This window comes from Ziziphus jujuba, chromosome 2 (assembly GCF_031755915.1).
Source record: "Ziziphus jujuba cultivar Dongzao chromosome 2, ASM3175591v1".
In the NCBI taxonomy this organism is placed as follows: domain Eukaryota; kingdom Viridiplantae; phylum Streptophyta; class Magnoliopsida; order Rosales; family Rhamnaceae; genus Ziziphus; species Ziziphus jujuba.
The window spans coordinates 7,250,862-7,322,950 of record NC_083380.1 but is presented as its reverse complement, the minus strand read 5'-3'; the positions used below and the strand labels follow the sequence as shown (position 1 = coordinate 7,322,950).

The 72,089-nt window shown below is 34.5% G+C and overlaps 6 protein-coding genes across 7 annotated transcripts in view; 3 read left to right on the top strand and 3 right to left on the bottom strand.

Annotated features, from left to right (window-relative positions):
* Positions 1 to 1,760: 1,760 nt before the first annotated feature.
* On the bottom strand, positions 1,761 to 3,493 carry LOC132800699 (F-box/FBD/LRR-repeat protein At5g53840-like). Its single transcript, XM_060814926.1, has 3 exons — positions 2,528 to 3,493; positions 2,274 to 2,435; positions 1,761 to 2,036 (listed from the first exon to the last, which is right to left on the bottom strand). The coding sequence occupies exons 1-3, from the start codon at positions 3,491 to 3,493 to the stop codon at positions 1,761 to 1,763; spliced, it is 1,404 nt and encodes a 467-aa protein (XP_060670909.1).
* Positions 3,494 to 13,242: 9,749 nt separating this feature from the next.
* On the bottom strand, positions 13,243 to 14,367 carry LOC132800632 (uncharacterized). Its single transcript, XM_060814791.1, has 2 exons — positions 13,820 to 14,367; positions 13,243 to 13,664 (listed from the first exon to the last, which is right to left on the bottom strand). Exons 1-2 carry the CDS (start codon positions 13,868 to 13,870, stop codon positions 13,407 to 13,409), a joined length of 309 nt encoding a protein of 102 aa, XP_060670774.1. The 5' UTR covers positions 13,871 to 14,367; the 3' UTR covers positions 13,243 to 13,406.
* A 16,018-nt stretch (positions 14,368 to 30,385) lies between these two features.
* On the bottom strand, positions 30,386 to 32,173 carry LOC107417926 (putative F-box/FBD/LRR-repeat protein At4g03220). Its single transcript, XM_060814925.1, has 3 exons — positions 31,178 to 32,173; positions 30,901 to 31,074; positions 30,386 to 30,655 (listed from the first exon to the last, which is right to left on the bottom strand). Exons 1-3 carry the CDS (start codon positions 32,171 to 32,173, stop codon positions 30,386 to 30,388), a joined length of 1,440 nt encoding a protein of 479 aa, XP_060670908.1.
* Positions 32,174 to 32,876: 703 nt separating this feature from the next.
* Positions 32,877 to 48,031, top strand: LOC132800698 (O-fucosyltransferase 1-like). Its single transcript, XM_060814924.1, has 8 exons — positions 32,877 to 33,191; positions 44,521 to 44,599; positions 44,687 to 44,757; positions 44,857 to 44,945; positions 45,655 to 45,778; positions 45,862 to 46,145; positions 46,963 to 47,092; positions 47,307 to 48,031. The coding sequence occupies exons 1-8, from the start codon at positions 32,877 to 32,879 to the stop codon at positions 47,883 to 47,885; spliced, it is 1,671 nt and encodes a 556-aa protein (XP_060670907.1). The 3' UTR covers positions 47,886 to 48,031.
* A 12,916-nt stretch (positions 48,032 to 60,947) lies between these two features.
* LOC107417929 (aspartyl protease family protein At5g10770) lies at positions 60,948 to 61,981 on the top strand. Its single transcript, XM_060814923.1, has 2 exons — positions 60,948 to 61,037; positions 61,418 to 61,981. Exons 1-2 carry the CDS (start codon positions 60,948 to 60,950, stop codon positions 61,979 to 61,981), a joined length of 654 nt encoding a protein of 217 aa, XP_060670906.1.
* A 3,588-nt stretch (positions 61,982 to 65,569) lies between these two features.
* The window catches only part of LOC107417930 (uncharacterized), a 9,075-nt gene continuing 2,555 nt past the window's right edge, over positions 65,570 to 72,089 (top strand). The window contains exons 1-2 of one of the 2 annotated variants that reach the window (XM_016026588.4): positions 65,570 to 65,731; positions 66,467 to 66,583. The gene's annotated coding sequence lies outside the window, so the exon portion shown is untranslated. Of the gene's footprint in view, positions 65,732 to 65,773; positions 65,784 to 66,466; positions 66,584 to 72,089 lie in introns of those variants that run through there. The other variant, XM_060814689.1, reaches the window with a different exon arrangement.

Here is a 72,089-nt window from a genome sequence, read left to right as displayed (position 1 = left end):
GTTTGTTAATGTGTTCTGTTGTTGTTCAATCTAAAACAATATAATGGAATTACTAATTTAGATATTAAGGTACAATTACAAGCCAACACTTAAAAATCTATAAGAAGTTCAAAATAAAATGGAATTGCCAAAAGTTAACCAAAATCATCTAAATGAACCGGGGAAAGATACTTTATGTATCCAAAAGATTTTGAAAGAAAGCAAGAGAGACCAGGGTATAAACAGAACAAGAAAAGAGACACTTTGACTCTCTCCTTTCCTTAACAAACAAACCAGAAAGTTTTTTTTTTTTTTTTTTGCTTGCTTGCTGGTGCAAGTGAATAAGTTTTTAGTGGAAGATATTAAAACAGCAAAGCATAATCTGGATTTAGATTTCCTTCCATATGAAAAGATATTGGAATCGGGATTGACCAATGATATCTATTAAGTTATCATCAATTCCAATAGTTTAAGTTGATATACCAGGTTATGTTACTACCATATCAACTTTGTAAACTAAGTTCAACCATTTATCCAGTTAACACATGTATCAAAATGATTCAGCATGCATCAAATTATTTCTCACTTGATTACTCTTCAATTTCATTGATTAGGAAAAAGTTCATTCAAACTATCCTAATTTCAGTGCCTGCCTTTTGATTTTCTTCTCTTGTTTTTTTGATTTATTTCTCTGTTCATGGTGGATGAATGAAATGCCGCCCACTATTTTACATTATTATTTTTATTATTAATTTTTTGCAATATTTCCGTTATCATCTACTTAAGGTGTATACAGAAGGATGCAGCTTCTTAAGATGTATACAGACGCATACATATTGGCAGAAGGCTTTGACAATTTTGTCAATGATATGTATTATCATCAATTAGTTCCAAAAGTTTCAAGTTTTAAAACAATTTTGAACAATAAGTTTTGATATAAATTATCAAATCAACTTTTTATTTTATTTTATTTTATTTTTTTTGTAAGTAAACTCAATTGTATATTGAACCAACACATGTACCAAGCTGACACAGTATACAAATATCAATACCACAATTTTTGGTATTTTGACACTTACACATAAGTATATCGTAAGTATATGAAGGAGACCTTAGGACTTGCTACAGTAGGAGAGGCAGGGTATAAAATGCCAAGCTACTAACCTGCTAGAGATCTTCCTCTTGTTAAATGCTTTCTTAGTGGCACACTGATAAAGCCTATCTATTCAGCAATATTTCCATTGCCAGAGAATTTTATAGTTTGTATTTCAGTTTCCAAATGCAATTTATTGTTCTCACTTGATTCCTTTTCATTTTCTTTGATTAGTAAGAAGAAGTCCATTTAAATTACTCCAATTTAATTGAATACTTTTGAGTTCCTTTCTTGTTTTTATGATTATTTCTCTGTTCATGGTGGATGAATGAAATGCCGCCCACATTTTTCCATTAGTTTCTTTTTTGGCAGTTTTTCTCATTATATAGGAGACGATATCAGATATGTTACATTTAGAATCATCTTAGCCTGGCTTATTTCTTAAAGAAAATCCATAAAAAGTTCAAGCAAGAAAATCCATAACATATCTGCAACATGTGTAAATTACAAAAGCTACAAGCGAAGCTCAACAAGTTCTTATAGCCAACTTAGAAAACAATATTAACAATCAATTCCAACAATTAAAAATCGATCAGAAGTTTAAGCTGTAACGGAAATTTAACCACGTTCAAACATCAGAACTTCTGTTAACTTACTATCAGAAAATGTTATAGCTCAGACCGAGACATCACTCTGGTCTATGGAAGAAATATATAACAATAGAGGAAGAAGCTATTTGGAACTGTTGAATCTTTTCACTAATCTCACAGTATCTAAGATTTGATTTACTTGTATAATAACGAATCGTCATCTTTTCCAATGCTTCTGCATTTTTGAGCAAGTACTTGATCAGCTCCATCTCATTATGCTCTCCGCTAATCTGCATTTCTACTTCCTTCAATGAATGGACAAATTTCAGATTTTGGGACTCCCAATACTCTGCACTATAATATATCTTCTTCTCCTGTAATGATGTTAAGTAACACTAAAAAAGTTAGAGAGAAAACTAGAATACAGGTAATGAATAATCTGTGCATGTACACCAATCCGTTTGAAGGTAAATTTCAGACAAGTTCTTTTTAAGCAGCATAAAAATACCATATATGACCAATTTAAAAATCATTGTTTCTAGATGGCAAGGACACAAAAAAATAATAGCAAGTTACTAGTTTACAATTCTCAAAGACATAATATTGATTACCTCTTTGGAAAAGTGATAACCCTCTATTTTCAAAGTATTTAAATGTGGCATCAAATTGAGTAAGGAAACTGTGGATGGGATTTTGTCACTAGAATCAGAGCGTACTATAGTCAATGAATGCAAGTTGCTAAATTCCGGCAGCATCTCTTGCGAAGAAATGTCCTACAATGTTAAAGAATGTTAAGAGTTCCCCAATTATATGGAGATGAATAAGTTCACATGTAGAGTAGAAAAATTAATGATTAGTAGGACACCTTAATAGAATTATCATGTATACTGAATGATGAAACTCGGTACATTGATCGAAGAACATCACCAATGATTCCTTCATTCAAGTCACCATGTTCATCTTTGTTGAAATCTATAGATATATCAGAATAGCACAAGCAATCTAAATTTCCTTCACAAGAGTAACGACAAACGCGTCCACCCCACGAAAACTGTTTAAGATATGGAGCACGCAATGTAAGTGACTGTAAAGGTTCCCTTTCAAACAGCCAAACTATTTGCAGATTATGAAGTCTCTCTGCAGAAATATTGATGGTGAAATTACGTGTACTTGGAATTTGCATGTCCTCGAGCATTAAGTCTCCAAGTGATGAAGAAGTAATGTTGAGCTCATTTATACCAGCAACATTATGAAGGTGTAGAGTCTTCAATGACTTGCAGCCGGAAATCCATTCACAAAACATACTCGTAAGACGCATATCTCTCAATATCAAATTCTGAAGCCCCCCAAACGAGGTGGTGGGCAAATTTAGCAAGCCTCTTGGACTAAGCCACACCTCCAAATCTCTTAAACGTGCGGAGTTCAATACACCACTAGGAAAAGTGAAGGTTCTAAATTTAAACAGGTGCAAACAAATCTTTTCAGCATTACACTTGTTTGCCTCAAGTACCCAGTTACCGATGTGAATTTGCTCATCAATAACACCTCTTTGACTATATAATTCTACTTCAAATTGTTGTATACTAACCCCATTACGCAGGGACATAAACCTGTGTAGAAACGAGCTAAACCTGTAAAATCCTTGGGCATCAACACTCTCTAAATTAATGGTCAAGAATGGCAACGACAAACAAAGCTTTCTACATGTCCTAGACAATGTAGAAACTCGTGCAACATCCTTAATATCAAGCAAAGAAAGGATTTTATGAGATATGGACTTCGGAAGATCTCTAAAAAATTCCAACTTTGCTGATTTATTTGGCAGTTCCATATATTGATTTATATATGAAAAATCCCTTCACAAAAAGCCTTAAAAGAGCTTGTCCCTATCGCAGAGAGACCTTAGAAGCAGAGAGGCTTCCTTAGGGTTAGGAGGAAGAAACAGAGAAATAGGCAACATGAAAGACGTAGAGAATGTGTAGACTCCTATTAGCACTTAGTAAACATATTATATATATATATATATATATCTAAAATTTAAAGGTAAAATACACTTTTACCCCCCAAACTTCTACATGTTTTTTGTTTTACCCAATAATTTTGAAACTTACTAATATTGCCTCCTAAGTTATTATTCTAAAAACAAATAATTAGGCGTCCTTTAGCTAAAACTAATAGAATATTGAAGTAAAATAACGTGCACAAGTTAGGTACAATAATCAGAAGATAAAGGGTATATATGAAAGATTTTAAAATTAGAAAGGTGTTTAGTTGAATCTAATAATGATATTCTGAAGAACAGAACATTCTGCTACGTAATGTGCTTGTAGTTCCTTCTAACTTTCACCTCCATTGCTGTCACCACTCACGCCAGTTCCATGTATATACAGCTTGTATGGATAAATTGTTTTCTTAAGAGGGTAAAGCTAAATGTGTTATTATTTTTCTCTGGTTAGAATTTCTATCTGAATTCCTCACACGTTTCTCTAATGTCTCTTAAGTTGAAATTCTGATCAAACTGTTAAAAGCTTGTTACGCCTTCAGATTTCTTCGATAACATGTCTGCAGCATGTATGAACTACAAAAAGCAGTTTTTTGTTACATGTGCACTTTTTAAAAGCTACATGTGAAGCTCCAAAAGTTCTTAACAGGCAATTTAGAAAACAATGTTAAAGTTCGATCACATGCCAACACTTATAAAACTGCTAAGAAGTTCAAGCTAGACTGGAATAACCAAAAGTTTGGCAGTTGATTTTGACAATTTTGGCTATGTTTATCTATTATTATCAACCCCAAAAAATTTGAGTTTCAATACCATATTAAGTTGCCCTATCATTTATGAAGCTGAAACAGTACAGTTAACAAAATTGATACTGCTTTTGGTATTTTGTAGTTGGTGGTTACACAAAAGTATGTGAATAAAACCTCAAGATTTGACAGGGTATTAAAATGCAAAGCTATTTAACATGCTAGAGGCCTTTCTACTTGTTAATCACTTAGTGACTGCTAAAGCCTATCTATTCAGCAATATTTCGATTCCTAGAAATATGTCGGTTTTCCAATGCAAATGGTTATTATTTCTTTGTTCATTGTGAATGAATGAAAGGGTTCCCCCACTTTTCCATTATTATTATTATTGTTATTTTACATTTTTTACATTATCGGAGAAGATGTAGTGTGCTTAAAATTACCATCACAAGATAACTATATATATATATATATATGATATAATGTTGGGAACCAGAGAGCTATTAACAACAAACATCGCACTTAGAATCATCTTAGCCTAACCAATTTCTTATAGCACAAAGCAATAATTAAGCTCCAAGCTTCAGCTCCTTTATGGTTTTTATAACAATAGCCATAACAAGTTCAAGCTGGAAAATCCATAACATATCTGCAACATGTATGAATCACAAAATCAGCATGTGAAGCGATACAAGTTCTTATTGCCAATTTAGAAAACAATATTAATATACGGTTCCAATACTTGTCCAATCAATTAGAAGTTCAATCCAAAATGGAATTTCCAAAAACTAACCAGTTCCAACATCAGAATTTCTCTTCCTTCTTTTTTTTTTTTTTTTTTTTTTGTGTGTGTGTGTGTGTGTGTGTGTGTGTGTGTGTGTTAACGGACACCATGTTCTGCTGTGATATTTGCAGGATAATGAGAAGTCTATAGCAGGCACAGGTGAGTTAGAATGACTTACATTTCCTACATTTGAATGACAAGTCAATCTTAGTACTTGGTGTAATCGATGGTTTGCTATGCGTTATGAACCAAAACACAATTGAAGTTGTTTCTAGCTTTGCTTTCAAAGGCAAGAGATTAAGTCCTCAACACCTGTATGGTGCCATTGAAAGATGCCAAGGAAGAAGGCTTAAGAAGATGTTAGTATTGCAGGATTTCCAGAAGTGCTTGGCCACCCATCTTTCTTGACTGTAGGGATAAAAAGTTTCCACCACAAACAATTAGGTACATAGGATGTGGAAACTCAACAAGTAATTCAGATCACACTGATAAATACAAGGAAATTTGGTCTTCAATGTAGCCTGTAGAACTGTATGACTGTTATTGTTTTCATTCATAAAACCATAAGCAAATCTTTTGCTCTTCGATTTTAAAGATATTATTACTTAATGGAAAATTTGGTAGTTACACAGAAGCAAATGAAGGGGTACAAAATATTTGCTAGAGTAATGAGAGGCAGGGCATCAAAGCTCTAAGCCACCAGCTAGAGGTCTTTCACTTGTTTAACCATTCCATAATATAGTACACGGCTCCCAGATAATTCATGACCCAACCAAATTGTCAAATAACACTTTTATAAGAAATTCAAGCTATAATGGAATTCCCAAAAGTTTATCATTTACAAACATCAAAACTTCTATTTTTTGACAGTCAGAAAATGCTACAAGTCAACGACTATAATCAAAAGCACTAGAGCTCTTACAAATCATATTGGAAGCACATTTATAATTATAAAGGAAGAAGCTTTTTATAATTTTTCAATCATTTCAAACATTAGAGAATCTTTATGAAATCATTGGGATGAATAATGAATGGTCATCATCTCCAATGCTTTTGCATTCTTGAGCAAGTACTTTATCAGCTCCGTCTCGTCCTGCTTTCCCTTAATCTCCATTTCTACTTTCTTCACTGAGTGGACAAATTCCATATTTTGAGACTCCCAGTACTGTGCGTTATGTCTCCACCTGTGATGAGTTGAGGAAGACTAAAATTAGAGAGAAAACAACATTGCAAATAATGTAAACGTGTAGGTTAGAGTCTACAAATATGAGTATTTGAAGATAAATTCTAGTCAAGAATGACTCTTTTATCTAGTATCAGATACCATATGTCACCTAAGTATAAACCATTGTTTCTGAATTACATATGAACATAATGACATGATAATTCACGTGGAGTGACATTCTCATACATCTAGTATTCCATTACTTACAAGACTGTAACTGGAATATCCATATCGTCTTAAGCCTATTTTCAGAACATTCAAATGTGGCGTCGAATTGAGTAATGCAACTCTAGAAGGGATTTCATCAGCCAAACCAGTGCGTATTAGAGTCAATGAATGCACGTTATGAAATAGTGGCAGCCTTCCTTGCAAAAATATTTCCTACAAGGTTTAAGAGTGTTCAGTGCCCATTTTTTTTATGGAAACAAATAAATTCACATATATAGCTGATGAAATAAGATAGGCAAACAAAAATATATAATGATGATGAGAAGCAACCTTAACACAGTAATCAGTGATACAGATGGATGAAACTTGGGATATCGTTTGAATAGCTTTAGCAATGATTTCTTTACGTGAGGAATCTCGTCTAGTAAGTATTGATATATCAGAACACCGTAGAGACAGGAAATTTCCTTCAAAAGAGTAATGGGAAACCCATCCACCCCAAGAAAGCTATTGAAAATTTGGAGCATGTAATGTAAGTGAGTGTACAGGGCACTTTCTGGGGTCTCCATTCCAAATACTGGGCGCTTTCTGGGGTCTCAATTCCAAACTATATGTAGATATTGAAGACTCTCTGCTGAAACCTTGATATAGATATCACCAAGAGGAAATCCCTTCACATCCTCAATTGCTAAGTCTTCAAGTAATGAAGAAGTAATGTTAAGCTCATCATCCATAAAAGCAACATCAATAAGGTGTAACATCTTCAATGTCTAGAAGTGGCACAATCGAAACCGTCAGATGTTTCAAAGTCAAATTCTCAAGCCCCCCAAGAGGAAATCTTCAATTTCTAGCAGCTCAAAATCCATTCACCAAGTGGCACAATCGAAACCGTCAGATGTTTCAAAGTCAAATTCTCAAGCCCCCTAAGGTGATATCTCTGCTGAAACCTTGGTATAGATATCACCAAGAGGAAATCCCTTCACATCCTCAATTACTAAGTCTTCAAGTAATGAAGAAGTAATGTTAAGCTCATCATCCATAAAAGCAACATCAATAAGGTGTAACATCTTCAATGTCTAGCAGCTCAAAATCCATTCACCAAGTGGCACAATCGAAACCGTCAGATGTTTCAAAGTCAAATTCTCAAGCCCCTCAAATTCAGTACCAGTGGGCAAGATTAGGAAACCATTAGGACCCAAATTCACCTCCAATTCTCTTAAAGATTTACAACCCAATATTCATCTTCTGTCAAAAGGAGGACACCAATCTTGTGTAACACCAAAAAAACCTTTCGACCATTACACTTGATTGCATTAGATATCCAGCGGTCATGGATAAAATCTCCAACATTAATACCAAGATTTTCGCAACAAATCTCTACTTTAAGTTTACCTATTATTGTTATCTCCACGATGCAAGTTCAAAAACCAGTTTGTAAATTTCCAAAACCTGGAGATTTCAGTGCGGTCATGGAAAATTTTTACCACAATGTTCAAGAATGGTGTCGACACGCAGAGTTCTCTGCATCTCTTAGATAGAGTAGAAACAATGGTGTCAACATGCAGAGTTCTCTGCATCTCTTAGACAGAGTAGAAACTCTTGCAACGTCCAAAGAATTTCATGAAATATGTCTTTCTCAAGATTGGTGAAAAGATCGGAATTATCATATTGATTGCTTTTATGAAAATTCTAATACTTCTAATTAATCCCTTCAGAGGGAAAAAACGAAACTCAAAGATAGTGAGCTTAACACTACTAACCTTGGTCCAGCCTTTTGTTTCCTATACCATGGCAAAGAGGGCTTGAAAGCAGAGAATTTTCTTTTGGGGTTTGGAGGATTTGTAAAGAGAGTTTAATACAATGGCATAGAGAGAGAGAGAGAAAGCTTGAAGCAGAGAGAATCTCTTTGGTTGAAAGAAATGGACAAAGAACGTGAAAAAAAGGGAGGGAAAGAATTAGAAAGAGAACATTAACAAAGAAAGAGAGAGAGAGAAGGAAAAAATGATTACTCTGTCTAAGAGATGTAGAGAACTCTGCTTGTGGACACCATTCTTGAACATTGTGGTCAAAAATTTCCATGACCGCAATGAAATCTCCAGGTTTTGGAAATTTATAAACCGGTTTTTCAACTTGTATGGTGGGGATAACAATAATAGGTCAACTTAAAGTAGAGATTTGTTGCGAAAATCTTGGTATTAATGTTGGAGATTTTATCTGTGACCGCTGGATATCTAAGGCAATTAGGTGTAATGTTCAAAAGGTTTTTTTGGTGTTACATAAGATTGGTGTCCTCCTTTTGAATGAATTGGGTTGTAAATCTTTAAGAGAATTGGAAGTGAATTTGGGTCCTAGGGCTAACATATATATATATATATACTGTAGTCAATCCCTTCACACAAAAGACTACTTTCGTCACTAAACTTCATCCCAGTTTGCTTGGCGATATACCAGAGAAACCTTCGAAGCAGAGAGCTTTTTTAGGGTTAGGAGGCAACAGAGATATAGACAACGACTTTAAAAAGGGAGATAATGTGAAGACTCCTAGTGGCATGCGGACTCCTATCCTATTCTTATCTCCTATTGGCATGCAGACTTCTATTCCTATTTAACACAATTATATCTGAAATTTAAAGTTGAATTGTCAGGACCCGTCCAGAATTCCTTCCTCGGAACCCTAGGCAAGCCCTGATCCCAGGGAAACCCTACCGAACCCTCCAACGGAAAATCCGGCAGAGCCTCCCCTAAGGGATTTACTTACCACAAACTACCTGCACTGAAAACATACTTCTATAAACATCCCCTTATTCCTCCCGCAAACTACAAATTGATTCCACAAATTGCAGCACTTCAAATAAAAACAACAGCAACCCAGTGCATAAAAATAGCTACACGTCCAATACAGTATACAGAGCATTATACAACAAATGTGGAATTTATAAAATGACAGATAAAGAAGCAATACAAGATACAGAGGAAAAAGGGAAGAAATACTTCTTGAACCTTCGGCAACGAACTGAGACGTTGGGCTCGCCCCGGACAATCAACGTCTCCAACCTGAACCTAGGGGAACGGAATTTAAGAGTGTGAGATGCTAATCATCTCAGTGAGTGACCCTATCTACTATACAATATAATACCACGGTAATACAGTAGATAGATAATAATTAATTGGAAAAATAATAATTTCTCTCAAAACCCTTACAATTCTCTCAGTTGGAAAAGTTCCCCTTTTAAAACATTTTCACAAAACCCTTGTACGTACTTCCCAAAAACCAAGGAACCAAACAAATTAATAAACAACAAATAAACAAATAAATACCCCAAATATAAATAAACTGCAATAAATTATAATAAATAATTTTAGAACACCTTTGGGGTTTAAAATATTATTTGCAATTTACACCGACGCACCACACCATATACCGGTGATGCCCTCCGATACCCAGCGTCCTGAGCACCGACTGGCGGAGGGTTAAAGAGAGAAACCTGCAACGGTCACTTCGGCGTCCCGACAGTACCGCTGCTAAAACCATTAACCCGGCCAAGGGGGGGGGGGGGGGGGCGGCTGTGCACAACAATAACCTTGCCTGCCCACGGTCCAATGGCAACTCACGGGTGAAGTAATAACCGTGCGCTAAACCACATAATAACCGTGCACTACCACGTGTCCATACACCATACACCAGAACACCAATACTGTATGAGTGCGTCTAAAAATAAACATTAATAACCAACCGTACCGTTTTTCCAAAAACCACCGTGGGAAATACATTAAATTCTCACACTTACCATCCCACATATTTTTATTCAATAACCCGGTACGAAACAGCAATAACAACAACCACAATTTTCTCGAAATACGAGATGCAACCATAAAAATACCGCAGGCATAATTTATAAAATTTAAACAAATATTTTCGTAAAATATTTAACCCAATTATGCCCGGAAAATCAATTTTAAAAATTACGTACAAATACTACCAAAATACACCTTGCTCATGCATAATAAATTAAACCACAATAAAATAATAATCAGGAATTTTTCTAATAACCCCAAAATTTCATTCAGCACCAATGGGTAAATATATATATATATATAAAATAATATTTTTCCCGATTGTATTTAAAATACACCACATGAGCACAAATTACAGATATCAAATTAATACCACATAAATACAAGTAATTACCCCAAAAATATTTTTAAAGGTGGGTCACTCACCTGGAGCACGAAATTAAACTATGATCCACCACGGGATCAATTTCACGACTCACCGGTGCTCCTAGAACAAAATTCACAGACAGTCAAATAAATTAATATTTTAATCGGATAAATAATACCCGGTACCCAGGGGGTCAAACACAAACTTTAACCAAAATAGGCGAATAATATACCGAATCGAAGCTCGTGGAACGAGGATCACAAATCCGGTCTCCATCGACCCCAATTCCGTCGGAGGTGGCCGGAATTTGGTCGGGAAGCTTCAGCCGGTTTTGATCTTGAGGGATCTTTCAAACGGTGGGGATTTTGGGCAATCTAACCCCGGAAATGGACTCAGAGGGGTCGAAAATAGTGGGATAGAGGTATGGGATGGGCTGGGTTGGTCGGAAACGGCGAGAATCGCCGGAAAAATTTCACCTCGCCGCCGCAACTTCTCCGGCCCGATCTGGGCACGTCCGGCGGCGGCTGGCCGGGAAACTTGGTGACCGAGGTAGGCTTGGACGGTGGCCAGCGCGTGTAGCATTCCGGCGACTGAAATCCGGTGAAACGCCGGTCAAACAAGGAAAGGCAGAGAGTCAAAGGAGAGAGAAAGGGAGAAAAAAAATTTTCTGCATTTTGTCTCACGGGCTCGGGGAAGAAGGGAAGGAAAGGGAAAGGAAAAAAAAAAAAAGAAAAAAAGAAAAAAGGAAAGTGTTTTCCCACGTGGGGAAAAGAAAAGAAAAAGAAAAAGAAAAAGAAAAAGAAAAAGGAAAAGAAAAAGGAATAAAATATATATAAAAATAATTAAATAACAATATTATTATTCAAAATAATAATAAAAATAATTTGATTTTAAACATGGTTGACATGTGGCATTTCACCATGGTGACACATGGCCATCTTCATTGAGTCACACGTGGCACATCGTTACGCGTTTAAAAATAATATTAAAATAATACAATATTTGAAAAACTTTACAGGTCCATAACTTTCAAACCACATGTCCAAATCGGACGTGCCGCTAGTCTACGGATTCGTATCGATGAGCACTTCACAACCATGCATGAGTCAATGCTCAACCTTGCATGAATAAAAAGTCAACCCCGGCACCCCTTGGATAGTTTGGACCTCAACTTGTTTTGCTCAAAACTTTCAAACCGTAGCTCCGTTTTCAACGTGCTACCAGTCTACGAACTCGTGCCAACGCGTACTTCGTAACGGTACCTCAGTCAACCTAGAATTCCAACCGGATCAAAAAGTCAACTTTTGACCTCTTGGGTCAACGGTCAACCGTCAACCTCGGTCAACGTGCACGGATTCCGGTGCGATTTGGGACGGGGTGTTACATGAATTATATTTTACCCCTTGATTACAAGGATTACTACATATCCTCCTACTGAATTACTAGTTTAAATAAAAACAATTCAAAATTTAATTAAATTATCAAAACTTTAGTTCAAATGTGCATAGGTAATGTACAGTAATCAGAAAATAAAGGGTATATATGAAAATTTTTAAAACTGCAAAGGTATTTGTGTAATTGAATCCTATCACTTGCATTATGAAGAATAATAGGACGTTCTATTGCTTTCTAACTTTCACCTCCATCATTGTCACCACTCATCATTCCTTATCCATCTACATAGCTTGTATAAGTAAATGGTTTATGTCATTTTTAGAAGACATAAATTGCTGTCTTAAGAGGATAAAGCTATATACGTTATTCTTTTCCCTTGGTTTGATGTTTTGTCAGAATTTTAGTTGCCAGGAAGAGTAAACTTTCCTCTCAAATGTTTCTCTAATGTCTCATAAGGTAAAATTCTTAACAAACTGTTAAAAAGCTTGTTACTGATGATGTTTAAGTTCGAGGATTTACCCTCATGATTTTTATAAGAAAATTCATAACAAGTTCAAGCTAGAAAATTGATAGCATATCTGCAGCATGTATGAATCACAAAAGCTAAATTTGATTCGTGAAGCAGCAAAAGTTTTATAGCCAATTAAGAAGACAATATTAACATACAGTTACATGCCAACACTTACAAATCTATAAGAGGTTCAACCGTAGTGAAATTACAAAAAGTTAAAGGTGTACAAACATCAGAATCTCTATTGTTCATGTTTCATCAAGATGTTTGGAATGGTTTTGATTGAGATATCTTGATCTTTCATCAAATAAAATATGAAGGAGCTATAAGTTCCATAACAAAACTGAAACAATTTACAAACACAGATTCTCACTTGTTGTTCAGAGCCATTGAGTTTGCCTTAACCATTTGAAGTATATAATAAACCTAAAACATCTTCCACTTATGTTTAAGTTTTGAGGATTTACAGTCAGTTATTATGATTTCTATATGAAAATCCATAAGCTGCAGCATGTATGAATCTGAAAAGCTACATTTGTTTTGTGAAGCTCCAAAAGTTCATATAGCCAATTTAGAAGACAATATTAACATACAACTACATGCCTACAGTTAAAAATCCACAAGAAGTTCAACTATAGTGATATTACAAAAAGTTAACCATGTTTAAACATCAGAATCTCTATTTGTTGACTGTCAGAAAATGGCTATAATTAAAAGACTGAAATCAGAAGCGCACCAGAGTTTTCACAAATTACACTGGATGGAAATATAAAGCAATACGGGAAGAAGCTATTTGGAATTCTTCAATCTTTCTAATCGCAGATTCTCTACATAATACAGCTTTATAAAGAATGGTCATCTTCTTCAAAGCTCTTGCATTTTTTAGCAAATACTTTATCAGCTCTATCTCATTGTTCTTTCCCTCAATCTCCATTTCAACTTCCTTCAATGAGTGGACAAACGGAAGGCTTTGAGACTCCCAATACTCTGCCCCATGACTTATCTTCTCCTGTCATTATGTTAACCAAGATAAAAGTAGTTAAGGGAAAAACCAGACCACGAATAATGAATTCTCATTTTTGTATTATATATGTTATATATTTGAATTGTCATTTTTATTTATACAGTAGTCGTGACAATTTTCCCAGACATGGTACGACTTACCTCTTTGGAACAGGGAATCCCCAGTATTTTCAGAGTATTCAATTGTGGCATCGATTTGAGTAACAAAACTACAGATGTAATTTCGTCGAGGGGATTGGTGCGTTTTAGAGTCAATGAAAGCAAGTTACAAAATTCAGGCAACAACTCTGGCGAAGAAATTTCCTACAAGGTTAAGAATGTTGAGTGCCCAATTTATATGGAAAAGAATAAGTTCACATGGCTGATAGAAGAAACAGAAACAAAAACAAAAACTAGCGATCATTGGAAACAAACCTCAATGGAAACATCACGTATACTCATCGATGAAACCCAGTGCATTGATTGAAGAACTTTACCAATGATTCCATTATCCAAGGACTTGTACTCATTGTTGGCAATTGAAGTATGTTCTATAGATATATCAGAATGGCACAAAAACTCTAAATTTCCTTCACAAGAGTAATTAGAAGCAGAGCCAGCCCAAGAAAACCGTTCAAGTTTTGGAGCATGTAATATAAGTGACTGTGAAAATTCTTCATCACTGGGCAATATTATACGCAGATTTTTAAGCCTCTACACTGAAATTTTGATTTGGAAATAATCAGGGAAATCATCATCATCAATTATTAAGTCTTCAATTGATGAAGAACTAATGTTGATCCCATCTACCATTCAACTCCATGAAGGTATACCATCTTCAGAGACTTGCAGCTCGAAATCCAGTCACCAAACTCACTTGGAACCATCCCTTCTTTCAAGGTCAAATTCTCAAGCCCCCCAAACGAAGCAGAGGGAAACTTTACCCAGGCATCAGAAACCGTCGACAACTCCAAATCTCTTAAAAATGCAGAATTCAAAACAGCACTAGGCAAAGTAAAGGTGCTAAAAGACTCCAAATCCAAACAAATCTTTCCAACATTACACCTGGTTGCCTTGAGTAACCAGTTACCCATGTGAAATTCAATATCTTCTTGAGACCTAAGATTACAAATTTTTACTTCAAATTTATGTATATTGACCCCATTACGCAAGGACATAAACCGGTGTAGAAAAGCAATAAACTTGTAAAATTTTTTAAGGCCACAGAAATTTCCTAAATCAATGGTCAAGAATGGCGATGACAAGCAAATTTGTTTGCATCTCCTAGACAATGATGAAACTCTTGCAACGTCCCTAATATCAAGCAAAGAAAGAATTTTATGGAATAGAGTGTCCGGAAGATTGCTCAAAAATCAACTTTTTTGGATTTACATCGACATTCCATTTGGTTTTATGAAAATTCTAAGTCACTGAAACTACTTTTACAGACACCCAACCAGAGGATATAAAGCTGTATAATATATAAGTCTTTTCTTTAAAGTGGGTCTAGTTGGATATGTTCTATTTTTTACAAGTCTTTGTAAGTGAGTAAAGAAAGCTTGGTCTTCCATCTTTTCTTATCTCTTGGAAAGTTTTATGTTCTAGCAGGTCCCTTTTGCATTCACATAAGAGGTTACTATTGAATACCATTTTCTGACCTATGTCAGTTGTTAATTACTCATTTTTACTGATTCAGCTTGTCTTTGTTTTCTGGTTGATTGATCCATTGATTATCTTATTTATAATGTTTATTTTAAAAAGTGTTTCATGTTTCATCAAGATGTTACCGCATATTTTGATAAAGTAAAAAATTTACGAGTTTTTGATCTTTCAGCTAATATGATTGGAGCTAGCTGCCAAGTTTTATAACCAGCACTATGTTCAGACACTCTGGCTCTCCCTTTGGCATGTAGACTCCTATTTGACACTTAGGTAAATGCACCTTTATCCTCCTAAATTTCTATACGTTTGTTATTTTACCCCCCTGGTTCCAAAAATTACTACATTGCCCCCTACTATTATTTTAAACAAAAATAATTAACATTATAAAAAATTTAGTTTAAATGGCTACAGGTTATGTACAGTAGTCAGAAAATAGAGGGTATATATGAAAATTTTTAAAATTAACCAGGTGTTTGTTTGTCTAACTGACCCTAATATTGATATTCTGAAGAATCAGACATTCTGCTATGAAAATGTCCTATTGCTTTCTAACTTTCACCTCCATTGCTCTCTCAACTCATCCCAGTTCCATCAAATATGGATTGTACAGGTAAATGATTTATTCACTTATACTAAACATAAATTGTTCTCTTAAGAGGATAAAGCAATATATGTTATTATTTTTCAGATGTTTTTTTTGAATTGTGGTTGTTAGGGATGTGTCAACTTTCTCCAACTTGTTTCTCTAATGTCTCATAAGATGAAATTCTTATCAAACCGTTATTAAGCTTGCTTTGTCTTCAGATTTATATTATTATTATTCGATTGATGGAGTTATGTGTTGAGATAAAAGTTCCTTTTTTGACAAGTTATTTTCCAAGTGGGTGAAGGAAGCTTGATCTTCTATTGGAAATTCTGTTTTATGTGACCCTTTAAGCATTCACATAAAAATTTACTAGCTATTTCAAAAAATATAAAAAAAAAAAATCTGTTATTTTTTTGCTAATTATATGTCAGAATCATACCCCTAGTCCTCACGGAACCTTAATAACTATACAATCACTTGATTGTAGCACTAAATATTGTCTTTTTGTTTCATCTTCGTCTGGCTTTCCTTCATCTTTTCCCTCAACTTTGCTAATTCTTTCTCGATCCTTTGGAAGTGGTTCTCTCACTATAAATCATTGCACCATTTTATTATTAATTGTTTGCTTGAAACTGATGCTAGGTAACGCGCCTTTGGTCATTAGAGAGCTAAAAATGTGTGGAAGAATATTTCAACCCAGAAACAGCCCTGTAGTCGGCTTAGATGAGAGCAAGGTAATCTGAACTCACCAATTTTATTGTATGGTTTTCCTTATGTTTTCCCTTTTCCTATTTGCTTTTTCTGTATTTGATAAGCTTACGTGGTATAAAAATTGATTAAATTAACAACTGCTATAAGTATATCAAATATATCGTAGCCATCATAAATAGTCATTTACCTACCTATTTATGAAACAATTTCTTTCTTCTTTCCAGACATGGATATATAGGAAAGGTAATGGCATTATACTTGGATGTTATGTAAATGGGATGCTACATAACTTTTCCGAATCTTTGAATAGGATATTATAATTGCAAAAAAGATAGTTAAGAGTATTCATTCTTAGTTACTGATAAGAAACGGGCTGAAAAGTTATAAACTACATAGTTAGCTCTAACTAAACAAGTAACTTGTAATTGAGCAAGCATGTTCTGCCATGGTATTTGCAGGATAATGAGAAGTTTATAGGAGACATGAGCCTGTAAGATTGTCAACATTCCTTAGAACTACAAAGGAATGACAAATCAACCTTGGTCCTTGGTAGAACAGATGGTGTGCTAGGAATTTTGAACCATAACAGAGGTGAAGTTGATCCTAGCATCGTTTTGGAAGGCAACAGATCAAGTTCTCAACACCCACGAAGGCATTAAAAAAAAAAAAAAATGTTGCCACCACACACCAAAATAGGTACATCAAGATGTGGAAATTCAACTAGTAATTCAGATCACACTGTTAAATACAAGGAAATTTGGTCTTCACTCTTCAATGTAGCATTGAGAACTGTATAATTGTTATTGTTTTCATTCATATAAATAATTTATATATGCTGTGCTCTTCGATTTTTGAGAGCTGTTTTCCATCCTTTTTAATGTCTCTTCTATTTCCATATTATATCTTGTTGGAAAGTTGGTGGTTTACACAGAAGCATATGAAGGGGAACAAAAATTTGATACAGTAGGAGAGGCAGGTTATCAGAGTGCCATACAACCAGCGTGTTAGAGTTCGTTCACTTGCTGAACCCCTTCCTTAATGGCACAGGCTGCGGAAAGTTCATGATACAACCAATTTCCCTAATAAAACTTTTTAAATTAAGAAGTTCAATCTATGATGGAGTTACTATAAATTTATCAATCTTCAAACATCAAAATTTCTATTTTTTGACAGTCCAGATAGACTAAAATTACAAACTTTATGCATTTTATAAGTCCTTGTATATGTTAATATATATATATATATAATTTTTTTAATTATAGTTAGTTTATCATTTTTCATTTTTTTTGTTGTTGCTATTATTATTATCATTATTAGTAGTAGTAGTAGTAGTAGTTGTAGTAGTTGTGCTTCACAACTTCAGAAAACATGGTTACCATTGCTATCATTGACTTTTGTGTTTATAAACTGCCTTTAGAATATTAACCATCTCTGTCAAGTCAATGCCACCTTTTTTTTTTTCTTTAAAAGACCAGTAGACTATAAATAATATCAAATTAACCCCCCTAAAATAATAAATTAACAAAATTAATATCTCCTAGCTTCTTATATATTGGCAGGCAGTGAGCCGGCTCCAAACATCCCCATTTCCAACCTCTATCTCAAACATTAAGGACAAAGGCAGTTCTCTCCCAGCTGCTTCTTCCATCAATAGAAGTTTGGCTTCTCCAGCTTTTAAAGAGATAATAGAGATTTCAAGTCCTTAACCATGAGTCAAATATTGGCTTCAAAGATTTGAAGGTGCAGTTCGTGATCTTGACAACATATTGGATGGATTTTGCACCGAGGCTTTGAGGCATAATGTGAAGTACTCTTGGTTTGAAATGACTAAGGAGGTATACATTCTCTTCGCAACCTCAAACCAGTTTGCTTTTAGATTAAAGAAGCATATTGGATAAAACATATTAGGGAGACACTTGATGATCTTAAAGCTGATAGAACTTTTGGTTCACTAGTTTTGCTTGTCCTGCAAGAAACATGCTATACTAGTACTCACTAAGAGAAAATACTCAATTCTTTTGTACATGAAGAAGAAGTTTTTGGGAGGGATGATGAAAGTCCAGAAGATATTGATTATCCTTACAGATTTGGAGGTCTTTTTTTCAAGAAGCGAGGAAAAATGTATGAATATTATAAGTTATTTGTTGTGGTTCTCTGACCACTTTAGAGAAGAAATATGAGAAGAAAATAAAAAGAATTCTATTAATTGCTTAGAAATAGAATACAAAAATACAAAAACTTCTCTCTCTTGGATTCTCACGTGGAATCTCTCCCTACACCCTCCAATTCTCTCTGGAATTGCTCACTCTTCTCTCAAGCTCTCTCTGGAACTTAAACACTCTCTCTCTCGGAGTTTTCTCTCAATATTCCTCACTTGGGATAATATTGATGCTCTCTTGGCTTGGTTTGCATGCAACGGGAAGGAGCCTATTTATAGGCAAGCATGGCCACAATCTTCAACAGCTTAGCCCACAATTGTTGATTGGTGCAGCAATGGTGTCAAGAATGGTGGCTGTCAAAAATGGTGGCTGTGGTTGGTGTGGTTGGTGCGGCTGGACTTCACAATTCTCCCCCTCCAGCTGCATTTAAAACTGATGGTCATCTACCATCTATTCCAGCTATGTCTCTGCATAGCTTCAGCTTCTCTTGAGCAACAACTTTTGTTAGCATATCTGATGGATTCTCTTTTGTGTGGATCTTCATCAGTTTCAGCAACTGTTGATCTATTACTTCGCGTATCCAATGATAGCGAATATCAATGTGCTTTGTACGGGAATGATACATTGAGTTTTTGCTCAAATCCATGGCACTTTGGTTATCACAATGTATCTTGTAGTCTTCTTTCTTGATGCCCAATTCTGTGAGAAAACGCTTTAACCACAACATTTCCTTACCCGCTTCCGCTGCGGCAATGTACTCTGCTTCAATAGTGGATAAAGCAACACACTTCTGCAATCTTGACTGCCATGACACAGCTCCCCCTGCAAAAGTGTAGAGATAACCTGATGTAGACTTTCTATTATCAAGGTCTCCGGCCATATCTGCATCTGTATAGCCTTCTAAGATTGGATCACCTCCCCCGTAGCTCAAGCACAGCTTCGATGTACCTTTAAGATACCTGAGAATCCATTTGACTGCTTCCCAGTGTTTCTTTCCAGGATTTGAAAGAAATCTGCTCACAACACCTACTGCGTGAGCAATGTCTGGTCTGGTACACACCATTGCATACATCAGACTTCCTACCGCTGAAGAATATGGTACTGAAGCCATCTCCTCTATCTCTTCTTTGGATGAGGGGCACATTCTCTTACTCAACTTGAAATGATTTGCAAGTGGAATGCTGACCGGTTTGGCTTTATCCATGTTGAATCTCTTTATCACCCGTTCAACATACTTCTCTTGAGATAGCCATAACCTTCTATTCTTCCTGTCTCGGATTATTTGCATTCCCAAAATTTGTTGAGCTGGTCCTAAGTCTTTCATATCAAAGGACTTAGACAATTCTTTCTTCAGCTTACTAATCTTCATTGCATCTTGTCCAACGATCAACATGTCGTCCACATATAGCAAAAGTGCAATGAAGTTTCCACCTGAAAATTTTTGAATATAAACACATTGGTCTGCTGCAGTCCTTTTATAACCTTGACTCACCATAAACGAGTCAAACTTCTTATACCATTGTCTTGGTGCTTGCTTGAGGCCATACAAGCTCTTCTTTAGCTTGCATACGAGGTTTTCTTTCCCTGAAACCTCAAATCCTTCTGGCTGCTCCATGTAGATTTCTTCATGTAAATCACCGTGAAGAAATGCTGTCTTCACATCCATCTGTTCAAGCTCTAGGTTTAGACTTGCTACTAAACCAAAAATGACTCGAATTGAAGTCATTTTTACCACTGGTGAAAAAATCTCATCAAAGTCAATTCCTTTTTTCTGAAGAAATCCTTTGACCACCAATCGGGCTTTGTGTTTCACCACCCTTCCGCTGCCATCTTTCTTGAGCTTGAACACCCATTTATTCTTTAGTGCCTTTTTTCCTGTTGGAAGCTCAACCAACTCATAAGTATGATTTTTCTGCAAGGATTCCATCTCATCTTGCATTGCTTGCAGCCATTTTTCCTTCTCTTGATGAGAAATAGCTTCCTGGAAACCCTCTGGCTCCCCCTCTTCAGTAAGCAGAATATATTCAGATTCTGGAAATCTCTTTGATGGAATTCGGCCTCGCGCAGATCTCCGAACTTGTAAACCACTGGTTTCAGGAGATGTACCATCATCTGACCGCTGTGATGGCCCTTCAGCTGTTTGAGAGGATTGAGTCTCCCCCTGCTCAATATCCCCTTCTTCCTCCTGGTCTGCTTCTGGTATATCTTCATGCACTTCATTATCCTCTGTGGCTATTTGTGCTGGTGCTGGATTAGGACAAAAATTCTCGGCACTAGAACTACAATTAGGAGACATTCTGGGCTTTTCAATGTCTTCCATTTTCTGGTTTTCATGGAATACTACATCCCTGCTTCTAATAACCTTCTTTGTTTTCAGGTCCCATAACCTGTATCCGAATTCTTCATCTCCATATCCTATAAAGATGCATGGAGTAGATCTTGCATCGAGCTTCTGTCTAAGCTCCTTGGATACATGTACATAAGCTAAACAACCAAACACTCTTAAATGAGAGTAGGAGGGAATCTTACCCGACCACATTTTCTCCGGAATTTCAAAATTCAACGGTACTGACGGTGATCTGTTGATTACATAGCAGGCAGCACGAACAGCTTCTCCCCAGAATGGCTTTGGCAGCTTAGCCATACTGATCATACTTCTGACCTTTTCCATAATGGTTCGGTTCATTCTTTCGGCTATTCCATTATGTTGTGGGGTGCGAGGGACCGTCTTCTCATGTCGAATGCCGTGTCTTCTGCAGTAGGCATCGAACTCCTTGGAAGTATACTCGCCTCCATTATCTGAGCGGAGACATTTCAGCTTCTTTCCTGTTTCACGCTCTACCATGGTATGAAACAGTTTGAAGTAATCCAATACCTGGTCCTTTGTCTTCAAGAAATATACCCACACCTTCCGTGAAGCATCATCAATGAAGGTCAGGAAATATTTGTTGCCACCTAATGATTCCACCTCCATGGGACCACAAACATCAGAGTGCACCAGACTAAGCAACTCTGATCTTCTCGATGTAGAGGAACTGAAGGAGACTCTATGTTGCTTACCAAACAAGCAGTGATTACAAGGATCTAGCGCAGCATCCTTGCAAACAGTGATAAGCTTCTTCCTTACCAAAGTGGACAATCCTTTTTCACTCATGTGACCGAGTCTCTGGTGCCACAGATTTTGAGACGCCTCTCCTTCTGCAATGAGGCTATCTGCACATATCTTCACATGAGTCTTGTACAACGTTCCACAAATATGTCCTCGGTCGACAACTATGGCACCTTTCGTCATTTTCCATGTGCCTTTACTGAAGTAGTTGTCATAGCCTTCCTTGTCTAATGCTGCTCCCGAAAGTAGATTAAGCCGAAGGTCTGGAACATGACGGACATCCTTCAAAGTGATTGTACAACCAACATTCGTTTTTATCTGAATATCACCAGTTCCCATAATTTTTGCGAAACTGGAATTTCCCATCTTTACCGTACCAAAGTCTCCTGCTTTGTACGTTTTAAAAAAATCTCTGTGTGGAGTGACATGGTAGGATGCTGCAGTATCGACTACCCACTCAACATCTTGGGTTGATATATGAAGGCATGTCTCTTCTTCGGTGGAGCAGAGCGCCACTTCTCCTGTACAAGTGACTAGTGTCTCTCCATCCTTCTTCGGCTGATTACCTTGGAGTCTCTGCTCTCTCAACAATTTTCTGCAATTCTTCTTCATGTGACCCTCCAGGCCACAATGATAGCATTTATATGATGATTTTCTGTCGTCTGTAGATCTGCCTCTGCTCTTGCTCTTGCCTCTCCCCCTATCTCGACCACCTCTTTGCTGTCTTCCTCTCTCTGTGACGAGGGCATATGACTGATCCATGCCAATGTCCTTTCTCCTGGCCTCTTCATTAAATAGGGCATCCTTAACCATAGCCATAGTAAGTTTGCCATTCGGGGCCGAATTGCTGAGAGAGACTACCAATGTCTCCCAACTGTCTGGAAGAGAGCTTAGAAGTAGGAGGGCCTGATCCTCATCCCCTAGTTGGTAATCCACAGCAGATAGTTGATTTACCAAGCTCTGGAACTCACTGGTATGCTCGGCTACAGAAGTTCCACTCTGTAATGTGAGATGTACCAATCACTTAAGCAACAGGGCTTTGTTCCGAGCAGTCTTGGCCTGATACATGTTCTCCAATTTTTTCCAGAGGGCATATGCATCCATTTCCTTTGCTACATGATGGAAGACACTGTGGTCGATCCATTGCCTGATCTGACCGATCGTTTTCTTGTTTAATTTCTTCCATTCTGCTACTTTGTTGGGATCGGGGTTTTCTCCTTTAGCTTCTATAGGATCAAACAGATCCTTACAATTGAGGAGATCTTCCATCCGAGGTCTCCAAAGTGTATAATTTGTGGCAGTGAGCTTAACCATAGCTCCCGAAGATGATTCTTCCATTGACATTATGGCTTGACCAAAAATGGAGCTGAATTTGGCAAAACGGAGTTAACCGTTGCGTCCGGAACGGCCGAAAATGGTGGACTTGACTCTTCCGGGGTCAAAATATAATTACCATAAATTTTGGGGCAACAATGTAATTTCACAAAATTTCTGGGTCAACCTGCAAATACAGAAACTATAGGGGTCAATCTGTAATTTCCAATAGTTCAGGGGCTGTACCGTAATTTCAGAAACCTACAGGGGTCAATCTGTAATTTCCAATAATTTAGGGGCTGTTCCGTAATTTCTGAAAATATTGATGACGTGGCAGCCGATGCTGACATGTCAACACGTGGCAGATGACGTGGCTGTCGACGTGTCGGCTGGCGTGGCAGATGACGTGGCAGGGGTGTGCTGACGTGGCTGATGACGTGGCTGCTGACGTGGTCGTCTTCAACCTCCAGACGGCGCGTGCGGCGCGTGTGGCGCGTGAATTGTTGCAGAAATCTTTAGGCGGCGCGTGCGGGCGCGTGCGACGTTCTCTTGCTCTCCGGCGAACTTCGTTGTTCTCCTCTCGTCGGGCACTTTCACCTGGTATTGTCAAATTAATTATTTGAGCAACTTTTCGAAACACCAACTTGAAGAACAGTAGCTTTGTTTCTTCAAATTTTGGACCCAAGCTCTCGACCTGGGGCTCTGATACCACTTGTTGTGGTTCTCTGACCACTTTAGAGAAGAAATATGAGAAGAAAATAAAAAGAATTCTATTAATTGCTTAGAAATAGAATACAAAAATACAAAAACTTCTCTCTCTTGGATTCTCACGTGGAATCTCTCCCTACACCCTCCAATTCTCTCTGGAATTGCTCACTCTTCTCTCAAGCTCTCTCTGGAACTTAAACACTCTCTCTCTCGGAGTTTTCTCTCAATATTCCTCACTTGGGATAATATTGATGCTCTCTTGGCTTGGTTTGCATGCAACGGGAAGGAGCCTATTTATAGGCAAGCATGGCCACAATCTTCAACAGCTTAGTCCACAATTGTTGATCGGTGCAGCAATGGTGTCAAGAATGGTGGCTGTCAAAAATGGTGGTTGTGATTGGTGTGGTTGGTGCGGCTGTGGTTGGTGCGGCTGGACTTCACATTATTGTAAGATGAATGATCTTATGCATGATTTTGCAATTTTTGGTTGCAGGGAAACATAGCATCATAATAGAAGAAAATGCAGATACTTGGTATTTTCCTAATGGAAATATCCACCATATATGTTCTGGTATTGGGTTTGAAGGTCTTCAGATGCTTTAGCATGCTTATTTAAGGTAAATCCATAATGATATTTGACCGCTAAAATTTTGGAAACATAGAACTTTGAGGTATGCAGCTTCTTATAAGATAAAGCCTACTCAAAATTAGCATTACCAGATAAAAATGTGATATACTGCTTGGGATCTGATTACCAAACTAGAAAATCCATCACATACATTCAGCATGTATAAATCCCAAAAACCAACATGTGATGATCCAAAAGTTATTTTGGCCAATGTAGATAACAATATTAATGAACAATTACATGCCAACACTTCTAAGTCTATAAGAAGGTCAAGATAGAATATAATTACGAAAAGTTAAACCATGATTAACAAGAAACATAACAATTAGAATCATGTTGACCTGGATTATTTCTTATAAGCAATGTTTACGTTCAAGGCTTTGCCATTTCTTTATGATCTTTATAAGAATATCCATAGAAATTTTAAACTAGAAAATCCACAACATATATGAATCAAAAAAGTTACATCTGAAAAGTTCTTATACCAAATTTAGAAAACGATATTTTCATTAACATGACAAAACTTAAAATCATGGCGGATAGCAAGCTTCCTCTGCTAGCTTGCCAGTGGTCCCTACTTGCTTCCCTTACGACAGTATGATTAATGGTATTATATAGATCATGATGACGTATAACCCGATGAACAGGACAACAACCAACACCAAAATCCAACTTTATACAGCTTCATTTTCTATAGAGATAATTTAATAATATCCTCGTAAAAAAACTCTTCCTGTCCAATAGTGTAAAAGCTAATACAAAATTATGTTAAAGCTTTCAGTCTGATATAGCTGTGGGTTTGACAATTTTGGAACTCCTCAAGTGTTCGTTTTGAAGTTACATAATGGACAAGAACATGAAAGAAAGAAAAAAATTAATTATTGCTTCTGTTTACAAAAAGGAATTATGTGACATGAACATGATTTTTTTTTTAGTGAAAATGTGACATGAACATGATGGGTACGGATATTACCAAAAAGTATAGATATTCTTCGTTGAGAATATACTGCAATGTAGCCCATAGACTTACAATGGGCCTGCACCTATTATTGGTAGCACTTAGCATCCATTCCAAACATAAATTTATATTACCTGTCGTTATTCCAAAAGTAACATGATAGTGGCTGCTGATTAATTAAATAATTTTTATAATGTCAGCTAAATTGGTAGAACAAACTCAAATCATAATTAAACTATATTACAATAAATTAAGAAGTCTGAAAAAACACACAAATCATTAAGTCGAAAAAAGATTCGGCATTGCTGCGGTTGTCCTTTTCATACGCTCTCATCATTTTCCATACCCAAAAGCCACTGCAATTGTGAGTATGCATTTCTGATAAGTCTGATATGCTACAAATTATATAATGATATATTTTGAAAATTTTTTAACCATCATCATTATCATAATCATTATTATTATTATTATTGGAGGTGAAATATTTGAATTCGAATCATTGTTTTAAAAAAAAAGTGACTTTTACCTCTTGTCCTTGCATGAGCATGGTTTTTCAAAACTAAGGAAGTTTCATCTTTTCTCAAATGTTTGTCTAATGTGACACAAAGGTAAAATTTTTATCAAACTGTCTTAAGTTTGTTATATGTCTTGACATACAAACATATATTTATATATATATATATATATAAAATAATAATAATAAATACATAAAAATTTGAAGTAACGGAGTTTGTCTTGAGCTAAAAGTTCTATTTTTGACAAAACTATTAAAGTGGGTGAAGAAAGAAGTCTTCTGTTACTTATTTATCTTTTGGAAATTCTGCTTTCCAGTAATTTCCATTGGCCTTCACATAATATATATATATATATATATGATACTACTTTATAACCAATGCCATTTGTCAATTACTCATGTCTACAGATTTAGCTTAGCTTAATTTTCTGGCTGATTGGCCATTGATTATCTTATTATAATGTTTATTTTAGGAGTTCCATGCGTCTCATTTTTATTTTTTATTTTTTTGGTAATTGTTTCATATGTGCCTCATGTTCATCAATTTAATAGCCTTAATATCTTCGGATTTAGCTAAGCTTCATTTTCTGGTTGTTTGGCCCATTGATTATCTTATTATAGTGTTTATTTTAGGAGTTCCATGTATCCCATTTTTATTTTTTTATTTTTGGTAATGGTTTCTTATGTACCTCGTGTTCATCAACTTAATACCTTTAATAATTAATATGCTTTACAAATGGACCAGTTTCACCAACCTTCAACCTTCAATCTTCAATGATATTTGAAGGAAATATCAAAGCTCAAGAGATAAGAGTGAATATCTTGATATTTGGAAGAGCTTTGAATTGAAAAGCATTTTGAATTCAAGTTTCAGGCATTAGGACCATGGCTTTGCGCTGAATACCTACAATACTTTTTTTTCCCAAGAGACAAAGCCGCAGCCCTCTACTCCTCCATGTGCGGCGCTCCAAAGGTAAGGCTGAGGGTGATTTTTGGCGAGAATTTTAATTTAATTGGGAAATAAAACCCTAATTTATGAGGATTACAAATAGAGATCAGTAGGTTGTTAGCGTGGACTTTTGGGATGGCTAGAGATAGATAGAAGATGTGTAAGAAGGTAAGGTACGAAGAGTAGATGAAGTCCAAAGATGGAATTTGATCATCATTTTTCCTAATTTTCTAGTTTCCTATTCCTTTTTCTCTATGCTTAACAATATGTTTAGGGGATTATTAAACTTCATGATATTATAAATTTCATTTTCTAAGGTCATGATGTTTCTGGATTATGAATACATGAATTCCTTTCTAGTTTTAATAAAACTGATATTAATTTATTCCATATATATGTTGAATATTTTATCAATTATATAATTAATGAATTAATTTGATCTGAGAGGTAAAAATTGAATTAGATCATAATAAGATACCATAAGAGTGTCATAAGATAGAGATATTCATAAGACCTTATGCACCTTTATTAATTTCTTATGCTTAAGTAGTTCTAGTAAATTATAAGTAATGTAAAGATATGATTGCTTGTTTATTAGAATTTGTTGGTTCGAGAGAGATTAATAACCACCTTAATGAAATTCATTGTCAATGTAAGGAATAAGCATTAATTTATTCATCTAGATGACTCAAGTAGGATTAATCTTTGTGAATCAAAAGCCCTAAAGCTTTTAATCGTTGGATTTTCTATTACTTTTTCATATCACCATTACCATTCACTTCTTTTTCTTTGTCTCCCCATTCCTCTTCCTCATCCCCAACTGTCTTCAGACTGATGTACTTGTTGATTGTAGATTGTAAGGGTTTGGAATATCTTCGAATAGGGATATTCAGCCTCTCACCACTTCTTTGATATGTTAATATGAGGAACTGTCCTAATCTGCTATACCTACCAGAGGAGATAGCCAACCTCTCATCTCTCAACTCCCTCATTGTTTCAAACTGCCCCAGCTGGACAACACCAGTGGGAATAAGCAACCTCTCAGCACTTGACTATCTTTCTATCGAACAATGCCCGAAACTGGTATCATTGCCAAATTCTATAACCAATCTCTCATCACTCGGGCACTTCAATATGGTAAATTGTCCTTGGTTGGCATCACTACCAGAAGGCATGCATTGTCTCACCTCTTTAAGGTGTCTTAACATTTCTCAATGCCCCAATTTAGTATCACTGCCATTCAGGATAAGCTATCTCCCAGCTGGTTTTGCATTGAAAGATGTGTAAGTTGTCATCACTGCCTGAAGGGATGCATCATCTCCCCTCTCTAAGGGAACTAAACATTTTTGGTTGCCCAAATTTAGAATCATTGCCAAAGGAGATGTGCAATCTCTCTTCACATATATGTCTTAGTCTTGCAAGATGTGATAAGTTGGAATCACTGCCTCAAGGGATGCATTGTTTCACATCTTTAAAGGAGCTAATCATTACTGAATGCCCTCTCTTACCACGAAGAATCATGGACGGCCACCACACTAAGATTGCTAACATCCAGAATGTTTATATTGATGGTAATCTCATCGACACTGCTCCCTGCCACAAGTTCTATCCAGCTTCTATTGCAGGTTCAGTTTTTATAATTCAAACACCAGTTCTGATAACAAAATTTGCAACTTGCAACTAAGCTGCCATGTTCTGATAAGTGTTTATTGCAGGACAGTGAGAAGTTTAGTTGCGACATGAGTCACATATTCCTCACAACAGCTGTGGGATGACAATCAACCTTAGCTGTTGTTGGACTAGATAGATTGTGTGCCAGCATTTTGGACCAGAAAACAGGTGAGGTTGTTATTATTTTGGAAGGCAACAGATCAAGTTTTCAACAACTATACCACATGGTACATTGAAAGATGCAAAGGATCAAGTTTTCTGGGTGATGAGCCTTTGGTAATTTGAAAGCTATAAATTTCTGTGAAGCTTATTTCAACCCAGAAAGAGCTCTCTAATTGGCTTTGATTTTGATGAGAGAAAGGTAATCTGAACTCATCAATTTCTTGTTGTAGCTTTATATGCATTTGTAACTTGTGTAAAATGCTACTACTCATCTACAGACAGACAACTCTTTTGAGACTGAATCTGGATGTATTGTTTACTTGCTGTGAAAAATGTGCAGCATGAGTCTGATATGTTCTTTTCAATTGCCTGTGGTATCGTATAGAATGGTTTCTATCTTCTGTGGAGTTTAAAAAGCATGGATTATGTTCTCATTCCCTTTTTCATAGGTACCTTTTGATTAATAAATAACAAATTTCTAGAAGCAGAAACTATATGGTAGCGGTTATAAAAAGTTATTTAACGGACTGTTATGAAACAATTTTATGTATTGTAAATGACACCATGCTTGGCCATTTTGCAAATTAGTTTTTATATAACTTGTCAGAAGCTTTGAATAGGATATTATAATAAGGAAAAGTGGTTAAGACTATTTAATCTAAGTTACTGATAACAAGCAGAGGCCAAAAAGTTATAAAACTATTACATTTTGTCATTGTTAGTTCTCACTAAACATGCAACTTAAAATTGAGCAGCCACGTTCTGCTATGATGTTTGCAGGACAATGAGAAGTTTATGGGAGGTACAGGTCAGTCCAATGTCATACATTTCCTACACTACTTTGAATGACAAATCCATTTTAGTTCTTGGTAAAATAGATGGTGTGCTATGCATTCTGAATCACAGAGGATAAGTTGTTTCTAACATCGCTTTCAAAAGCAACAGATCAAGTTCTCAAGACCTGCATGGTGCCATTGAAAGATACCAAGGAAGAAGGCTTAAGAAGATACTAGCATTGATATCATTTCCAGAAGTGCTGTATAGTTGTTACTTCACCTCCAGGATGAAGAAAGTTTCCACAGCACACAATAGTAGATGAATCAAACTGTGGGAATTCAACAAGTGATTGAGATCACACTGTTAAATACAAAAGGAAATTTGGTCTCAATGTAGTCTTAAGAACTGTATAATGGTTATTTTTTTCATTCATGTAAACCATATATGAATCTATTCACCAAAAGAAATCATATATGAATCATGTGCTCTTCGATTTCAAAGAAATTACTACTTAATGGAGAACTTGGTAGTTACACAGATAAGAAGTATTGAAGAGGGACCAAACATCAATAGTAAAAAGAGGCAGAAAATCAGAGTTCTAAATGTTACAGGTCTTTCACTTGTTTAACCATTCCTTAATGGTACAGGGCTTCCAGACACTTTATGATACAAACCAAATTCTCAAATAAAACTTTTCTAAGAAGTTCAAGCTATAATTCCCAAAAGTTTATCATGTACAAACATCAAATTTCTATTTTTTGACAGTAAGAAAATGCTACAGTCAAAAGACTAAAATCAGAAGCACTAGACCTTTTACAAATCATTTTGGAAGAAAATCTATAGTTATAGAGGAAGAAGCTATTTTCAATCGTTGAACTATTGCAATGATTAGAGCGTGTTTACGTATTCCTTCAGACGTATATCGAACGGTCATCTTCTTCAACGCTTTTGCCTTTTTGAGCAAGAATTTTATCAGCTCAATCTCTTCCTGATCTCCATCAATCTTTATTTCAACTTCCTGCAGTGAGTGGACAAATTCCAGATTTTGGGACTCCCAGTACTCTGCATTATAACATGTCTCCACCGGTGCCTGCAATGATGTTGAGGAAGACTAAAGTTAGAGAGGTAACAGCATCACAGATAATGATAATTATGGAGATTAGCAAATAGTAATATGGGTTTTCGATAATTTCAGACAAGAATGATTCTTTTATGCAGCATCAAGATTCCATATATGTTATCAAATCATAAACCATTGTTTTCTGAATGACATTTGAGCATAATGACATGATAGTTCATTTGGGGTGACAATTCTTAACATATGGTATTACTTACATCAATGAAATATAGTAACCAGTATGGCTTTGGACCTATTTTCAGAGCGTTCAAATGAGGCGTCGAATTGAGCAAGTCAACTGTAGAAGTGATGTTATTGCACAAACCAGCACGTATTAGAGTCAATGAACGCAAGTTACAAAATTTTGGCAGCAACCCTCGCGATGACATTTCCTACAAGGTTAAAGATATTTAGTGCCTCATTTATACGGGAAGAAGTAAATTCACAGTTTGAAAGAAAGAAGGCAAACAAAAATAAAGTGATGATCCAAAGTACCTCAACACAATGATCAGTGATGCAGATGGATGAAACCCGGCATATCGTTTGAGCAGCTTTAGCAAAGATTTCATTAGACAAGGCGCTGTGCTCTTTGCAGACATCAGGACTTGGAAGTATTGATATATAAGAATGCAATAATGACTCAAATTTTCCATCAAAAGAGTAATGAAAGACATTTCCATCCCAGGAAAACTTCTGAAGATTTGGCGCATGTAATGTAAGTGAGTATATGGGAGTGTTGCCGGGGTTTGCATTTGGCCAAAGTATACGCAGCAATTTAAGTCTCTCTGCTGAAACTTTGATATAGAAATCCTCATCTACAGAATATTGCTTCATATTCACAATGCTTAAATCTTCAAGTGATGAAGAAGTGATGTTAAGCTCCTTATCCATAAAAACAACACCAATAAGGTGTAACATTTTCAGTTTTTTGCAGCTCGAAATCCACTCACCAAAAGACTGAATCGAAACCCTCAGAAGTTTCAATGTCAGACTCACAAGACCCCTAAATGGATTAATGGTGGGCAAGATTAGGTCACCATCAGGTCCCAACTTCACCTCCAATTCTCTTAAAGATTCAGAACCCAATACATTATTTGTCAAATCAAGTGTGTCAATCCCGTCTAGCACCAAACAAATCTTTTCAATACTGCACCTGGTAATTGCTTCACGTACCCGGCTAACGATCACATTTCCAATATCAATACCAAGATTCTTACAACAAATGTCTACTTTAACTTCTTTTATCATACTATAATCATCACCATCCCCAAAATCCAAGGCCATAAACCAGTTTAGAAATTCAATAAACCTAGAGAATTCATCTTCATCATCGAACTCCTTTACTACAGCGTTCAAGAATGGCAATGAAAAGCAAAGTTCTCTGTATCTCCTAGACAACGTAGAAACTCTTATAATGTCCTTGGTATCAAGAAATGAAAGAATTCGATAGAATATGGATTCTGGTAGATCACTCAAAAGGAAATCACCCATAATGGGTTTATGAAAATTCTACTCCTAAAAATCCTAATCAACCCCTTCAGAGAGAAAAAAGCTCAAAAAGCAGGGCAACTCACTTACCTTGGTCTTGAAGCAGAGAGTTTCGACTTTCTTTGGGGTTTGTTTGGAGAATTTATAAAGAAATGAGCAAGAATGTGAAACAGAGGGAGGGAAAGGAATCAAAGAAAGCATTGACAAATAAATTGAAAAAAATAATTGATTTGATTTTTTATTAAATGAAATATATATATAGATATATATATATATATATATATATTGCATGAACAACATGATGGCCAATGGACTCCGCGCAAACGTATGTACGTTCTTCAATACGAAATATAGTGCGTTGCAGCCCACCAACTTACAATAGAACTGCACTTATTATTGGTGGCATTTAACATCCTCTGAAAGCGTAATTCCGTAACAGTCCTTGTTTAAAGAAACATGGCACGTGGCTGTTGATTATTAGCCAAAAGATCAAGTATTTTATGCACACACAATTATTTTGTCTAATATAATATACTCTGGTCAACCAAATTCCAACTCCTTCCAAAAAAATAACATAAAAAGTCAACCCAAAAGTCCTTAAAATTCAAAAACCAGAAGCTCTAAACTTCTTCTTTAAACCTTCAAAAATCAACCAGAAACAACCTTTTCAATCATCTCTGTCTCTCTAACTGCAGATTTTAGCTAAATGGTAAAAGGAGTTCTCTTCAACATTGCTGCTTCAATCACTGCAAACTTGGCTTCTCCAGATTTCAAAAAGTTGGTCAAGTTTTGGGGTGTGAAAAAGGAGTTTAAGAAGCTTGCCAAGACAATGTCTGCGCTGGAAGTTGTAATCCATGAAGCAGAGGCAAAGCAGGCCCATGAAAACGAGGTTAAGTATTGGGTTCAGAGACTTGAAGATGCAGTTTACGATGTTGATAACTTGTTGGATGAGTTTCACACCGAGGCTTTGTGGCATAGAATGATGATTAATATGCCTACTGGGAAACGAACGAAAGAGGAGGTACGTATTTTCTTCTCAACCTTGAATTAGTTAGCTTTTCGAATTAAGATGCATACTAAGATTAAAGAGATTAGAGAGACGCTTGACTATATTAAAGCCGATACAACCTTTGGTTCCTTAGTAATGCTAAGCCTTAAAAGTTAACAATTGAGTACACTACTGCTAGAGATAGAGGAAGTCATTCTTTTACACGTGAAGAAGAAGTTATTGGGAGTCATGAAAATCATGATCGGCAACACAATGTTTTAAAGGTGGATTAGGAAAAACCGCACTTGCTCAATTAGTTTTTAATGATAAGAAGGTTCAACAACGTCATTTTGAACAACTTTGAATGTGGGTCTGTGCACATGATATGTTTGATGTGAAAAAAGTCTTGGAGAAAATTATTTTGTCCATTGATGTATTCTAATTGCAAATTTTTCTTAGATCAAAGTTGAATGGAAAAAGATATTTTCTCGTACTAGATCTAGATGATAAATGGGCTATGGAATGAAGATAGGGATAAATGGTTTAAGTTGAAATTTTATTGTACTTTAATAAAATTTTAATATTATTCTAATTACTATTTAATTTGATGAATTAATTTATGAGACTTTAATAAATTAAATATTTGTATATTTACCAGGTAATTTAAATAATATTTTAAATAAAGTAGAAATAATAGGCTGATTTAATAAAAATATTAAATTAATTTAATTCAGTTAAATAATATTTGGAATTAAAAAAATAATAACTATTTTTATATAACATAGAACAATGCTTTTAACCTCTAAAGTGTTGTCCAATTGAATAAGGGTGTGTTTATTTTTTTCTCTTAAATTTTTTTTAGAGATAATTGTATCTTAAATCTTAAAAAAATAAATTTTAAGTATTTAAATACTTTTATTTGTTTTTTTAGACATAAGAACTATCAACCTATCAAATATAATTTATATGAAAAAACTTTATTATCCACCATTAATAAAATATTTTGAATGCTGATAAATATTATATTTGGATTTCAAATTTATTCAAATTTTAGAATTTTAGCCTTCAAACCCCTTCCCAATAAAATTTGACCTCCGGTATATCAATTAAAAAAAAAATTACAAAATTAAAAAGAAAAGAAAAAGACAAATAAAATTAAGGAATGAAAAAAATAAAAAGAAAAGTGTCAAAATTCCCGTTTCCTCATTTTCTTGTCTCCAAAACACCACCTTATCTGTTTACAGAGAAAACTTAGATCCATTTGATAAATCTTCTTCAACTATGGCTTCGTGGAGAAGATCAAGAACAGTGGTCTGCACCAACAGCAAAAGTGGCTTCCGCGAAGGAGATCGAGAACCTCTGCGAACAATGGTCTACGCCCATCGCAGTAATGCCTTTGTGGTGGAGATTCCGGGCCGCCGGTTCCGTTCATATCGGAGCTCACCGGAGTCGTCCTGTTTAGATCGGAGCATTTAGGATGAACAACAATGACTGATCCTTTCAAATTGAGATGGATATAGATGAGAGATTGCCATGGAAGAGAGGGAGAGTTGTTAGGGATTTTGGATTTTGATGAGGGTAGTCTTGGAAAAAAAAAATTACGAACACATTGAAATGTTTTCTCGTTAAGATAAAAGTGAAGAATTTTAGTCTTTTAGAATAAGATAAAATTGTTTAATTTTAAATGATAATATTAAAAAAAAAAAAAAAAAAAAAGATGTCTTATACTTGAAAAAAAAAAAAAAAGTCATAATAAGATATAAAAGATAAAAACAATCATGCCATAAGCGTAAACGTAATATATTTTTATTTGAATAATCATAAATGATGCTCAATTTTACCAAGAAAGCATCACCCAAAAGGAAGCAGAAAAAAAGGATTCTTAAATTGCCAGTCAATTGATTGCCTTAGGAGGTCCAATTGCTTGCGGGCCCCGAAATAAATTAAAATTTAAATAAAAAATTAAAATATATGAATAATTAAAATTATATGAAATACCAAATAAACAATCAAAAAAGATTATGTTAAAAAAAAAAAAATAATACACAACAGCTAGCCATCCTCTATGAAAATAATAATGACGGCTGGCCGTCGTGTTTCCATTATAAATTCTAATAAAAAATAATATATATAAATATATATATATCAAAATTATATAACTACTATTTGTTTTAAAATTTATAAAAATAGATAATAAATTATTTAAAATGGTTTATAATTATTTGAAACATAATAAATTTTAAATTTTAAATAAAAATTTAATTAAAAATATACGAATTATTAAAATCATATAAAATACCAAACAAATAATAATATAATTATGCGAACCAAAAAAAAAATTATGTAAAAATAATAATAATAATAATAATAATAATACATGTATTGTACTTTTAGCTGTCGTGTCTAAATGCTCGTATATTATGCCGAAGGCTCCACGTCACCTAGCTGTCGCGTATATTCAAGCACAATCAACGACAGCTGGAATTTAACGTGGCAGGTACCTGTTGGGTAATATCTAGATTTTATATATATATATATATATATATATATAATTTTTTTGGTTTCTTTTCTTTTTACGCTAGCTTGCAGTTAAGTTTATGCAGATGAATCTCACTTATCTTTTTTTTTTTTTTTCCTTCCTCACAGGCATTTGCAAATAGCTAATCAGTGGCACCTAGCTAACTAATTAACTGCCCGAGTTATGAGCAGTAAGCACTTTTATTATATATATATATATATATATACATATGATGTTCTTATCGATTTTATATGTTTTTTAATACCATTCGTTACCCTGAACCATGACCATTTGCATTTTCTGTTGGTCTTCATAAATTGTCATTATTTTTTTTTATATTCAAATTTGCTTTAATCTATATTTAGATTTTATTGAGTGTTTTTAAATACATATAATTTAATGAAAGGGTAGAAAAAAAAATAAAACAATTTTAAACTGATGATTTCTCAAAAGAAAAAACAAATCGAATCATTAAAACTCTGTATCGAAAATTAAAATCAAATGTGTTAATAAATGTAAAAAAATAAAGGTGATATATTTGAATAGGTGAAACTATAGTTTATCCAAATAAAAAGTAATAGGAATTTAAATCTCATAAGTTTAATAGTCAATAAAAAAAAAAAAAAAACAATTTCTTTGGTTTATCTGAAAATTTATATAATAATAATAATAATAATAAAGTCTTATTATTGATTTTTCTGCAGTCTTCATAATATGCAGCTCAAACCAGAAAACCAAGTGTGCCCATTTCTCCTTCCAATACGACATCATCGGCGCCATCTTTTCCTTTCTCTACCTCGTCCAATATGATCTGTGGTCTGGAAATCCTGGTATTTCTTTACATTCTCTTCTACTTTTTGAAAATAGATTCATGAATTAAAATTGTGTGTATATTGTTGCTTTCTTGAAGCAATGCGATTACAATAAGTCTAAAGCTAGCTGCAAATTTTATGCTACAAGCAACAGCAAATGGTTCTCGCATGTGTTTCCAATAAAACAGTTTGAATCATTTGCAGGAATCGTTGAAGTTATATCTGGACTTTGGAGGAGCTTTCAGTGGAACTTCATTAGTTAGCTTTGCAAAAGAGTGTTATTGATATTGATCAATGGAGAGGCCATTCTGCTGGGTAATGTCCTTGTCTTAATTTTTACAATTTCTTTTTCTTTTTTTCTTTTTATTTTAATTTCAATTATGAGGTACACAATAATGTTAAAGGTGAAATCTTTATCAGATTGCTTGTTTTTTCTTCAAAAATTTTTTTGCATATCATATTTTAGTTAAGAATTCATATTAAAATTTTATGCTTCGTATTCTCTTCTCATATCTCATGATCTTAAGTGGATTTAGAGTTATATATCCAGAATAATCAATTTGTGGTGACGATATTATTTTTCATGTTTCTGTTGGGTGGATCGGTGCCAAATTATGATGAGCTTACTTCATGCTAATGTGCTCAATACTTTTTTTTTTTTTTTTTTTCTCTTTTAACAAATTTTCCAATCCAGAGACAGCTCCTGTAGTACTTGATTTTGATTTTGATGAGAGCAAGCTAACTTGAACAAACCAATGTGTCTCATTTTTATTTTTTATTTTTTTGGTAATTGTTTCATATGTGGCTCATGTTCATCAACCTAATAGCCTTAATTTCTTCGTATTTAGCTAAGCTTCGTTTTCTGGTTGATTGGCCCGTTGATGATCTTATTATAGTGTTTATTTTAGGAGTTCCATGTATCTCATTTTTATTTTTTACTTTTGGTAATGGTTTCTTATGTGCCTCATGTTCATCAACTTAATAGCTTTAATAATTAATATGCTTTAAAAATGGACCAGTTTCACCAACCTTCAACTTCAATCTTCGATGATATTCGTAGGAAATATCAAAGCTCAAGAGATAAGAGTTAAGTGTGCAAATACCAACATTTGTAAGAGCTTTGAATTGAAAAGCATTTTTAATTCAAGTTTCAGGCATTAGGAGCATGGCTCTGCGCCGAATACCTGCAATACTTTTTTTCAGAGAGACAGGGTCGCAGCTCCGTACTCCTACATGTACAGAGCTCCAGAGGCAAGGCTGCGACTTTAAGGTCATTCTTCTTAATATTCTAGTTTATTATTTCTTTTTCTCAATGTTTAATAATATAATTAGAGGTTAATTAAACTTTATGATATTCTAAAACTTTTATTTTCTAAGATTACGATACAGCCGAATTACCAATACATGAATTCCTTTCTAGTTTTAATAAAATTGATATTAATTTATTTTATATCTATGTTAAATATTTTTATGATGTAATTTATGATTTAATTTGATATGAGAGATGAAAATTAAATTAGATAGGTACGGTAAGATTGTCATAAGTTCTTAATTTTATTTTATTTGTTTTTTTGAAATGTAAAAATCCTCTCTCTTTGCCGTTTCTCTCTTTCTTTCTCACTCTTCATCTCTCTCCTTAGGACTGAAATTAGGCTTATTATAGAAATCCTTTATACTTTCTCTGCAACTATAAGCTTTCTTTTCTATTTTTCCTTTTATTCAATTGGATTTTTAGGATTCTTCTGGTTTTTTTTTTTTTTTTTTTTTTTTTTTTTGGGGTCCCCCCTTTGCTTTGGATTTCCGATTGCTATGATTAGCTTCAAATCTCTTGAATTTGAGATAGGTGATAGGTTTCACCACCATTTTCTTCCCGTCAACCAAGGGAGAGACATCCAAAAATAATCGATTCAGATACAAAAGATTAAGCTCGGTATTTTTCTAGAAAAGGTTCATAACAAAAAATAAAAAATAAAAATCCAAATGTATAGTAGTAAAATCAGAGAAATCCACCAACACAATTTACACAGCACCTAGAAATATAGCTAGTAGCTTAAACCCAAAAAACAATAGACATCGATCCCCCTCTTCTTTTCGCTTAGTTTTACGGAAAATAATTTATCTAATCCAAAAAAAAAAAAAAGTGATTTATGTTTTATGGGTTAATTCAAATCTGTAACCAGATGAAGAAATTGAAGCCGTGGCCACTGAACATAAAGCAGCACCTCCAACGAAGGATTTTCTTTTGTGAAAAAAAAAAAAAAGGAAAATACTAATCAATTGAATATTTATTTTGGCGAATATAATTATCAATTGAATGGTCAGACGGACAGTTAACGTGGTCAGTAAAATTGAGATGAGGTGGTATTAAATAATTTTAAAAAATTAAATAAAAAATAGAATATGAGCCATTAGATGATAAATAAAAGACTTGGATTAGAAGCAAAACAAAAATAACTTTAGATGGATTTTTGACTGATTGAATAACTTTAAAAGAATTCAAAATGGATTTCAATATTATATTATATTAGTCTAATTTAATATACTAAAAGTTTCTATACAACTACTAGTTGAAGGATAGTTAAAAAGGGATACGAGATAAATTCAATACATTAATAATAATAATAATAATAATAATATAAAAATATTAATTTTGTATACATAATTATGTAAAAGGGAAAAAATGGAGATTCCAACTAAGTTGGCACCCTCCTCCTACAGCCATCCATGAATATACTACTACAAACTGAGGACAAACCAAGAAACAAACCCTAGGGAATACCTCGGCATCATTAAAATCTTATTGAAAATAAACCTTTATGAAAAAATCTCAAATAAGGGAAAAAAAAAAAAAGGTTTGAAAATATAAATTAATTGTTAGAGGTAATGGACAAGGAAGTGCCGCGCTCTAAACGAGATTGGGTTGAGTGTGGATTCTTGAGGAACTAGATAATTGACTTTGAGCGGGGACTACTCTCTACATTTTTTTCCCCTTTACTCGGTTCATTATTAGTTTTAAATTTATTAATGCATTCTAATTTTTACTCTTCTTTTTTACCCTTTCCGTGTAAAAGAAATATAAAGACGTAAAATATCAAAGAAAAAAAAATTTATACAACACCAAAATTAAGTTAAATGAAGAATATAATTTTGAGTTAAGAATATAAAAATATATATTAGTTAAAAAAAATGAGTAAAACTACCACAAACAAGCTAGGGGAATAACAAAAAAAGAAAAGAAAAGAAAAGACAATGAGTTAAATAAAAAATAAAGATATGAGCGGTAAAAAAAAGAAAAAGAAAAAAAAAAGCTGAATAAAAAAAAATTAATTAAATTAAGAAATATATATATATATATATATAAAGAGTAAAGAGTCTTAAACAAATTTTTGGATCAGAAATCAAAAAGAAAAGAAAAACAATTAGGAAAATTAATAGATAAGAGAAAAATAAATATTTATATATATAATATTCAAAAATTTAAGGAAAAATAAAGACATATAAGATATAAAAGAAAGAAAAAAAAAAGAAAATAAATGATATGAAAAAAAAAATTGATAAAATTGAAAATGCATAGTATTCAACTTTCCATTCTTCTTCTTTTCCTCCGTACCCAACAACCATTAAAAGTTTGATAAAGAAGTTTTTATGTTTTCCATGGATATTTAACGTATAAATATATTGAACAACTTTACAACGGTATAAAATTAAATTAAATTGATAAACAAATTCATTTACTGTACTAAACGAAAAAAAAATACTAAAAATATACAACAATAATATAAAAAAAAACTAACAAATAATATTATATTTTCGCTTCAAAATTCATTTCAACCTACGGGTTTTACCTCTTGGTTCTAGTTTGTAATTAACAAGTGAAGAGAAAGACTTTAATCTAGTAAATTCATAATTATGCGAAGATAGTGTAATAGTAATATACATATTCTTTCCTATATGAGATTTTTAAGTTGAAGTAACTTTAATAATTTTTAAAAAAAAATGATAAGAATAAATAAATGGGTTGGTTACATGAACTTTACTTGAACCGTTCTCTAATTAATCAATTTTTATTCTTATCTTATTTCTAAATAAAAAATAAATTAATTTTTTTAATTTTTAAACTTTTTAATAATAAGTTGAGAATTAAAATTTTATTGTGGAACAAATTATGAATTGAGATTTTAACATTTTAAATTTAATTATGGTGTTTGAGTAGAAAGATAGAAAACTAAACGGATTTTAACCATTTAGTTAATTAACCATTGGTAAAATAAGTATAGTTTGCACCATATATAGTTATGGTGCAAAACCGCACCGTATAACATTTTAAATGACTTTTAAAAAAATTCAAAATTTAATTAAATTATCAAACTTTAGTTCAAATGTGCATAGGTTATGTACAATACTCAGAAAATAAAAGATATATATGAAAATTTTTAAATCTAGAAAGGTATTGGTGTAATTGACTCTACAATTTATATTATGAAGAACAATAGAACGTTCTATTACTTAATGTCCTTGTAATATTGCTTTTAACTTTCACATCCATCGTTGTCGCCGCTCATCCCATACCCGGCTACATAGCTTGTATAAATAAATGGTTTATGTCATTGTCAAGACAGAAATCGCTGTCTTAAGAGGATAAAGTGTTATTCTTTTTCTTTGATTTGATGTTTTTTCTAAAGTTTAGTTGTCAAGGAAGAGTCAACTTAAATGTTTCTCTACTATATCATAACGTGAAATTCTTTATCAAATTGTTAAAAAGCTTGTTACTGATAATGTGTAAGTTTAAGGATTTACAGTCTTTCATGATTTTTATAAGAAAATTCATAATAATTTCAAGCTGGAAAATCGATAGCATGTATGCAGCATGCATGAATCACAAAGGCAACATTTGATTTGTGAAGCTCCAACAGTTCTTATAGCCAATTTAGAAGACGATATTAACACACAATTACATGTCTACACTTAAAAATCGACAAAAAGTTCAACTATAGTGAAATTACAAAATGTTAACCATGTTTAAACATCAGAATCTCTACTGTTCAACTGTCAAAAAATGGCTATGGCTAAACGAATGAAATCAGAAGCGTGGGCATAGGGTAGAATGCTCAAATTCGTATATTTATAACTCTAATCCAAAATAGAGATTCTGAAAAATTGGGTGTAAAAAATTAATAATCTTATTGCTCGATTTCATCCAAGGTATTAAAAGAGACTATATGTTGTAGTCTATGTAGATTTGATTTGAAGTAATTAATAATAAAATAGATACAAACAAATTATTAATGTAACTGGTAAAAATATATTTTAGGGTAGATGTACATAGATTATAACACAGTTAATACATTGTAAAGCGTGGATAATATTGCCCCTTTATCAATGTTCATGCTTGGATATTGAAATTGACAATGGTTCAATACTTTGTGCTTGAAGACCAAAATGGTTCACTTCTCTCTCTATTTTTCTCCCCCATGGATTTCTCTTCTAATATTCTCTCCCCTCTATCCTTCTCTCCTCTAACCTCTCTATCGTGTCCGCTCCTCTCTCTCTACTCTCTCTTTTGTCTTCATCACCTTTCTATAACTCTTTTTTACGATCTCTCTCCACTGTCTTTTCTCTCGCTATTGTAACTCTCTGTCATCGTTATCGCCACTGTAACACTCTCCTCTCTTTCTTTTCTCTTTTTCTTCTCTCTCATCCATAACTCTCTCTCCTTCTCTCTCTCTCTCTCTCTCTCTCTCTCTCTCTCTTATATATATATATATATATATATATATATCCATATAAGACTATATGTATACGCATGAATAAAATATCTTAAATAATCTTAAATATTAAAAAAATTAATGGATGCACTACATGACCTATTATCTCGCTTCTCTCTCTACCTTTCTCCCCATGATTCTCTCTTCCTATGTTCTCTCCCCTCTTTCGCTCTCTCCTTTGTCCTCTCTATTGTGTGTCTCTCTACTCTCTTTCTCTTTCTCGCCTCTCTACAACTCTTTTTAACGATCTTTCTTCTCTTTCTCTTCCATAACTCTCTCTCATTTCTATCTCTCCAGTCTAAAACTATCTCTTTCTCTCCTCTCTCTCATGTCATCTTCTCTCTCGTATGTCCGTATAAGACTGGGTAGAATTTTTTTTCCTTCTTACAAAGTGCTGACAAACCATAAGAAAAAGTCTAATTTTTTTATTTCCATGTTTTTCTCTCCTCATTTTTCTTATAATTTTTTTTTTTTTTTTGGTCCCAAACAAAGCTTAAAACTATATCTAAATTGAAGGGAGGAAAAAAATATTGTTTAATGAGGAAAGGAAAAAAGAAAGGAAAATATTTGTTAAGATTTATTGTTTGAATAAGTAATCAACGAAGGAAAATATTTGTTAAGATTTATTGTTTGAATAAGTAATCAACGAAATAAAATGAAAAGATAATAAATATTCTTATACAATGACAATATAAATAATTTTAAAATAATAAAGAATTTATTAAGAGTATTTTCCATTCTGTTCATTTAAATAATTTTGGAAGAAAAAGATATATGATTGATATGAAAGAACCAATTCCTTTTATTTCCTTTTATTTTCTATCCTTTCCGCACCATAATTTATTTGTTATTATTTCAATCCAAATATAATGTAAAAATATTTTAAAAAAAATCATGAATTACTGTGTATATAAGTTTAATTATAAATTATTAAAGATAAAATAGATAAAGGTAAAAAAAAAAAAATTAAAATGAGCGTGGAAAATATTGTGCAGCATATATTTGTAACGTGGATAAAATTACATTTTCAAAAAAAAAAAATGATGAAATTACTAAAAAAATAATAAATCAATAAATATTTACATAAACGAAATATATATTCCGAAACTGTGTTATCAAACCAGCCTAAAACCTTGGGGTTTTACCATGAAAACAGAACCATCTGGTTGTGGCGATTACTAAAAATGTTGCTGAAAAAGCAATTACTGAATTTCGACTAATTTGGCAGAGACACACAGATTGGTAGAGAGAGAAAGAGAGAGCGAGAGAGAGAGAGACAGCTTGTTGCAGTTAAAGAAGACCTCCATAGCTGAAGTTGAAGCCCCATCGCTAACTCTTCATATTCCTAAACAATGGGGAGGTACCCTTTTCCTCTCTTATCTGTTATCTTTTTCTCTCTCTGCCCTATTTTCCGTCAATTTATTTTCCTTCTATCCAAACATAATTTTCACTCATTTTTTTAATTGTTTATTGTATATAATTGTTGGTGGGCAGAAAATCGAAGCTCCATCGCCGGCCGCGGCACCACGACCGGCCGGGGCTCCATGACCAGGAGCATAGGAAGTTTGGACCAGCAACAGGAGGAGTGAAGGGATTGATAGGGTGCTTGTCCATCGCTGCTGTTGTCCTTTTGAGCTGCACGGCTACTTTGCTTCTTACGTCCACCAGCAATGGCGGTGCTCGATCTGCCGACCGTACCCTGGTTAGCCGGAAGATTTTTATTTAGATTTTAGAATTTCGATTGTAAAATCGCGGTTCTGTTTTTGGTTTCTGAGGAAATTTTGGAGAAGATGGATGGAATTTTGTTTGCGGTGAATAGAGGTTTCGTGGTTTTGAATCCTGGTACTGTTTTTAGTTTAATCTCTCTATTTGAGTTTTCGTTGTTTTATTAGTTTCCAGAAGTGCTTGCTGAATACATGAATGAATTTCTGAACTGGTAAATATCAAACGCTATTTTTATTTTGAGGCATCAAACTTTGATTCGTTTGTTCACTTTGATTCCCTAATATTCAAGATTTTGGATTTAGTGGCCTATATCAAATATGAAGTTAATAGTTTCAGAAAGCTTAAATGTTATTAATATCTTTATTCGGTGGAAATGACAAAATTGTAACAAAATGTTTACTTAATAAGAAAAAGGGAATGAAATAATATGGTTATGGTTGTTAATCGTCACTGAAAATTATATGCATCCCTTTAGATTCCATATTAAACTTTCCTTCAAAAGCTGTTATTGTATCATTTATGTAATAACCATATAAAAGCAGCTCAATATAGAAGAATTTTGGAATAGTGCTGATTCTGGTGGTTGGATACCATTATCAGCTCCATGCTCTGAATGGCCTGGTAAGTTCTTATTTTCTCACAATATTATGCTACTACAAATAATGTGTGAAATTATTTATTTATTTATTTACATGTTTCATTGGGCAGCTCCACCTAGTGAGACTAGTGGTTATCTTCAAGTACGCTGTAATGGTGGTTTCAGTCAACAACGCATTGCAGTTTGTATCTTTTATTTTCAGCTATAAATTATAATTACTTTTTCATGCATATTTGTACCTGAAGATATTTTCCTCTAATTACTCTCTTGGACGTTTTAGATATGTAATGCGGTTTTAGTTGCACGAATCATGAATGCCACCCTTGTGCTGCCAGAGTTGGATGCAAACTCCTTTTGGCATGATAATAGGTATATATTTTCCTACTTCTATTTATTTCATAATAACTTATTCTCTTTAACTTGTTGTGGTCGTTGTTGTAATTGCATAATTAATCTCTTTATTTAGACAAGCTTTTTTTTTCACGTGAAAACTGTCTGAAGCCCAGGAAGGAGTTGTTTAGCAAACTCAAAATATTTGGTTTGGGGTAAGAATTAGTTGCGTGTTTTTGTTAAATATTCAGAATTAGGTTTCAATACTGTGCATCCAAAGGAGACTAGGTGAATAACATTGCAATAAAAGAAAGTAAACTGGATGGATGTGCTCAAATATAATTTGTATGTGGACTGGTTTTGGCACTGGAAAACTTTACCTCTCTTTTTTGACTTCTTTCTCAGGAACATAAAGTACTAATCCCTTGTTTGATATTGTTTAAAAAAGTGAACTCTTCTGAGTCATTTTTTAGCTGTATTTTCATGCATTCTTGATGTTGAGCATTTTAGTTCTCTCCCATGGACTGACCAAGTAGTGAGGCAAGGATTATTTAAGTTTAAAACATAATCTGTCTCCTTGTTACATTTTTGAGCTTCTATCCCTGCACTACAATTACTTTTATTTGCTTGTAGGACTGTTGGTCATAATGATGCGTAATACACTGTTTGTTGGTTAATAAAATCTGGTCTTTATGAGCTCTTCTTTATTATCTGGTGGATTAAGTCATAATATCATTGCTCTGTGCAGTGGTTTCCACGGTATCTATGATGTTGAGCACTTTATCAAAGTGCTGAGGTATGATGTACATATTGTGGAAAGCCTACCAGAATTTCGCAAAAATGGAATGACTAAGAAGATAAAAGCTTTGCAGGTAGAGTGTTAGTTTCTCTTTTCTATTGCAATTATTTGATAATCGTGATTGTTACCTTATCTCCTGTTTTGTTTCCTTACCAGATTAATCCCCCTAGAGATGCTCCTGTTAGTTGGTATACTACTGTTGCTCTAGAGAAAATGATACAGCATGGTGCTATCTACCTCACTCCCTTTTCACATCATTTGTCAGAAGAAGTTGACAACCCTGAGTACCAAAGGCTAAGGTGCAGGGTTAATTATCATGCTTTAAGATTTAAGCCAGAGATTATGAGTTTAAGTCAATCAATAGTTGATAAGCTCCGTACACAAGGCCGCTTCATGTCTATACATCTTCGGTTTGAGATTGATATGCTGGCGTTTGCTGGGTATGTTCTTGTAAATTAATATATGCTTCTTATACAGACTTATGCCTGTATGTGCTTAAGCACAAGATGGTCAGAGAGAAATAATCAATTGGTTTATTTTATGTGATAAAAACTGTGCATGTCTTTCTATTTGCTTATGATACAAAAATATTGGTCGTAGGAGTGGAGTGGGCAGAACCAAGTATAGAAATTATTGATCTTTTTACGAAGATTAAGACTTTTAGATTCCCTTCTTCATTTTGGACCAGTTTTATCACTACTACCAATTGTAACTGCTTCGGGAGAATATATATATATATATATATATGTATATTTTTTGGTGAATGTGTTTTCCACAGTCTAATTATTTATTTAAGTTCAGCCAAGACCGTAGTATATTGGCTTTTGATGATGGATACTCTGTTTAGGTTTTGCATGTGAACTAGGGATGATTTTGGGGATTTTGATGAAAAATTAACATGTTGCTAAGTCATTCAATTTAGTTTAGTGCTTTTATTTTTGGTTTTGGAAAGGTGGATAACTCATCATTAGTTGGGATAAGTGTTGTTGATTTGTATGAACGAAGAAATGGGCATGGTATATAGTATTGTTATTATATATATGTGGATTGACATACAAAGTCTTTAAGTAAACCTTTGCATGCCTTGTACGCAGTAGATCACAATTTGGGCTTATTTATACATGGAGGATTCTCCTTTTTGAAGCTTAATCAGATGAGGATATGGTTTATTTTTCTATAGTGATTGAATTCACATTTTTATATGTTTGGACAAGATTATAGTTTGTAATAATATCTAATATTGGTTATTATCTGCAGGTGCTTCGACATTTTCACCCCTGCACAGCAAAAGATATTAAAGAAATATCAAGAAGAAAATTTTGAACCAAAAAAGCTAGTTTATAATGACAGGCGGGCCATTGGGAAATGTCCCTTAACTCCTGAAGAGGCAATTTTTTTACTTGCTTGTCAATCTCCTGATGAAACAAAGGATTAGTTTGAGTTGGAAAATTACATTTTTACTTATAATTTAGTATAAATTAAATTACTGTACACTGCCCATAAAAAGGTGAAGAAAATCACTTTATTTGTGTCTTTAGTGACTTTTTGTGTAGCACATGGGACGCTGCAATTAAAAGACTTTTTGACTGTTGTAACTGCAGGTTGGCCTTCTTTTACGTGCAATGGGGTTTGACAGTTCTACCAGGATATACCTAGCAGCTGGTGAATTATTTGGTGGTGAGAAATTCATGAGACCATTTCGATCTCTGTTCCCATACGTTGAGAACCACAGCTCTGTGGATCCCTTTGAAGACCTTGCAGGAAACATCAGAGGATTGTTAGGACCCGCTGTGGATTACATGGTCTGTCTGCTCTCTGATATTTTTATGCCTACTTATGATGGCCCCAGCAACTTTGCCAATAATCTACTTGGACACCGCTTGTACCACGGCTTCCTTACTACACTGAGACCTGACAGAAAGGGTCTTGCTCCAATCTTCATTGATCGGGAAAAAGGAAAGACGGCGGGTTTTGAAGAAGCTGTTAGGCAAGTCATGCGCAAAGCAAACTTTGGTGGACCTCACAGACGGATCTCACCTGAGTCATTCTATACAAATTCTTGGCCGGAGTGTTTCTGTCAACTGTCACCACAGAATCCTGCTGATAAATGTCCAGTTAATGTCTTAGAGATTTTGACTGGTGATCTAGATTCCTCAGACCCATCAAAACAGGATCTGTAACAGAAATATGAGAAATTTGGCCTCAGAATTAGGGTTATTGTTTTTGCCAACATACTAGTGAACCATTATATGTCAGACTGATCAGACATAAACTATGTTCCACATTGCTCTCTCTCTCTCTCTATTGGAATCCTGGCTTCTTTCCATTTAAGTCTTATATTATGTGTTTTATATTGTTTTAACCTATGTAGGTTGGGATGCTGGCATGTTTTCGCTATATTAAGTTGCTTCATCTTTCAAATGCATTATTTTGGAGATTATTGTTGCCCAGTAGGCTCACGATACTGTAGGATTTGTATACTACATATGGAGAAAATATCAGTTACTTTACACGGCTCTTCTGATCATGCACATGCCAAATTATAAGGGTGTAGAAAAACCAATTAACTGGTCAAAATGACAATAATCCAATCTAATTTATTAGGATCGGTTATTTTATAGTATTTGGATTTGATCTGTTTAATTTTAAAAATTAAATTTCGATAATTGAATTAGTTTGGATCAGTTAAAAAATAGAAAATAAAACTAATCCAAACTAAATCAACTATAATAGAAAATAAAACTAATCCAAACTAAATCAACTATAATATAATAATTAAAAAATATATATTCAAGAGAAATTAGTAAAATATTGTGTTTTTTATTTTATTTAATTTTTATATTGGTTTGCATTATTTAGTTAGAAAATCAATAATAATTGATACATTATTTTAATCAATTTTGTTATTATTTTATTTTAAAATAAATATTTTCATTTTTCAAAATGTTGAGAGATTTTAATAATTTTAGCTATCTGACACTAGTAAAAAATGATAAAATCCAAAGTTTTAACTTTTTAGTGACTAAAATTCTAAAATTCAAAATTTACAGATCTAAGTTTAAATTTTAATTTAAAACTAATCATCCAATTCAATCCAAACTTATTATTATTAAAATCGATTTAGATTGGATTGAAAATTACTAAACAAATTACTAATTAGATTGGATTAATTATTGTGAAAATAGGTCAATCTCAAATAGAAGAAGACTATAAACCTATTTACTATATCTTTTTGAGTTCTGTGGCTTGACCAATGCATGTTGCAATATATTTTTTTTAAGTTGTATTAAAAAAAAAATTTATTTGTGTCACACTTTCTTCTTGCATTTAATTTTTATATTATTTTAAATTCACCTTTTAAGCCTTTTTTTTTTTTTTTTGATATTGTCTTTATGTAATTGGAAAATTTTCAGCATGTCTGTAAGTTATTTAAAATAGTTTATAGTTAAAAGTTAAAAATCTAAATAAAAGTAATTAATAAAATTTAAATAAAAAAATTAAAATATATAAATAATTAAAATGATGTGAAATACCAAATAAACAGTTATATAATTATGCCAACCAAACAAAATTATGTAAAATAAATAATTTAGTACACGACAGCTAGACATTGTCAGCTAATCGTCGTTCCATTATAAATTCTAATAGAAAAAATCTTATACACACACACACATTAAAATCATATAATTACTGTTTGTTTTGAAATTTATAAAAATAGAGAATAAATTATTTGAAATATAATAAAGTTAAAAAATTTAAATAAGAAATAATCAAAATATACGAATAACTAAAATTATATGAAATACCAAACAAACATTAATATAATTATGCCAACCAAAAATATTTTATGAAATTTTTTTTTTTTTTTGTAATTTTGGCTGTCGTGTTTGATGCTCGTATATCATGCCAAAGCCTTCACGTACCTAGCTGTTGCGTGCATTGGAGCATAATCAGCCACAGCTAGAATTCTACGCGACGAGTAGCTGCCGTGTAATATCTTTGCACTAAGCAGATTTCCTACTGGCTTTCATACATTGCAATTTTACTTGTTATTTTATTATTATTATTATTATTATTATTTTCCTAAGAGATCCTAGTTAGACCTAGCTAGACTTGCATTTTGTAAGTCACTCAAATTTGGGTGCCTAGTTCAATTTTGTATTTTGTATTTTTTTTCCTTATATTAATCCATATCATTAAAAAAAAAAATCATAAATATTATATAGAAGCTCTCAATTATGTCTTATTTCCTTCAATCATTCGAAGCATTAATTATGATTATGATTTGTTTTAGGCAAGCTAACCAATAATATAGGAAAATGAAAACGGGCCGCTGTACCTTCCTTTGCAAGCATCAGACAACATATTCAGGTGATTAATTTATTGCAACATTTAATCAAGCCTGTGTTTTGCTTGTATTGTTAAGAAAATTCCCGCAAACTTAAGTTTTTAGATTCCCAATTTTGTGAACTTCAAAAATCTTCAAAAACTAATACAATTACAATTGTTTCCAAAAATATCAACCACCATGCGTGATGAGGTCACTTATTTTGCGATTTTTGATGAGGTCACTTATTTCCAATTTTCAAAGTTCAATTGTTTTCAAAAATATCAACCACACTTAGTCGAGTCAGATCTCTCTCCATTATATACAGAGTATGCGGATCCAAGAACAAGGAGCAACTTATACTATATTTAATATTAATTAGTGAGATTTTATAATAAAATTATCAAAAATTAATTGTCATGGCCCACCTCCCCTCTCATCAGCTATCAGCTTTGGGTTTAATAAAATCACCACGTGATAACATCTCGTATTAAGGGTAAAACAAATTATATTCGTAAATTTAATTAAAAATATTCATAAAAAAAATAACTAACCAAAATTTCCTAAAAGTAGTTTGTTGCCTTTCTTATCTGTATCTCTCTTTTTTCTAGAAAAAAAAAAAAGAAGTTACAATAAGCGTATTTAGATTTTTCTTTTGGTAACCAATATAAGATGATTTTATTTTTATATTAATATTGGTGATCCTCATGAATCAATCTCAATTTTTAATAAACACATCTTCTCTAATAGTTACGGGCATTTTATATCAAACGATGCATGTCAGGACCTGTCTAGAATTCCTCCCCGGAACCCTAGACAAGCCCTGATCCCAGGAAAATACCACCGAACCTTCCAACGGAAAATCAGGCAGCACCTCCCCTAAGGGTAGGACTAACCAAAAATTGTCTGCACTGAAAACACACTTCTATAAACATCCCCTTATTCCTCCCACAATACTACAAATTGATTCCACAAATTTACAGCTCTTTAATGTGGAATTTATACAATGACATATAAGAAGTAATACAGGATGGAGAGGAAAAAGGGAAGAAATACTTCTTGAACTTTCGGCAATGAGCTGAGACGTCGGGCTCGCCCCAGATGATCAACGTCTCCCAACCTGAACATAGGGGAATGGAATTTAAGAGTGTGAGATGCTAATCATCTCAGTGAGTGACCTTATCTACTGTACACCTTTAATATTAATAGTATACCAAATAAAGGGATTTAATAAATCAATACCGAACAATTAAATAAATAAATAAATAAATAATTGAGATAACAATTTCTCTCAAAACCCTCACTATTCACTCCGTTGGAAATGTTCCCCTTTTAAAACATTTTCACAAAACCCGATATTCGTACTTCCCGAAAACTAAGGGACCAAATAATTTAATAAACAACAAATAAATAAATAAATACCCCAATTATAAATAAACTGCAATAAATTGTAATAAATAATTTGTACTCTTTGGGGTTTGAAATTTCTATCCGAAAAAAATTTGTACTTGACGCACCACACCATATACCAGTGATGCCCTCCGATACCCAGCGTCCTGAGCACCGACTAGCGGGGAGATTAAAGAGAGAAACTCAGTACCGTTGCTGAAACCATCATCCCGATCAAGGAGGGGGGCGAATGTGTGCACTATATAAGACTTGCCTGCCCACGGTCCAATGGCAACTACGGGAGAAATAATACTTGTGCGCTGAACCACATATACATATACCAGAACACCAATACTGTGTGAATGGGTCTAAAATAATTATTAAACCAACCGTACCGTTTTCCAAAATTACCGTGGGAAATATACCAAAATTTCTCACTTACCATCCCACATATTTTTATTTAACAAATCGGTACGAAAACGTCGATAACAAACAAACCATACCTTTTCTCGAAATACGAGATTCAACAATTGAAATACCGCGGGCATAATTTATAAAATTAAACCACCAACTTAAACAAATATTTTCATAAAATATTTAACCCAATTATGCCCGAAAAATAACACTTAAAACCACGTACGATTATTACTGAAATATACTTTGCTCATGCACAATAAATAAATTAAACCACAATAAAATAATACTCGGAAAATTCTTAGTAACCCAAAATTCCATTTAGTATCAATGGGTAAAATATATATAAAATAATATTTTTTCTCGACTATATTTAAATTCCACCACATGAGCATAATTTCTGATACCAATTTAACAGCAATTAAATATAATTAATCATCCCAAAATATTTATTAAAGGTGGGTCACTCACCTGGAGCACGCAATTAAACCATGATCCACCATGGGATCAATTCTACGACTCACCGGTGCTCCTAGAACAAAATCCACAGATAGTCAAATAAATTAATATTTTATTCGGATAGATAATACCCGGTACCCAGGGGGTCAAACACAAACGTTATCCAAAATTGACAAATAATATATCGAATTGAAGCTTGAGCAACGAGGATTACAAATCCAGTCTCCATCGACCCCAATTCCGCCGGAGGTGGCCGGAATTTAGCCGGAAAGCTTCGGTCGATTTTCAATTCATCGTATCTCGCAAACCGCTTCGAATTTTTGAGATTAGAGGCCATATTTGAACTCAAAGGGGTCGAAAATGGTGGAATAGAGGTATAGGTCGGGCTGGGTTGGTCGGAAACGGCGAGAATCGCCGGAAAATTTCAAGTCGCCGCCGCGTGTGGCTTTCTGGCGACTGAAATCCGGCCAAACGGTCGGTCAAACAGGGAGAGGGAGAGAGTCAAAGGAGAGAGAGAGAGAAAAATTTCTACGTTTTGTTTTGTCTCTGTCGGGCTCAGGGAAGAAGAAGGGAAGAAAAGGAAAGGAAAGGAGAAGGTGTTTTCCCACGTGGGGAAAAGAAAAGAAAAGGAAAAAAGAAAAGAAAAAGAAATAAAAAGAAATAATTTAAAATTAATTAAATAATATTAATAATAATATTATTATTTAAAATAATAATAAAATAATATGATATTACATATGGTTGACATGTGGCTTCTCAACATGGTGACATATGGTCACCTTCATTAAGTCATACGTGGCACATCGTTACGTGTTTAAAAATAATATTAAAATAATACGGTGTTTGAAAAACTTTACAGGTCCATAACTTCCAAACCACATGTCCAAATCGGACGTGTCGCTACTCTATGGACTCGTATCGACGAGCACTTCACAACCATGCATGAGTCAAACCTCAATCTTGCATAAATAAAAAGTCAACTTGGCACCCCTTGGACAGTTTGGACCTCAACTTGTTTTGCTCATAACTTTCAAACCGTAGCTTCGTTTTCAACGTGCTACTAGTCTACGAACTCGTGCCAACGTGTACTTTGTAACGGTACCTCAGTTAACCTAGAATTCCAATCGGGTCAAAAAGTCAACTTTTGACCTCTTCGGTCAACGGTCAACAGTCAACCTCAGTCAACGTGCAAAAATTCCGACATGGTTCGGGACGGGATGTTACAATGCATTAATGAGTAAAACCATATAATTAAAAGGATCTCATAATTCTTGGCTGAGTTTAATGGACAATTTTGAATTTTTAATGCAATATATAGTCGATTACGGCTTGTTTGGTAAAAAAAGAGTAACCAAAGATAACTGATTTTTAGAATTTAGTTTCTTGAGAATTTATTTATTTTTTTATTTTTTTGGTAAGTAAAAGGAAAATTGGAACATATAAGTAATTAAACTTAATATTATATAATAAATTAAAGATTAATATATATTTTAAAAAAATTTTAAAACTATTTTTTTTAGAATTTTCAAAATGATATTTATATAGATGAGAATAACTTTCTCACATATTTTTTTATATTGGTGGAAATCTAATTTCTTGGATCCATATTTTTTCATTTCAAAATAAATATCCAAACAAAAAATAAAATCATCACTTTTCCGAAAAAATTAATGGATAAAATTAATTTTCCACTAATTTTCCCTTTACTTAAACATGCCGTTAAAGTTAATTTGTCTTTTTATTTTATTATATTTTTTTTTTGCTATTTTTCTACCAAGGTGATCCTAATATGCTACTAGCATACTTGGGGAATTAACAGTAATTTTATATACATATACATATATATATATATATATATTTTGAAAGGAGAAATATTTTTAATGTAAATCCTATTTTCAATTTATTATAACTTCATTATGAAGAAGTTATTTATTTATTTATTTAATTTTCAAATTCACTTTCACCTTCCATATATCGTTACAATGCCGTCGTCTTTCATTTAGTTTATTTTCCTTTTGTCAACATTGATCTTTATAATGTAACAAAAGACTTTAAAGCCAAATAGTCCTTGAAATTTAAAAGGTACATTAAAAAGAAATACTCCAAAAAAAAAAAAAAACTAATAAATAATTTCAAAAAAAAAAAAAAAAAGAGAGAAGAAGAAGAAGAAAACATAGGCACTGACAAGTTCGTTGGGGCCCTCACGAAAGGCTGACCAACCGTCAAATCCAATATCTGTGGAGATCAAGAAGAAAGTCAACGTGGATAATTGACTAGAAAATCCTGAAGCCGTACACCAAACACTATGTATAACAAACTAAGCCTTCACTCTGCCAACACGTCTACATTACTTTTACGAGTACTTCTCTGTTCTCTCTCTTTCTCTCTCTCTCCCTCTCGCCCTCTCGCAAGAAACACCAAAAACATCTGTCATCTTCTGCAAGAAACACACAGAACTCTTCAATGGCGAAATCTAGTTGCTTTTATCTACAGCAGTATGTGTTTTTCATCTTCTTGGGTGCCATCGTTTCTTATGTCAGACCACAAGTACCTCCTCGTCAAGGTAATAACTGTTTTATCTTCTCCATTCAACCTCAATTTTCTTCATCGTTTTTCTCTCTTCTTTGATATGGTGATGAAAATTTCGCTCCAAATCTTCCCTGCATTGGAAAAATTCGGCTTAAATATATAAAATCCACATACAATTTCCATTTCTTTCTTTTCCATCTCAGAATAAAGTTTCAATAAAACAAATTAAAAAGCTTGTTCTTTTCTGTTCCAAACGAGCCCCACTGAACAAATTCTCGCATAGAGTTGAGTCATGTTAATTGTTTTCATTCAGTCACTTTCTTGGCAACCATTTGAATCTCTGTACAAAGCCAAGCAATCTGACAGCATTATACCCAGACTGGAATTTTTGTTTTTTGTTTTTCTGTCTTTTTTTTGTATCATCGTAATCCAACAAAGAAAAAGCTTTTTCTGTTTTGTCTTAGACAAATTTTCAAGGAAACGATTTATCGGATTTAGTTGGCTTTTTTTTTTTTTTCCCTCCCACCATTTTCATTGTTTTCCTTCGGGTTTTTTTCTTGCTAACCAAACAAGAAGAAAAGAAAAATCTAACATTTTCTAACATATTTATAATGCAGAGCCGAGCTACCTGAGGTTCGCGTTCAATGCCACGGACTTACCCTCGGAGGACTACTACGACTACATGGTCGTCGGAGACGGCACCGCCAGTTGCCCATTGGCGGCCAGTCTCTCCCACACATTCCAAGTACTCTTGCACAAACATGGTGGAATCGCACGCGGCAAGCCCAACCTCATGATCCAAGTGAGAAAGTTATTGTTGACTGATAAAGGAAAGTTGTTTTTTATTGAATAAGAAACTAATATTTATATACATGTATAGTTGGTGTAGATGACTACAAATGAGTAATGATAAAAACTATTTACAACAGATAAGGGAATCTTGAAGATAGACTCACGTGAACTACTAATCTCTATTATGCCCCCTCAAGCTAAGTGTGGAAAGAACACTTAGCTTGGGTCGAAGAAACTGTAACCTTTGTTTGGACAGTGGCTTGGTGAGAGCATCAGCAATTTGCTCTTTGCTGGAAATGTGACACACACGCAGATCACCTTGAGACACCTTTTCACGGACAAAGTGGAAGTCAACCTTGATATGTTTCATCTTAGAGTGAAGAACAGGGTTGGCACAAATGTACGTAGCACTCACATTATCACAATAGATGACTGGAACTTGAGGTATAGCTAATTTTAACTCAGATAACAAAGATTGAAGCCAGCATAATTCAGATGTAGCAGTAGCAACCGAGCGGTACTCTGCTTCAGTAGAGGAACGAGAGACTGTACGTTGCTTCTTGGACATCCAAGAAATTGGGTTGGAACCAAGATACATGACATATGCAGAGGTTGAAGTACTATCATCCTTATTACCGGCCCAATCAGCATCGCAAAACGCATGAAGAGAGGTGGAAGAGTGACGTGTAAGAAATAAACCAAAGGAACTTGTACCTTTAAGATACCGAAGAAGTCTTTTGACAGCAGCCCAGTGAGTTTCAGTAGGCTTATGCATAAATTGAGACAATTTATTGACAGCAAACGAAATATCAGGACGAGTCAGAGATAGGTATTGAAGACTTCCAACAACCTGGCGATACTGAGTGGCATCGGTTAGATTAGTTCCATCCATGAGAGTTAGAGTAGCAGAGGTTGACATTGGCGTGGAAACTTCTTTTGCATCTAGCATATGTGTCTTAGCCAAGAGATCATGAATGTATTTTCTTTGTGTCAGAAGTAGGCCATCTGTACGTGAAGTTACCTCAACTCTAAGAAAAAAATTCAAACCACCAAGATATTTAAGAGAGAAGACATTTGAAAGAGCTTTAACAAAGGTAGAGAGGGCAGAAGAATTATTTCCAGTCAAAAGAATATCATCCACATATACCAGCAGATAAAGAATGATGTCTGAATGGTGAAAAATAAATAGAGAAGCATCAGATATAGAATTGACAAACCCATATGAGAGAAGAAAGGTCTTCAATTCTGTATACCATGCTCGGGGGGCTTGCTTTAACTCGTATATTGCTTTCTTGAGCTTGCAGACATGGGTCGGCCGAGTGGAATCAATGAACCCTTGAGGTTGCTTCATGTACACCTCTTCATTTAGATGGCCATGGAGAAAAGCATTGTTAATGTCAAGTTGCCTCAATGGCCAGTTTTTAGTTAAAGCAATTGACAAAACAATTCGGATGGTTGCTGGCTTTATGACTGGACTAAATGTTTCTGAATAATCAATGCCTGGTCGCTGATGAAACCCCTTGGCAACTAAGCGAGCCTTATACCTGTTTATGGTACCATCTGAATTTCTCTTAATTCTGAACACCCACTTACTACCCACCAGATTATATTTGGAACTAGGAGGAACCAATTCCCACATACCATTTTGAACTAATGCATTAAACTCATCAGACATTGCAACACGCCAGTTTTCATCTTTGAGCACCTGGGAGACAGTTTGGGGCTCAATCTCTGAAAGCTGTGAGTGAGAGGTTGCCATATAGAAATCAGAGAAGAGCTTGGGCTTAAAAATATTATTAAGAAACCTGGTTCGCATGGCATGCGTGCGATCAGTGAATTTTTTTCTTTGTGAGCTCTATGGGTTCAGAGGAAGATGTGATGACATGTGAGGAGATATACCATGAGAAAGACCTGCTGCTTCCTGTGGACCAAACAACGGAGGCACTGTTTGAGTGGCATGCTGTGACAGAGTAGGTGGAGATGGAGAAGGTGACTTAGAAGAAGGAATATCACGTGGGGATAGCTTTTGATAAGAACTAGTGGGAGTAGGTGAAGAAAGAGTATTTGATGTAGAAAAGGAAGCATCATGTGGGCATAGATGAGAAGAAGAAGTCTTAGTGGGATTAGGTGGAGAAAGAGAAGTTGATTTAGAAAAGGAGTCATCATGTGGGGTTAGGTGGGGAGAAGAATTCCTAGTGGAAGTAGGTGGAGAAAGAGAGGTTGACTTAGAAAAGGAAGGTTCACATGGGAGTCGGTTGTGAGAAGATATAGAAGAGATAAAGGGAACTGTTGTGTGCGGGGCCACACATAGAAGGAATAGATAAATCCCAAGTATTAATATTTTTGGAATTATGGGGATAGACTGATTGAGAGTTATATGGGAATATGGATTCTACAAAGGTAACATGCCTAGAAATATAATATTTATTTAGAGATAAATCATAGCATTTATAGGCACTTTGATTAGGTTGATATCCTAAGAACACACAGGGTGTGGATGTGGCTTCTAATTTGTGTCTGTTATATGGTTTGATCCAAGGATAATAAAGACAACCAAAAACCTTTAGATGATGATAATTGGGTGGTTTTTGAAAATGAATTTCAAATGGGGATTTTAGATGAAGAGTAGGAGTAGATAACCTATTAATTAAATAGACTGCAGTTTGAAAACTATGAGACCAAAATTTTAATGGTAATCCAGCATGAGATAATATTGCTAAACCAGTTTCCCGAACATGTCTATGACGTCTTTCTGCATAACCATTATGCTCTGGTGTATGGGGTGGGGATAAAAAATGAGTTATACCAGTTTGTTCAAAAAAAGATTTTAATTTGATGAATTCACCAAAATTATCTGAGTAAAAAGATATAATATTCGTGTCAAAAAATTTTTCCACATTAGTTTTGAATTTTGCAAAAACAGAATAAACCTCAGACTTTTGTTTTAATGGATAAAACTAGATATACTTAGTGAAATGGTCAACAAAAATGACATAATATTTAAATCCATCAATTGAGGTTATAGATGCAGGACCCCATACATCAGAGTATAATAATTGTAAAGGTTTAGAACTGGTCATAGAAGAAATATGAAAAGGAAGCTTATGAGCTTTATTACATTTGCATGGATTACAAATAAATTTTTTTGAGGATGAGACAAGCAAAGAAAATGAAGAAATTAAATGATTTAAAATTTTATTGGAGGGATGGCCCAAACGAAGATGCCAATCCTTGTAGGAAGTCTTGACACTAGAAAAAGAGATAAACGGTGGAGGAACAGTAGAATGGGGAGGAGAAGGCTACTCATAGATACCTCCTTTATTTGGTCCTTGAAGTAGAGTCATTTCCGTTGGTATATCCTTCACAATAAAACCAGTGGGTGAGAATTCAATTGTGGCATTGTTATTATGGCAAAATTTAGAAACAGACACCAGATTGCGAGTCATTTTTGGCACACAAAGAACATTTGACAGTAGAAAAGATATATTATGAGCAGGAATATGAGCTGTACCAATATGAGTAATATTTAAAGCATTACCATTGCGAACCATAATTGCATCTGTTCCATCATAGTCAGAATGGGCATTCAGATTGTGGAGATCATTAGTGACATGGTGAGAGGCACCTGAGTCAAGAAGCCAAGATGTTTGGGGTAGGTTCTAGATAGGAATTGAGTGATCCTGCTGACTGAAGTAATAGGCTTGCGGCATTTTGTGAATTCGAGGGGTGGGTAGAAAACCAGGCTGGGGATTATAAGTCCACTGTTGTTTCAATTGCGGACAAAATCTGGCGGAATGACCCTGTTGACCACACAACTGACAGCGCCCTCGATAGCCTCCAAAGGTAGAAGAAGGGGAAAAGTACGAGTAGAATGAGATCTGGTACTAAACTTCTTTTGCGGATTGCGAGGGAAGGTGTTAGGACCATTATTTTTATTAGCAACATGAGCAATCATGGGAGAGTCTTCAGGAGTGGAAATATTGGACTTTTGAATGTAGGCTTCATATTCTAGCAAACGTTTATGGAGATCTTCAAATGAGATCTCTGTATCCCTTGATCTCAAGGCAGCAGAGATTTCTTTTAGATCATGATTTAAGCCATTAAGTACATAAATTGTTATCTCTTCATCTTTGAGTGGTTCATTAAGTAAGGCTAATTCATCTGCTGTGGCTTTGATTTCAAACATATAAGTTGTGATACTGCGTGATCCTTGTGGTCGAACAAGCTTTTCCCGAAGTCGAATGATGCGTGATCGAGATGGCTTGGCATAAGTGAGACATAGCTTGCTCCATAACTCACAGGATGTTTTAGCTGAAGCCACCATTGATGCAAGGTCAGCAGACAGAGAGGCAAGGAGAGATCCAAAAAGAAGCTGATCTTGCCAAGTCCAAAATAAATATGGCTGGTTGGAGGATTGGGAAGGACAAGGTAGAGAGCCATCAACATAACCGGTAAGTGCGTAACCATAAAGGAGAGCATCCCACTGTGCTTTCCAAGTGAAGAAGTTAATTGGGGTGAGCCGAATTGGTGCTTGTGTAGCAACGTTAATGAAGACCAGATTGGCAAAGTCATAGGTAGGAGTATCAGTTAGAGAAGAGTAAGAAGCAGAAGAGATGGGTGTGTGGTCAGCCATAACAAAGAAAAAAAAAAAAAAGGAAGGAAGAAAAAAAATGAAAAATTTGGCACAGATTGGATCGGAAAAAGAAACTCTGTTAGAGCTTTTAATGCTCTGATACCATGAGAAAGTTATTGTTGACTGATAAAGGAAAGTTGTTTTTTATTGAATAAGAAACTAATATTTATATACATGTACAGTTGGTGTAGATGACTACAAATGAGTAATGATAAAAACTATTTACAACAGATAAGGGAATCTTGAAGATAGACTCACGTGAACTACTAATCTCTATCACCAAGATGATTTCTCGTTTTGACTTGCCGGCCCATGCATTCACCTTCGAAGACGGCGTTCTGAATGCCAGCAGTCGCATTATCAGCAGCAGCAGCGCCATTAACACCGGTTTCTACAGCCAAGCCAACATGGCCTTTTATAAGAATTTGGGGCTTAACTGGGACGTCAATATGGTCAACGAATCCTACTGGATCAAGTCCACCGTTACCGGAACACACGCCACCACCGCAGTCAGCAACGGTCAAACCAATTACTCTGATAGACATGCCACCACAGTGCTGTTGATGTCGGGTCTCAATATCGGCACATATAATTACATTGTCACCATCAGTCTTGGCACACCAAGCTTAAATTTTTCTTTGGAAATAGACACAGGCAGCGACATTACCTGGACACAGTGTCATCCCTGCGTCAATTGCTATGAACACCACGAGCTTCTATTTGACCCTTCACGGTCAACATCACACTCCTACATCTCCTGTGGCTCCCACCAATGCTCTCTCCTGTCAGGTAAGATACAGATGTTATTTTTAGTAGCAAAATTACACAATATAATTATTACCATATATTTATTTAAAATTAATTAAATATTAATCAATGATTCAGATCACCAAAGGCAAAGTTGTAACGTTACATGCCAATACAAGGAGACATATGCTGATGGATCCCGAACAGCTGGATTTTTAAGCAAAGATAGGATAACGTTGCCGCCATCCCAAGATGCATTTGAGGGATTGATCTTTTGCTGTGGCATGGACAACCAAGGTCGTACACTAAATGGTTCTGTGGGCTTGCTAGGTTTGGGCTGGGGCATCCTATCATTTGTTGAACAAACGGCACACAAGTATAATTGTACGTTTTCTTACTGTTTGCCATCTACCTCCACCTAGTCTGGATTTTTAACATTTGGCAGAGACGAAGCTAGTGCTTCCGTCGGTGTGAGCTACACTCCATTGATAACAGTTCCCTACAGTGAATCATTGTACGGCGTATGGTTGGAGGATATTGCCGTTAATGGCATTCCATTAGGAATACCATCCATTATTTTTTTCTCCCCTGGCACCGTGATAGATTCTGGAACCCCTATAACTCTCTTGCCTCAAACAACATTCAATGAGCTACGTTACGAGTTTCGAAAGCAAATGATGTTCTATGGTCATAAACTTTTGCCATCAAACATTAGCAAAGGGGACACCTGTTATGACTTGACGGGTAAGAAACAAGTTTACATCCCCAAGGTAAGCCTTGTCTTCGTCGAAGGAATCACCATCGAATTGGACCCAACTGGAATTCTATGTGTGTTTGAAGGTGAAGCACAGGGTTGCTTGGCGTTCAATGGTGTCCCTGACTATACCGCGCCTACAATACTGGGCAGTGTCCAGCAAAGAAAAATAGAGGTGATACACGATGTCGGGGGAGGCAGAATTGGCTTTAGGCCTTCTGCGTGTGTCTAGATATTTGATAGCATACCATTGTTATTGTACCATGTTCCACATTGCTCCCTCTCTCTATTGGAATTTGGCTTCCATTGAAGTCTTATATAGTGTGTTTTAGGTTGGGATGCTCGCATGTTTTTGCATTAAGAAAGAAAAATATATCAAATTTTATTTTTGTTATACTTTCTTGTTGCATTTAATTATCATATTTATTTTAAATTCACCTTTTATTTTTTTGGGTACAATGTGAAGCTTTTTTTATATTGTCTGTATGTAATTGGCAACATTTCAGCATGTCTATAAATTATTTAAAATAGTTTACAATTAAAAGTTAAATATTTAAAAAAATTCAAAATATACTTAAATTTAAAATTGAATAAAAATAACAAATTTTAAATAAAACAATAATCAAAATATAAATATAGAATTTCTCAACTATATCTCTTATTTCATAAAATCATCCAAATCATTATGACCTACATTAGGCATGTATGGAAGGAAAAAAAAAAAGACATAATATATACGAAGAGGAAAACAAGAATCACGTAACGGTCCAAGTGATTAACTTATCGCAATATTAATCCTCAAACACCGTGTTTTTTGTTTCCCAAGTTTTTAAACTTCAAAAATCTTCAAAAACTATACAGCTACAACTGTGTCTCAATAAGATATTTTGGTGATGAGGTGACTTAGTCACCAGATCTCTCTCTATTATGCACAGTCAAACATTATGCAGAGAGTATGCAAAGTTCAAGTATGCATAGAGTATGAATGTCAAAACATAATTGTCACAAATACCTAATGTAACAAAATGTCGTCACTGAAATGTTTAGTGACTCATTTAGTGTTTGACACTAGATGGTTATGTGACAAATGTTCTTTTTCACTTAAACATTCAGTGGCATGGTTGCAATTCGTAACTTAGTAGTAACTGCATCTGTCACTGTAACCAGCAGTGAGAACACTTTATGACTTCAAAATAATTGCGCTGACACACTTTACACGTCACTTAAAGCTTCGACGATGTATGTTGTCACAAAGCGCAACAGTAACAATCTATGAAGTTCGAAAATTCTATACATGACAATTAACATTTGTCACAATGGCCCCTTTTTTTTTTTTTTTTTGTGTAACCTCATATTACATTGCACTAGGGAGAATTTTATATACCTAGTAAAATTGAAATACCTGTTAGAACATTGATAAATATACAACTATGTCATCATCCTCTTTTAGGACAACTAATTAATTTATAGTAAATATGGAACTAAAGGCTAAAACAAACAAACTACATGCCATAGCATCACACATCCTTTAGACCTATCTAAACCACAAGAATAAATAAGTTTAGAAAATATAGAGGAATGCATGTGCTCATGGGAATACAAAGGAGCAGGGGAAAGATTCTTCAATCTAATTGAGAAGATTCTAAATCATGAATCATGATTCACACCAAAGAATATACATATGCATCCAAGTAACGATATGTAGATCCTTAAAAAAAGAATACAACCTAGCTACTAAATATCTTTAAGTGATGGCGACTCTTTAAGGGGTGGTGATGTCAAAACAAGCACTTGGACTTGTCTCAACTTGCCAGTCTCTAAGTTTACCAAATACAAAACCTCCTAAACTTGCCAGTCTCCTAAAGTTTACCAAATACCGAACCTGTCCATGCCACAGATCAACATAAACTAGGGGATAATAAATTTTATAAACTCATAAGCCACATATTTCAAAAATCAAAAGTTCTATATGGAATTAGAAGCTACTTGAAAACAAAGTGATTATCCACATCAGACTTTTCGACATCTTAATCCATGACAACTCTATAAGAGGCAATGATATCAAATCAAGCACTTGGGCAGGCATAAATTCACTAGTCTCCAAATTTACACACAAATTATCATAAACTAGGAATATTACATTCTTGCAGCAAGATACATAAAAATAAATAAATAAGTGTGTTTTATTTGCCTAATAATCTAATAAAGTTTCATGAGATAAATAAACCACATAAGCCACGAATTTCAAAAAGAAAAATTTCTATAAAAAATTAGACGCCACTGGAAAATCAGCAGTAATTATCAATATTAGAATTTTCCACATTATCTCTCAATTTTGCATAAATTACACAAGATTATCCGATTTAAGTGAAAATATTTGGATTGCAACCATCATTCAGCATCATGTAAAAAACCAGACAACAACAACAACAACAAATCTAGCAATTACTACTTCATAGGAAAAAATTAATTAAAAAAAAAATCTAAAAATCATCAAGATACATTAAACTCCAATGGCAGATTAAACCCATCATTCAACATCATCCAAAAAGCCAAACAACAAGATGAAATCTAGCAACTACTGCACCTTAGAAAAAAAAATGCAAGTTTAATGAAGCAACCTTTTTTTTTAATCTCAATTAGCAACAACATCAAAGGAACTCAAAAATGTTTTCTATTTTCGTGGAAGCTGTCAAATTAACTAACCGATGACTCCAACTTCACATAATCAAAAATAATGTGAAATGACAGAAGTAAGTTGGAATTCCAGTTTCATTTATGGACTCCAACAGAGAAAATGTCCTCAAAAAAATAAAAAAAAAAATAACAGTCACATTGGCAACAAATCAAAGCTTACCATAAACATCAACATCACATTCTTAAAAAGCACCAATCCATACAATATGCTCTAAATTCCAAATCAAACATTTAAAAAGAAAAAATCAAAATCAAAATCAAAATGAGAAATAAAAGGCATACCTTAGAGACCACGAGAAACGTATCAAGCAAAAGCTTCAAGCCTCTTTGGCAGAGGCAGCCTCCAATCTTTGTTTCAAAACGCTTTTCAAAGCCACAAGCGTGCCATCGAGCCCCTGAACTGCTCGATCTTCTCCATGAGTCCAAGCAATGGCGCGCGCATTGGCTCTGGAGATCGGATCGAAGAGTATCGAAGGGAATGAAGTTCGAAACTCGGAAGGATTCAAAATCGAAGCGGGGCCAGCGTTCTTGAACCAAAGAGAGTGGGCATCTAGCGGGTCAGAAAAGAGGTTCGTGGCCGATCCATTGGTAGCTTTCAAGTTTGCAGTGGCGGTCATCTTCTAGGAGTCGAAATCTTAGACTCCATTGGAATAGGAAGTGAAGGTCACAACACCAGGAATGGCATCCGAATCTGAATCGGAATTGTCCAGAGAAATCACAAGGGCGGCCGTCGTCGTGTTGATCATATATTGAAAGATTGAGTAAAACCCCTTTCACTTGTGGGATTCACCTCTAGGCTTTGGGAAGAAAATGAAGAGAGAGCTTCATACTTGAACAATCTCCCTCTGGTTTTGTAGCTCAGAGATCGATCGTGAGGGACAGGAAGAGGGAGATTTTGAATTTTTGGATATTTTATGGCATTTCTTTATCAGATTTTTTAGTTAATTTCAGTGGAGTGGATGAGTATGGTGGATAATTTTCGGCATTAAGGGGGTATTTGTTACATGGGATTGGCCAAGACCGGATAGGTTATAGTCCCAATCTGGTGTTTGGGAAGAAAAATGGAGGACGGGACACACTTATCCCGTTAACCAATTTATCCGCTTCGAAGGGGACAAAGCTAACCCACCAAAACACCTGGGTCACTTTTGTCCTGCCCTCTCTCGAAGCTTTCGTGAATAACCTTTCATCCTCTCACACGAAGTTGCTTCTGCCGGACCGTTCGCCGACTCTGTTCGAGATCTCGCCGGATCGTTGGCCGCTTCTTTTTGGTTTGAAACCCTTGGTGAGTTTGCTTCTTTGCTCTGTTTGTTTTCATGTTCTTCATATTTGATCTGGTCAGTTTACTTCTTCTTCTTCTTCGTCGATAATCTCTGCTTCTTCTTCTTCTTCTTCGTTTTCCTCTGCTTCTTTTTCTCCGTTTGATTTGTTTAGGGATTTGTTTAGGGCTTCCATTCTGCACCAATTAGGCCAAAGATTTGCAAAATTAGGGCTTGGATTTGTGAAGAAAAGGCTTAAAATTGGGTGGCTACCTTATACGTTTACAAAGCAGAAGAACTTCTGGCTCTTAGGTTAGTTCTTCTTATATATATATATATATATATATATATATATATTTATACCTTGTATCATCTCCTCTAATGGTATGACATATATATATAATCCTATTAGTTTAGCTTCTAATCTTACCTTTGTAACGTACTAACTAGATCTCTCTTGTATCCCACCTAATCAAATAAAATATGTGTCTGAATAATCAATTTTAGTAGTCTTGGAATGATTTTATTTCATTTTTTCCAAATTTATCCAGAACTTCATTAAGACCAGCAACATTTCTGGACTAAGAACGGGGCTTATTTGAGCTTTTTCTGAATTTCGATTCCGTTTAGATAAAATAAACGATGCCGTTTCTATTCAATTAAGAACATAGCGCACCATCAACGGATTGAAAAACAGCAATAAAGTGTGTTAAAACACTGAAACTTTGATTTCTAAAAACGCTTTTGTAAAATTGATATAGGGAAAGAAGAAATTATGGAATTCCTTGGAGTTGGAGGCTTTGAGTTGAGGAAGATTATATACTACTCCAGTCTCCAGTAGTAACTCTATCTCCATTGTTGAAGAAGCCCTAGTCAAGGTACGTTTTTTTTTGTGTGTGTGTGTGTGTGATGGTATTCTTCTCATCAGATTCATGTATACCTTCTTTACCATGCCAATGGATATCTCTTATGTCGGTTATGTCAAAAGCCACCTTGCTATACACAACCCCTTTCAGTTAAATTCCATTACTTGTAGTTGCTGTGTACATTTAAAAAAAAATAAAAAATATTTGTTAAGTTGGATTGGATTTCTTAAGTTCAAAGAAAAAATCGTCTCAGGAGATACGTGTTTATATATATATATTGCATTTGATTTTCTGTTACCTTTTTTATTTTCTATTTTCTATTTGACTTTCAATTTAAAACACCTTGAGCTATCTAATTTTTAAATCCATTTGAAAATTCCACACGCCTATCTTGTACCACCAGGACTGAATTCATATCAGTGTGCTAAGAAAAAAGCAAAAGGCTAAATGCAAGCTCAAAGCATCCATTTTTTTTTTTCCCGGTAGATCAATTCAAAGCATCCTAGTTGTAGAAAGATTAGACATTGCACAGAGATAAGAAAGGTCCTTGACCAATAAACTATTATCGTAATTATTAAGAACTTAATGTTGGTTAATATGCCCAACTGAATTTTGGTGATGAAGATCATAGAGGAAAGTATTTGTAGGAAAATAGAAGAATATATTGAAATCAGTTTTGAATAATGTGTAATACAAGCAATTAGGTTTGCCCCAACACTATTATAATGCTTAGCAGCATTTTATTATCTCAGTCAGATATTAATATGAAAATCCATATGCATATTTTATTACAAATTTATATATATTTAAGAACACCACAATATGTATTATATTTATATTTCACATAACTGAATGAGAAACTATTATATTAGACGATAATAGCACTAATTAGCTTTTACCTTGAGTCGGTCAAACACAACCAAACATTTATCTTCATGGCCAATCATGGTGTAGCCATCCATCATGGTGTGATAAATGTCAATAGGTGCATCTATCCCTACTTCTTCCATCTCCCTCACCAGTGCTTTAGCTCGATCCATATTGCATGCTTGGCTGCAATTTAAAGAAACGATAAACAAATGTGATACAGGAAAGAAACTCACCAGGCTTAAATAAGACATAAATACAACAAGAACAGATCGTGATAGAATATAGAAATGAAATAACTGATGGAAAACAGGGATATAGATTTAATAACTATTTTACTTTCAACTTTTAGCAAATACATCCAATAACCACAAAAAATTTATACATTATACATGCACACACACACATTTTGCACACACACACACACACACACACACACATATATATATATAGAGAGAGAGAGACCAATGAGAATATAGTGAAAGTGAATGGGTACAGGACCTAATAAACTTTGAATACTCACCAGTGAGCATATATTATACTTCCATAAGTGATTGCATTTAAAGTATCATGTCTCTCCTTAGCCTCCTTGAACCAGTGATCTATAGCTCTTCCAAAGAAACATTAATAGATATCAGATTAAGGAGACACAACACTGCCTCTTGGGTAATTGACAAAATCAATTAAAGATCTCAACATAAACTCAAGACCCTGGCTTTCAATTATTAAATTTGCACCTAATTTGAGAGAGAAAGAAGGCACCGGCAAGGTGCAAATATTTGTTTTGCTTCATCCAATATGTAACAACAATTAAGGCATGAGTATTGGTGATAAAGCCACAATATATATGATTTCTTTGTTCAATTAGAAGATTATTGACATCCGAGAAAATGATTTTTTTTTATTTAGTTTTGATTTTTTTTTTTTTTGGTTAATGATGATTATGAAAATGTTGACATCTTTCCTTTGATGTTTGAGATGAGTCCAGTAAGATTTTGAAGAGACCAAATGTTGAGGGTGAATAATGCATCAACTACAAATTATGTTACTTAACAATTTATTGATTTATTTTTGTTTCTGTTATGGGATGATTTGAACTCAAAAGACTCAAAAAAATAACTATGCTTTTTAAACATATCATTACCTAAATTAGATTATTATGTAATTCTGGTACCAGATGCAAATATTTTGGGGTAATAAATGTTTCACAATACCGTTTCACACTTTGAAGTAAATGCACGTTTCTGAAGACGGGAGAAAGAAGAGAGAAACACAAATACATTGATTTATGATATAATGATTTGTAATATAAAAATATTCTTTACATGAGACCAAAAAATATTCATGAAAAAATTAATCACAGTATATGTGTCGGTTTTAAATCTATGACCATCCTTAAACCATAACTAATATATTTTAAGGATACAATTATTCATTTGGCTCCATCATTAATAATAATAAAAAAAAAATTGATGATATATATATATATATTGAGTTTGAAGAGTTTAAAAAAACTTAAATCCACTTTTTATTTTGACCTTCCAAATATATATAATGTTTATTGTGAATGCTAATATATAAATATATTATTTATGGAAGATTTTTGTTTGCTGTATATATTCAATTGTATTGGCAATGGCAGCTCAATTTATTGTATTTCTTACAACTTTTTATTTGTTTTTTTTTCTTTTTGTAGAGATGGATGGAAGAAAATTAGTTGTAATTCAATCTTTTTGTTGGGGCTTTATGTTTATCTTCTTTATGTACATGTATCTAGGGTGGCAAAGGAGAAATGAGAGAGGTGTTAGGAATAGAATAACTAGGAATACCGAATTGCGTACATCTTTTATAAATAGTTTGTTGGACAATGATGTCACTTGTATTAGTCAATTGAGGATGGATAGGTGAACATTTGTTATTTTATGTCGGTTATTACGCCAAGTGGATATGTGAAAAGAGATGGTACTGTTACATTGGAAGAGCAAGTGTGCATATTTTTGCACATAATTGCTCATCATACAAAAAACCGTACAATTATCAGTCGATTATATAGATCAGGGGAGACAATTAGTAGATATTTCAATTCAGTATTGAATGGGTTGTTGCGCTTACATTTCATTTTGTTGAGGCATCCTGAACCTGTGTTGGATAATTGCTCGGATGATAGATGGAAAATGTTTAAGGAACGTATGTGGACTAGTTTGGTTATTAATTTTATAGTTAGATGACTTGTAGCATTATCTGACGTTAGTAAAATTGTTTGTGTCGTAGAATTGTTTAGGAGCATTAGATGGAACTTACATTAAGGTGAAAGTACCTGAAATCGATAAGTCAAGATATCGAACAAGAAAGGATGAGATAGCAACAAATGCCTTAGGTGTATGTAACCCGAATATGGAATTTATATTTGTATTACCGGGTTGGGAAGGCTCTGCTTCAGATTCCAGAGTACTTTAAGATGCAATAAGTAGGCCAAATGGATTAAAAGTACCATCCGGTAAGACCAATCCTTAAATATTTCATCGACTGGATTAACATTGCATAAACTAATAGGAGATATTTTTCTGTGTTAGGTTGTTATTACTTAGTGGATGCTGGTTACATAAATGGTGAAGGATTTCTTGCACCATATAAGGGAACAAGATATCACCTTTCGGAATGGAGAGATATTTGTGCACCCATAAATCATCAAGAGTATATCAACATGAAGCATGCATCAGCTAGGAATATCATAGAAAGATGCTTTGGGGTTTTTAAAATGTGATGGGCAATTTTAAGAAGTTCATCTTTCTACCCAATTGGAACACAAATCAAAACCATTACTGCATGTTGTCTGATACATAATCTTGTAACACCCTGTCCCAAATCACACCGGAATCCGTGCACTTTGACCGTTGACCGAGTGGGTCAAAAGTTGACTTTTTGTCCCAGTTGGAATTTCTAGTTGACCAGGGTACCGTGGGGAAGTGCATGATGCCCCGAGTTCGTAGACTAGTAGCACGTCAAAAACGGAGCTACGGTTTGAAAGTTATGGGCAAAACAAGTCGAGGTGCAAACAGTCCAAAAGGTGCCCGGAGTTGACTTTTTCTTGTTGTGTAATTTTGGTTTGACTCTTGTATGGTTGTAAATTACTCGTCGATACGAGTTCATAGACTAGCGGCACGCTTAAATTGGACATCTAGTTAAAAAGTTATGGATGTTTGAAGTTCGCCGGATACCGTAATATTTTATTATATCTGGCTTAAGTGCACAGTAATGCCACGTGTCATCACCTGATTAGTCCACGTGGATGGTGGCTTTTATTTGGCAAAAATGCCGGGGAGGAGAGAGAAAGAGATAAAGGAGAGAAAGAGAAAGATAGAGAAAGCCGATCGGCCGCCGGAATCGTCTAATATTTCGGCCGACTCTTGCTACACGCGCCGGCCAGAAGGGAGTGTCTTCCCATTTTTGGCCAAACCCTAAAATTTCACGACTGACAGTCGCCGGACGCGCCCGGATCGAGGCGGCGAAGCTCGGCGGTGATTTTTCCCTCCACCGCCGGCCACCGCTCACCACCCAGTTTCTCGCCATTTTCAGGCCACACGCGCCAGCCACCCCTCACCACCTCCTCAATTTTGGCCTACCCACCAAATTTCACGGCCATCGAACCTCTGACGCACCGGGATCGGAGCGTTTTTTGGCGAGGCGCCGAAAATCTTCAAACCCCGATTTCTCCTCCGTTCGGCCTCCATTTGCCTCAGTGCCGGTCCCGTTGGAATCCTCTCCCCTCGATCTACAAAACGCCAAAAATCTCAGCCAACGGCCACCACACGCGCCGCCGCCGGTGACGGTTGCTGGTGACCGCGGCGGCTCGCCGGAAGTCACTGTTCCGGCGAGTACCCAGTTACACCGCCGGTCCCTGTCCACTGATTCCAACCTCCCGAATCCAAATTCGGCATCCTTTTCCGCCAATTCGCGATGGTTCGGGAGAATTGAGGAGTCGAACCCCGAAAGCTTTTCAGCGAGATTCCGGCCACCTCGGGTCCGATCTCCGGGAAGTAAGACCGAATCCGTGATCCTCATCACTCAAGCTTCGATTCGGTATATCACTCGTAACTTTTAGTTGTCGTTTATGTTCGCTCCCTGGGTATCCATTTGGGAGTTACCCGATTAAAATATTAATATATTTGGTTGGTGTACTGTGAATGTTTTAGGTGCGCGTACGAGTAGTGGAGTTGATCCTGCGGAGGATCTTAGCTGATATATGCACTTAAGGTGAGTGACCCACCTTTAAAAAATATTTTGAGGCAATTAGTTATGTTTAATTGGTGTTTAATTGGTATTTGAATTATGCTCATGTGGTACAATTTAGTTATTATTTGTGATTTAATTTTAATTATTATGCATGAGTAAGGTATTTTCAGTAATAAATTGTGCGTGGTTTTAAATATTATATTTTGGGCATAATTGGTTTAAATATTTTATAAAAATATTTGTTTAAAGTGGTGGTTTAATTTTTATAATTATGCCCACGGTATTTTAATTGTTGAACCACGTATTACAAAAAAAAAATATGGTTTTATTGGTTATCGATGTTTTCGTACCGGATTTATTAAATGGAAATATGTGGGATGGTAAATTTGAGAATTTGTATATTTTCCACGGTAATTTT

Excerpts from the sequence above, each read along its gene's own strand:
- LOC107417929 (XM_060814923.1), top strand. The coding sequence starts at position 60,948 with ATGAACACCACGAGCTTCTATTTGACCCTTCACGGTCAACATCACACT. Across the intron at positions 61,038-61,417 it reads CCAATGCTCTCTCCTGTCAG|TCTGGATTTTTAACATTTGG; the intron begins GTAAGATACAGA and ends ACCTCCACCTAG.
- LOC107417926 (XM_060814925.1), bottom strand. The coding sequence starts at position 32,173 with ATGGGTGATTTCCTTTTGAGTGATCTACCAGAATCCATATTCTATCGA. Across the intron at positions 31,075-31,177 it reads TCACTGATCATTGTGTTGAG|GAAATGTCATCGCGAGGGTT; the intron begins GTACTTTGGATC and ends TTAACCTTGTAG. Across the intron at positions 30,656-30,900 it reads GGTTACTATATTTCATTGAT|GCACCGGTGGAGACATGTTA; the intron begins GTAAGTAATACC and ends ACATCATTGCAG.
- LOC132800699 (XM_060814926.1), bottom strand. The coding sequence starts at position 3,493 with ATGGAACTGCCAAATAAATCAGCAAAGTTGGAATTTTTTAGAGATCTT. Across the intron at positions 2,436-2,527 it reads TACATGATAATTCTATTAAG|GACATTTCTTCGCAAGAGAT; the intron begins GTGTCCTACTAA and ends TTAACATTGTAG. Across the intron at positions 2,037-2,273 it reads GTTATCACTTTTCCAAAGAG|GAGAAGAAGATATATTATAG; the intron begins GTAATCAATATT and ends ACATCATTACAG.
- LOC132800632 (XM_060814791.1), bottom strand. The coding sequence starts at position 13,870 with ATGCCACAATTGAATACTCTGAAAATACTGGGGATTCCCTGTTCCAAA. Across the intron at positions 13,665-13,819 it reads GGATTCCCTGTTCCAAAGAG|GAGAAGATAAGTCATGGGGC; the intron begins GTAAGTCGTACC and ends ACATAATGACAG.
- LOC132800698 (XM_060814924.1), top strand. The coding sequence starts at position 32,877 with ATGGTAAAAGGAGTTCTCTTCAACATTGCTGCTTCAATCACTGCAAAC. Across the intron at positions 44,758-44,856 it reads TCAGTCAACAACGCATTGCA|ATATGTAATGCGGTTTTAGT; the intron begins GTTTGTATCTTT and ends TGGACGTTTTAG. Across the intron at positions 45,779-45,861 it reads AGAAGATAAAAGCTTTGCAG|ATTAATCCCCCTAGAGATGC; the intron begins GTAGAGTGTTAG and ends TTTCCTTACCAG.